The following is a 51,527-nucleotide window of genomic DNA, read 5'->3' on the forward strand; positions in this document are numbered from 1 at the left end:
GGGGGGGGGGGGGCAGTGGGAGGGGGGGGACCCTGAATAAAACTAGTTGCCACTTACAAATGTGGCAAACAATAGACAATCATCTTCCAGAAACGAGGTGACGTTGTCCGGAGGATCATGATACTCAATTAATTATTGATTTAATTATCATAATAATTATTAGTTGATCATATTAAAATCTATTCAATTAATTCTTTAATTTTGAAAAATAGTAATATATGTATAGTAATATGTATAATTATTAGCTTAATTAGAATAATAATTATAATTAATAGTGTACTAATCTAAAGTATGGATCATTATTTGCTTTATTACAATTAAATCTTTAATTCAATAATTAGAATAATAATAATTATAAATACAATTAATTTAATAATTGTATGAATTTTTTTAAATTTATTTGGCATTTAGGATTCAATTATTGTAAAATATATTCAATTAATTCTTTAATTATCAAAATAATTATTCCTTAATTATATTTAAGTCTATTCAATTAATTCCTTAAATTCGGAAAATGGTAATATATGTATATAGTAATATGTATACTTATTAGCTTAATTATTAGTGTAGTAATCTTAAGTTGACCATTATTAATAAACGAATTGTACAATTTTTTTTTGTTTTTTTTTTCTCAATCTCATTTTTCACGACCTTTTGATGGGAGGCATTTTTATTTGTAATTTAAATTCACAACTGAGAACATTATGTTGTGATTCATCAACACCGTTGAAATGGTTGTGTTTTCAATAACAATATTGTGTTCTTTTTCTTACTGTTGGAGAATAGTTATTAATTTGTGTGATCAGTACATGCTGAGAAGATGAAGATTGCTTTGAATTTTCAAGCCATCTACAAATGTAGAAGATTAAGATTGCACTGGAGAAGAGAAATATTGCTTAGAATGATTTGTGCGATCAGTGTTGAGATGATGAAGATTGCTTTGAAATTCAATACCATTTGCAAATGGAGAAGATGAAGATTGCACTAGAGAAGATAAATACTACTTAGAAGGATTTGTGCGATTAGTGCTGAGAAGATGAAGATTGCTTTGAAATTCAAGGCCATCTGCAAATGAAGAAGATGAAGATTGCACTGCAGAAGAAGAATATTGCTTAGAAAGTGACTCATGAGAAATTAGAAAGGAGGAATTAAGATCCTAAACATGGTTACATAGGTGTATTTATAGGTGTAAATACGTGTAAAATGATATTTTTGTCCAACTGTTTAATATTACAAAATAACCCAAAGTTTTGGGGGGAAAACTTGGCTAGACACTTCTAATATATATATATATATATATATATATATATATATATATATATATATATATATATATATATGGATTAATATTTGATGCACCGCCGGTGTATAGATGCTATACACCGGCGGTGAATGAAAAGGTACCACATCATCTTAAAATAATATCAATATTGAGTAGGTCCTTTTTTGCAAAATATATTTTAGTAGGAAACTTTTTATTTCTTATTAACAAAATATATTACTTTCCTAAACATATTAAGTACTTAACTATTATCTATCTAATTTCCTAAACATTTTTATTATGTATATATATATAAATATATATAAAGCACATGCATTCACGTAATTCTTCTTAAACACCACACTAGCTATATCTAGACTTTCTAATTTATTATTGGAAATTATATTGCATAGTGTGATGATGCAACACTATCAAAGAACATTGTACTGGTTTAAAAAAAAAATATTAATAACGTACTGGTTTCAAAAAAAAAAAAAAAAAGAACATTGTACTACATACATCTAATTAAGAATTCTTTAATTTTGATTAACAAAAGTAATATAATTTCCTATATCTATCTAAAGTCCTAAATCTAATGATATGTGACACGAATAGTTATCTAATAACAATAAAAAGGGATCGGATTTTAAATGCTCTCTACTATGAAACGGAACTTTGAAACGCTCTCTACTATGGATTCTCAACGGTACTCCGACGAGGATGATCTGCTTGAACGGAGTACAAACAAGCCGAAAATGGATGATGGTTTGCAAGATGCAATAGATTCTACCGCGGCTGATGGATCACCATCTGAGATGGTCCCAGATGCCCACACGAGTGCTGATGGTGAGGTTGTTGCCGAGACACAATTGGAGGAGACGCCGGGCGCTGATCGATTGGATTCTGACATGCAAATCGAGGCAGAATCCACGCCCCATCCCGTGCCCGTGGCTGAATCAGCACAGCCCTTGCCAGTGGATCCCAACCCGGTGGACAGCGGGGCTGATAGACCCCGTTCATATCTGGATTCGGTGGTTGGGAAGGGCACCGATGCAGCACATTTTTTGGTTGACAACATCGCTGATGCGGGAGGGGAGGACCTCAACGCGGAGGAGGATCCCGTTGATGAAGATGACGATCCCACGTGTCCTACAGTTCGTCTCTCAGCGAGGGAGAAGGAGCAGATCCGGGAGCCTTGGCGTCAAACGTTGATTATAAAGGTCATGGGCAGGCGTGTGGGTTATGCTTACCTCCTTCGGCGGTTGACGACGATGTGGAAACCCAAAGGAAGACTGGAATTGATAGCGCTTGAGAACGATTATTTCTTGGTCAGATTTGGAATGCGCGACGATTTGGAATTTGCAAAGTATGAGGGTCCTTGGATGATCCTAGATCATTACTTGATCGTCAAAGACTGGGTGCCGAATTTCGATCCGACCGTTGACACTACGGAAAATGTCCTTGTTTGGGTTTGTTTCCCAAATCTCCCCGTGGAATTTTATAATCTTCTTTGTCTGAGGAAGATCGGTAATAAGCTGGGGAGAACGGTGAGAGTAGACCACACAACCAGTTTGGTGTCAAGGGGTAAGTTTGTCAGGGTTTGCGTAGAAATCGACATCACTAAGCCGCTCATTTCAACGTTTACTTTGGAGGGGAAGGTTTGGAAGGTGGCATATGAAGGCATCCATCTAGTGTGTTTCGCGTGTGGTATGTATGGTCACAGGCTGGAAGCTTGCCCGACGGCGGGTGAGAGTGTTATGGACGGATCAGAGGGCAGCGGCGCCCCTCACCCACCGCAATCGGCGGGCCCTGCTCGTGCGAATGCACCACAGGGGACCGACAAAGGGAAGGCAACGACGTCTCGTATGAGACCCTATGGCTCGTGGATGATCGTGACACGAAAAGAGCGCCGACAATCTGAACGTCCTCAGGGTACTGGACAACCGAGATAGACAGTGGGTCAGAATGTGACTGCGGGCAATGCGAATGGGGCCTCAGGTGCAGGGGGGTCGAGGTTTGCGCCGTTGGAAACAGAATTTGTTCCGGTGATGAATTCTGAGACGAACACTAATTGTGCTATGGAATCTGGGGAGGGTGAACCAGCCAACCATGGTGACAACAGCGGTACTATCTAGAATGTGGCGTCGGCTCAACCGAGGGGGTCCTCGCGTTGAAGTAATGTTATAGCCAATGAAAAACAAATTGTTAATGAGCCTCATCAAGCTCAAGCTACCACGGGGGCAGAAAGGACAGTGACGGGAAAGAGTTCTTCGAGGAGGGGTTCACTTAGGGCAGCTGAAGAAGATGACCATGTGGTAAACCCGGGGGAGAATGGGGGTAGTATCATCAGTACAACGAGAGTCACGAATCAGGAGCCTGTGCAGGACCCTTTGCCTGCTGTTAATCAGGATCCTATGGATAATGCTCTAGATGCAGCCGGGGATCAGTCTCCGGAGCATCACACGGACCCCCCGGATTGCAGGGATGGGGAAAGCGATACTGTTATGGAGGATGACATGCCTCAGGATCTTAGTTTGGCGGAGGAGGCCAATGCTTCTGCAGTCTGATCTTGTGTTTTTTTGTTTGTTTTCTTTGGTGTTTCTTTTTCGTTGCTTTCTTTTCTTGGTGTTCTTGTTTCCCATGAATTGTCTTTTTTGGAATTGTCAAGGTGCGGGTGGTCGGGAGTTCCACCGTGTCCTAAACAATCTCATCCAGACCCATAAGCCCTCTATTCTAGGCCTCGTTGAGCCTAAGGTCTCCGGATCACATGCGAATTCTATTTGTATGAAATTAGGCTACTCGGACTGGATTCGGGTAGAGGCAGTTGGTTTTAGTGGGGGAATTTGGGTCTTATGGAATGATGCCCGTAAGATTTCAGTTGTTTCCACTCACCCCCAATTTATTCTTCTAGAGGTTCGGGTGGTAAATCAAGCTGACTGGCATGTAGCAGTGGTGTACGGCAGCCCTACGCACCACCTCCGTCGTCGTTTATGGACTGAGCTCTCTATGGCTAAACAAGGTGTTTCGGGACCCTGGGTTGTTGCTGGGGACTTCAATGCTGTCGTGAGTCGAGACGAAACCAGCAACTACAACTCTTTTTCATCTCAACGCTGCTCTGATTTTGTCGATTGGATAGCGAAAGAAGGACTCGTTGACATGGGTTTTAACAGTCCAAAACTCACTTGGTCGAGAGGCAACTCTACTGGGTCGGCAAAAGGGGCCAGGTTAGACAGGGTCCTATGTATCACCGATTGGTGGAATTGCTTCTCCGACGCCACTGTCACCCACCTACCTAGGCTCTCATTGGATCATACTCCGATCCTGCTCCAGGTGCTCAGACGTGAAGTTACTAGGCGCTTGCCTAAGTTTAGATTCCAGGCAGCATGGTTAACAAATAAGGGTTTGAGGGATGTTATTCAGTCGACTTGGGATTCTGATCATCATTTCATGGACAATATTCCACGGATGGCCGAGACTCTGGGATGGTGGAATAAATCCACCTTCGGTAATATCTTATATAGAAAAAAGAACATCCTTGCACGTCTCGGAGGTGTACAAACCCGTCTCTCGTCTGCCTACAATGGAGGCTTGGCCAAGCTAGAGAAAAAACTGACCAAAGAGTATCAAGAAATCCTCTACCAAGAAGAAATTCTCTAGTATCAACGTTCTCAGGTAGATTGGATTACCTCGGGCGATAGGAACACCGCATATTATCATGCAGCCACTACTATAAGGAAAGCCCGGAATACGGTTAAGAGCCTTAAGGATGATGCTGGGAATTGGATCACGCAGGCCGATCACCTCCAGAATCATGTTAGGGACTACTTTATTACACTGTTCTCGGGAAATGACGTGCCGCTTCGGCCAGTTGAGAGGAGAGGAGGTTTTCCGCAACTCCAAAATACACGATGGGATGAGTTCGACAAGGTTGTTTCTATTGCTGAGGTCCATAAGGCGCTGACGAACATAGATCCATTTAAGGCTCCTGGGCCGGATGGATTCCACGCCGCTTTTTATCAACGCATGTGGGATGTTGTTGGGGATAGTGTCTTCAAGCTTGTTAAAGAAGCGTTCGATTCAGGTTCCTTGCCTCCCAGTCTTAATGATACTCTGTTGGTTCTTATTCATAAGATTAAGTCCCCGGAGACTGTAAGACAATTTCGGCCTATTAGTCTGTGCAATGTAAGTTATAAAATCATCACTAAGACGATTACTAATCGCTTGAAAGGAATTCTTCCAGACTATGTGGGCCCATATCAAAGTTCCTTTGTCAAGGGCCGTCAAATTTCGGACAATATTCTTATCTACCAAGAAATCATGCACACAATGCGTTCTAAAAAGGGGTCTACGGGGTTCATGGCTATTAAACTGGATTTTGAGAAGGCTTATGATCGCCTTTCTTGGGATTTCATTCGCTCTACCCTAACGGAGATAGGTTTTAACGAGAACTGGATCAAACTCATCATGCACTGCATTCAAACCCCTAGAATGTCGCTTTTATGGAATGGTGATACCCTACCCCAATTCTCTCCGAGTCGGGGTATACGTCAAGGGGATACCATGTCCCCGGCCATCTTTGTTCTCTGTATGGAACAGCTAAGTCAGTTGATAGAAGGTAGAGTGCTGGAAGGTGTTTGGAAAGGAATTAGATTGTCCTCTTCTGGACCTCCCCTTTCCCATCTGTGCTTCGCGGATGATCTTATTCTCTTTTCGGAAGCATCTCCGGATCAGGTGGAAGTCATTCGTGATAGTCTTGATCGGTTTTGTGACGCTTCTGGTCAAAAAATTAGCTATAAAAAATCGCAGGTGTTTTTCTCAAAAAATGTTGATCCTGCTGTTGCTTCTCACATTGCCAACAGTTTGAATTTGGCCAAAACTGAGAATTTGGGTATATACTTGGGTGTGCAGTCCGCACATGGGCGTACCACAAAACATGATTTCTCTAGTCTTCTTGATCGGATCAAGGGGCGCATGGAGGGCTGGAAAACAAGAACGTTGTCACTAGCGGGCAGAATCACTCTCGCTAAGTCGGTGCTCAATTCTATTCCGACGTATGCCATGCAAACTGCTGTGCTTCCTGCAGGGGTGTGTGCTGAGATAGAGAAATGTACCAGACGTTTCATATGGGAAGGTAATATGTCGGAAGGCACCCAAAACAAATTGAGTCTGGTGAATTGGGATACTGTTACGAAACCCAAGGTCGCGGGAGGGCTTGGGATTTTTAAAGTTCATGAGATGAATATGGCCTTCATGGCCAAACTAGGTTGGCGTTTGCAAAAGGAGCGTGATACCCTCTGGGTCAGAACCCTCACGACTAAGTACTCGGAGTCTGGATGTCATAGCCGGGCCGGAGTTAGACGCGGTAGTTTCTCGAACGCATGGAAAGGAATCCTCGCAGCACAGTATATTGTACAAGCTGGCATGACCAAGGTGGTTCGTGGTGGGCGTCAAACGAATTTTTGGATGGACAAGTGGATTGACTATGAACCTTTGAACCGTTTCTTGCGGATGCCTTTAAGTCTCTCGGATTTATATGTCAAGGTCCGTGACTTGTGGGAGGAGGGGCGAGGCTGGAAATGGGAGCTCTTTACCGACTTGCTTCCGGAAAATATTATGTCCAAGCTTCATGGTTTCGTTCTCTCTAGGGATCCAGAGTGTGACGATGAAGTTGGTTGGGATCTCGACCCTAACGGAGACTTCTCTATTAACTCAGCCTATGCGTCGATCACCCCCACCACTGGGTCAGGCACCCAGGAAGACTGGTTACGAATTTGGAAGCTCAAAGTACCTAACAGGATCTGTGTGTTTATCTGGCTTGTTCAGCATGGGCGGATTTTAACAAATGTTGAACGAGCAAGACGCCATATCACTTCTAATACTTCGTGTTTATCCTATGCAGGGCATTCGGAGGACTGCGAACACTTATTCAGACATTGCGTGGAAGCAAGAGCGATTTGGAGTGCTGCATATGGACCGACCCTGGACGCTTATCTTCGACAGCTCGGATGGAGGGAGTGGCTAACAGCCAATTTGCTAGGCGATAAGCGCATGGATTTTGCGAAAGGATGGCCAGAGCGTTTTTCTATCCGCCTTTGGTGGATTTGGAAATGGCGAAATGATAAGGTGTTCAATGCTCGAAGTATGCCTATGGACCAAAAGATCAGATGGATTGCGGCACAAGAAAGTGAGATACAGACTGCTTTCTCCAAAGTTGGGCCACCAGGATCGAGTGCAATCCGGACTACTACCATTCAGGTTTCTTGGCAAAAACCAAGCGTGGGCTGCGTGAAAGTCAATGTTGATGGCAGCTGGTCGTCCGCCACTGGAAGGGCTAGCTGTGGGGGCGTTATCCGAGATCATGATGGCAATTGGAGGGGAGGCTTTGTTGCAAATACTGGAATCTGCTCCATCGACGCGGCTGAGACCTGGGCTGTGTGGTATGGGTTACGGTTGGCGCTAAAACGAGGCTATTGAAATATTATTGTGGAAAGTGACTCACGAACTGTGGTGGATCTTTTGGATAATCCTACCATCTCACGAGGTGGAAATACCAATCTCATCGACCGATGCCGTGCGGAGTCTAATAAGTTTCATTCGGTGGAATTCCGCCACGTGTTCCGGGAACAGAACAGAGTAGCTGATGCTCTTGCGAAGGAGGCCATGTTGAGCCCGAGTGACAATATTGAGCTGCGTGCTGCACCGGATGTGATTAAACCCATGTTGTATGAAGATAGCATTGGAGTGCAGTTTAACCGCCGAGTCCTTATGACCGGGGCATCCTTTAATTAGTTTTTCTTATGCTTTTGGGTATCCCCCTCTTCTGTTTAAACAAAAAAAAAAAAGTCCTAAATCTATTTAAACCCATAAACTCCTAAATTTAATTACAACCTTAGTCACTATTAGAGACAATTGCAACATCTTGTAAGAAGATATATTCATCAAATTTTTTCTGTTATAAGAACTCAATCTGTCAATCTTCTTTCTCTGTAAGAATCTTTATCAGTACTCCATTATTAAAGAGTTCTCTTCGGTAAGTTATTTTTTATATTTATTTTTTATTATTCAAATTCTGTTGTAAAGTTATAATTCTTTATTTTTTAAATTTGTATGTAAACTTTAAAATACTATACTTTTTAATATAAAGTGAAAAGGTTGAGTTTGTAACTTGATTTATAGGTTTTTGGGTCTTAAATTTTAAGAGTATAATATGTATAATTTTGTTTGTGGCTAAGAATGATGAACATTGTAATCACTATTTTATTTCATCTATTTTTTTTTTGTTCCTTTTACTATTTTGGTGCTTGGTGACAATAGTCTTATATATGTCCATATTCATGGCTTTACTTGTGTTCTAATCCATTTAATTATATATTTCTTTACAGATTAATAATGGCTACTTTCCACGATAAAGATCATAATATAGTTGAAATTGAAGAAGATCATGGTTTTGAAATTCCTACACAATTGAGTGAAAGCAATCATGATGAATTGGTGAATAATGGTGAATTTAATATAGGTGAGATGGAACAAGATGCCAGTGAGAATGTGAAGAGTGATGTGAATAATGAGACAACAGAGTTATGCATTGGAATGGAGTTTCAATCACTAGATGATGCTTTAATGTGCATTGGAATGGAGTTTCAATCACTAGATGATGCTTTAATGTGCTATACTATGGAGTTTCAATCACTAGATGATGCTTTAATGTGCTATACTAATTATGCAAAACAACTAGATGATGCTTTAATGTGCTATACTAATTATGCAAAACATGAAGGATTTGGAATTCGCAAAAGCCGCATACTAAAGTCACATGAAGGATTTGGAATTCGCAAAAGCCGCATACTAAAGTCTAGAAAAGGATTTGGAATTCGCAAAAGCCGCATACTAAAGTCTAGAAAGAATCAAATGGTTATTGGACAAGAGTTTGTTTGTTCAAAGGAAGGTTACCGTGCCAAAAAATATTTACAGCGGGACAATAGGAAAAAACCTCCACCTGATGAAACACGCATGGGATGCAAAGCTATGATTTCTGTATCTAGAAAAGACGAAGACAAATGGGTAATATCTAAATTTACTAGAGATCATAATCATGTGCTTGCTTCTCCTAATAGTGCTCAATTTCACCGTGTTCATAGAAAGAGGACAAAATCTCAAAGGAATTTGATTGACGTGCTTGATGAATCTGGAATTCGTCCTAGTAAAATAATGTCTGTTTTGGTTACTGAATCTGGGGGAATAGATAGGGTTGGTTGTATTGAGCGAGATAGTCAAAATTATTTAAGTAATAAAAGACAAAAGCAACTTGAGAAAGGAGATGCACAAGCAATGTTGAATTATTTCAAGGAGTGTCAATCAAATAATCCAGGATTTTTTTATGCAATACAAATGGACACAGAAGGTCAACTAGCCAATTGTTTTTGGGTTGATTCTAGGTCTAGAGTGGCTTATAAATTTTTTGGAGATGTGACTTTTGACCCAATTTATTTGACAAATAGGTATAAAATGCCATTTGTTCCTTTCACTGGAGTCAATCACCATCACCAGTCCATTTTATTTGGTTGTGCTCTGTTATGGGATGAGACAGTGGAAACATTTGTTTGGCTATTGAATACTTGGTTAGGAGCAATGGATGGATGCCATCCAAAAACAATAATTACAGATCAAGATGCAGCTATAACTACTGCAATTGCAAGGGTCTTGCCAAATATTGCACATCATTTTTGCATGTGGCATATTGAGAAAAAATTTCCAGAAAATCTTAGTCATGTTTATCAAAAGTTTGATGATTTTAAGTTTCAATTTTCACATTGTATCCATAGGATATATATGCCTAGTGACTTTGAAGTAGAATGGGAAAAAATTCTTGATGAGTATGGTTTACGAGGAAATAGTTGGCTTGAGAAGTTGTATTCCATTCGTGAAAAATGGATTCCTGCTTATGTGCGTACTAGTTTTTGTGCCGGAATGTCTACTACTCAAAGAAGTGAAAGTATGAATAAGTACTTTAAAGATTATATAAATGCTAATACACCAATAAGTAAGTTTGTTCTTCAATATGACAAGGCTCTTGATGCAAGGTACAATAAAGAAAGGGAAAAAACCTTCAAAACATTGAACTCAAAACCTATCTTAAAGACATTGTATCCAATGGGGGAAGAAGCTTCAAAGGTCTATACACGAAAGATGTTTAGAATGTTTCAAGACGAATTGATTCATTCTCAGCAATTTGTTGCAAAAAGTTTATTACTAATGAGCATGAGTCTGTATATAATGTGCATGAGTTTGATAAAGAAAAACCAGAGTACATAGTGACATTCATGAGTTCGTCAACAACTATAGAGTGCTCATGTCACTGTTTGAATTTTTGGGCATCCTTTGTAGACACCAATTGATGGTTCTTGTCAAGAAAAATGTATATTCTTTACCTAAGCACTACATTTTACAAAGGTGGACAAGAGATACTAAAAAGGGAGAAATTAGAAGCACATCAAATGAAGAAGAGATGTGTGGTTACAATATGTGTTCAACAACATTGTTTAATAATATCATGGTTCACTCATTAGAACTTTCGGAAAAGGCTTCACGTTCAAAAAAACATTATGACACCACGATAGAAGGCTTGCAATGTTTATTCAAAAAGTTAGATGCATTGAAGATTGATGATGACATGACTAGTAGCACTGGCCGTTTGACAAGCATGACAAGTCATCAAGATGATGATAATAATAATGTAGCAATGCGCGATCCTCCTCATGTGACTACAAAAGGTCGTCCTCGGTCTATCAGAATGAAAGGAGCTTTAGAGCTTAAAAGTAATGGAGTTACATGTTCAACTTGCAAAAAGAAAGGGCACACCAAATGTACTTGTACACTGAAAAACAAAAATATGGTATGTAATATGAACATATTTTATAGTTCCATATAAATTTTTTTATTTTTAAATATTAGTTAATGTTCATAATAATAATTCTCATTTATCTCTTATTGTAGAATTTAATTGCAGATGGACAACAATTGCCAATTGAGACAAATAAAAAGAACTGATTTTGATGAGAACAATGAAGACATAAAGATATATGGCTCGTTTTATGTTTCATCGTCCTAGTTTGCAAATTTGAATTTTTTACGTTATTGGATATTGTTGTGTGGAGTATTACATTCTAACTCTTAAATAAGTTTTAAAACATAATTTGAGTATTACACAATATTTGATTAATTGTTAATTTTTTACATTATTGTTGATTTCTTGAGAAAGTGTTGGTGTGTTGTTGTAGTACAATGTTCTTTTTTTTTTTTTTTTTTTAAACCAGTACGTTATTAATATTTTTTTTAAACCAGTACAATGTTCTTTGATAGTGTTGCATCATCACACTATGCAATATAATTTCCAATAATAAATTAGAACGTCTAGATATAGCTAGTGTAGTGTTTAAGAAGAATTACGTGAATGCATGTGCTTTATATATATATATATATATATATAATAAAAATGTTTAGGAAATTAGATAGATAATAGTTAAGTACTTAATATGTTTAGGAAAGTGATATATTTTGTTAATAAGAAATAAAAAGTTTCCTAATAAAATAGAATCTTAAGTATTTTGCAAAAAAGGACCTACTCAATATTGATATTATTTTAAGATGATGTGGCACCTTTACATTCACCGCCAGTGTATAGCATCTATACACCGGCGGTGCATCAAATATTAATCCTATATATATATATATATATATATATATATATATAGGGTCATAATCATGTGTGGCCGTCCCTTAACGTGCGGTCAGTGCAGCCGCACCACCGTGTATACAAATATACACTACTTAATGTTAGAAAATGCATCCACACCGCTATGGCGCATTATTTTGGGTGTGTGGTGTGTTTTTTGGTGTTCTTGTGTATTTTCATTGTGGTGCATTTTCTAACATTGAGTGGTACGAACCACACGAGAAGGCACGACCACATTTGAACAAATTTCTATATATATATATATATATATATATATAGAGAGAGAGAGCGAGAGAGAGTGAGAGAGAGAGAGAGTCATGATCAGGTGTGGCCTGGTCATTAGGTGTGGCTGTGCGGCCTATTTTCAGCCATTAGATCATATCAACTCATCAAATCAACGCGCAATATATATATATATGTCACAGAATATACCATTTTACGTACTGAAACGCACCAGAGGGCTGATAAAACATACCATTCCACACAATATACCAAATGCACCTATTCACTTAAAATTCATCAATATACTTAATAAAACACATCATTCTATGTATTAAAATGTACCACAACGTGCCTCATGTCAGATTATAAGCATACACTATTTACACTTATTAAAAAACATGTGCTAAAATATGCATCATTCTATGTATTAAAATGTACCACACTTATTAGAAACACGTGTTAAAATACACACCATTCAATGTATTAAAATGCACCAAACGATGTATTAAAACACACCATTCCACAACACAGTTAATGCACCAACATACGTAATAAAACGCACCACAGCATGTATTCAAATGCACCACACTATGTACTAAAATGCACCATTCCAATTCACATAATATAAATACTAAAATTACCATAATAACCCACTTAAACATAAGCGAATTTCAGTAGGATTAATGAAATTGGACAGTGCAGATTAGGCCGCATGACCGCACCGGAGCTCCCCGCCGCATTTGAACAAATATATATATATATATATATATATATATATATATATATATATATTATTAGGGTTGTGTTTGAACAGTTATGCCATGGACCCGTGTTAGACTCGGGTCAAAATACACAATTTATATACTGAATGTTCACAATTTAAATTTTGAGCATTCAGTATGTAAATTGTGAACATTCAATATGTAAATTGTAAACATTCAGTATGCAAATTGTGAGAACATTCAGTATATAAATTGTGTATTTTTTTACATGAGTCCACCTTGCAAGGTGGACCCAGGTCCACAGAATAATTTGCTGGTTGTGTTTATGGTTTTGAGAAATTATTGTGTGGACCACCGCTTATAATGACGTTGTTTTGGCATTAAAAAAATCTGTTAGTAAATAACGACGTTGTAGCTATTTATGTGTTAGAATAATGAACTTTTGGGGTAAGATAATATATTTTATGAGTTAGAATAATGTACTTTATGTGTTAGAAAAATGTACTTGATATGGTAGAATAATAAACCTTCTGGGTAAAATAATTTATTTTATTAGTTAGAATCATGTACTTTATGTGCTAGAATAATATACTTTTGTGTTAGAATAATGAACCTTTTGGGTAAGATAATGTATTTTATGAGTTAAAATAATGTACTTTTTGCTATAGAATAAGGGGTCATTTGGTTCAGGTAATCTGAGTCCGGTAATATATGTTATATTACCTTGTTTGGTTCAAGTTATGAGATTACCTGGTAATGTTATATTACCTCAAAGCTGATGTGGCGGTAATGTTTCAAGGTAATGTGATTACTACCGTTTTTTTAGGTAATCTTAGATTACCTTGAATTATTCCAACTTTGCCCTTGTTAGCTAATCCTTATATTATAACAACAACAACAACAACAACAACAACGCAATAACATATATAAAATAAATATATGTTTATATAATCAAATATACATGTGTGTATATTTATATATTTGTTTTTTAATATTAAACATCAATTCATTCCTACATATAAATAAATAAATACACACAATAAAGACACATATAAATAAATAAATAAATAAATAAATAAATATATATATATATATATATATATATATATATATATATAAAGGACATGGATCGCGTTCAAATGCGTACTGGCCGCCCAGGAGAGAAATGCGGACGAATCACAGCGCGCCACGTGTCAGAATGTAGTTGCACCTAACGTTATAACTAGGTGCACGTCATGTTATAACTAGGTGCACATAATGTGCAAGTAAAATGTATTACAAGTGCAAGTAAATTGTACAATGAGCATCGATACAAAGTGCACCTAATGTTATAACTAGGTGCACCTAATGCTATAACTAGGTGCACATAGGTTGCAACCAGGTGCATGAATGTTAACAAAAGTAAATTACGTGCATAAGTGCAAGTAAAATGTATTGCAGATGTAAGTAAAATGTATTACAGGTGCAAGTGAATTGTACAGTGAGCATCAATACTAAGTGCACCTAATGTTATAACTAGGTGCAACCTATGTTATAACTAGGTGCATGAATATTAACAAGGTAAATTACTTGCATTTGTAAGTGAAAGTGTTTGCGAAAATATGTGCATGAATATTAATAAGGTAAATTACTTGCACTTGTAAGTGAAAATAGGTGCAAAAATAGGTGCACTTGTAAATGAAACTAGGTGCACCAAAGTTCCAGTTATTTACGAAAATGCCACCGCGTCATTTTTTAAAATTGCATCTGATTCGTTGATCTGGACACGTGGACGGCTGTGAAGCGTTTTCATTTCTTACCTGGGCGGCTGTTCGCATGGGAGTGCATCCCTAAAGGACATTATAGTAAATTGGTTCATATAACCTAAAATATAACTCTTAACCAAACAAAGAAATATTATATTCCACAATCCAAACCAAACACATCAGGTAATCTTATATTCCCAAAATCTCATATTACCTTCCTGGAGGTAATTCTATTACCTGGGGTAATCTAAGATTTCATGAACCAAACGCCTCCTAAGAGTTAATATCATCTAAGGTTCTCCGAATATAGTGATTTTGTCATGTTTAGTCATAAACTTTCAAATTGACCATCTGTGACCCAAGTTAGCTATCCATGGTCCTTCAATTATCAAATGTTAACCATCGATGATTCAATTTTGAAAAGTGAAAGACCATAGATGTCTAACTTAGACCACGGATAACAATAATTTAAAAGTCGAAGGATTACAGGTGATCAATTTGAAAGTTCAGGACTAAATGTGACAAAATCACTATACTTGAAGAACCGCATATGTCATTAACTTTTAGAAAAATATATTTTATGAATTAGAACAATGTACTTTGCGTCGTTTTGAACCATGGTCCATGCAATAATACTCCATGGTTTTATGCATCTTTGTGCCATTGTCTCCTCTTTGGTCCTTTTTTTTTTTGTTTTGTTTTTTTTTTTCTCTCTTATTTTATTTACTCACGTATTATTTATTGGTAAAAGTAAAATTAATTCTTCGAATATAATTTCGTAAAAATCATTTGCTACAAAATGAGGACCCAATTTGAAAATTGGTCCGACTCTATGCTCATTTGCTACAGGAAAAAGCCCATAAGCTGCAATTGAATTGAGGTATTGCCGAGAGAGAGAGAGAGAGAGAGAGAGAGTAGGGCAATGAAGACGGAGATGGTGGTGGAGGACGTGAACCAGGAGCAGAAGAAGGGGATTGACGAGTCTCAGATAGAGGCTGCACTGCGCTCTCGCCTCGAACACTTCAAGGAGAATGCCAAGTACGTTCACTTTCTCTTTCTATGTACACAGCAGCACATAATACTTCCTACGAACAATGAAGATTACTGGTCGTCTAGGGTTCTACGCTGTATATTAGTGTTTCTGCAGTGTCTTTTCTTCTCGGTTGCTGATTGTTTTGGTTGCTAATTTTTCTCTCTAATCCTTTGCCGGTAACTTGTTTTTTAGTACTTAATGTAAACATCTCAGTAATTATGTTTTTACTGCTGATTTTCTGATTTTTGCTGTTGGATGCAGCTCCTTCACGTTGGAAAGAGTTCGTAGGTTAATCGAGAAAGACTTGGACATTGAGAAGTATGCTATAGATATACATAAAAGATTCATTAAGCAGTTCCTAGAGGAGGTAATCCTGTTGGGTTTGATATTTCATCCCTATTACATACGCAAACTCAAATCTTTGAACTGGACACATACTTAATTTTTTTAAATTTATGAATAGACAAATATTTTTGTCATATTTTAATTTCGCAGCTTGAAATATTACTTGTGGTAAGCTTTAGATAATGCCTGATTTGTAAAACCTATGTATGGTGTATATTCTTATGGTAATTTAGATCAAATTTCCTGTAATTGAGGGGGCTGGTAATGTTTTTCAATTTTGACCAATTAGCAGTTTCTACCAAAAATAAACCCAAGGAGCAAGCTCATGCTATCCGCATCCTTTCCTCTTCTTGTCAGATAACAGAAACTTATTTTATGTTGTGTTCTACATGCTAGCATATGGAGAGTGCCAATGAAGATAATACTACAAAAGATTCAAAAGAAAGTATGGAGAGTGCCAATGAAGATAATAACACTACAAAAGATTCCAAAGAAAGTGTGAAGATAGAAACTTGTTTAACTGACTGTGAAGTGGAAAAATCACCTGAAGAGCACAAGATAAAGAAAGATGTAAAAGATTCTGGAGGTGAAGATGAAAAGAAATTAGATGACTCTCCTATAATGGGTGTCTTGGAGTCCAAACCTCGATTGGTGGATGCTCAAGATGCAAAGGCTAGTGAAAGCTCAATAAAGAAGGCCGTTTGGGAAAGCGCTGCCTATATTAGGGCTAATGCCGAGTATGTACCTTAATATTTTCTAGTGTGATTTACTTTCCATAGTTACATCACTATAACCCCTGCCCCTCCTTGCCTCCATACCATCATAAGGAATTCTGTTGCCCTGATAGCTACTAAAATAAAGGTCAAATTTCAGTGAAGTTCTTTGGATCCTACACAAATTAGAGTCTGATATTCTGGAATTTTGGGTGCAACTGAAACCCTCTCAATTCATCTTTATGCACTGTTCTATTCCTTTATTTGTATTTCTTCTCTTGTTTACTTTTTTTACTCAAAATATGTTTAATCATTTATACATTACAGATAGTTTTCCAGTTCCATCAACATATATTTTCCAGTAATTGTGATTGGCTTTCTTGTTTTAAGGACAATGACTCTGGCCAGTGTTCGTCGATATTTGGAGGAGGAAATGGGCCTTGAAAAAGGTACTCTTGATCCTTTCAAGAAGTTCATAAAGGACGAAATAGATAAGGTGGGTAAATTTTAACCCCAGCACCCAGGAAAAAGAAAAGGAGAAATAAAAGAGAAGTTTATTGACTTCTGATGCTGCTATTAATATTTTTCATCTGCTCTTTTGCCCACCAGGCATTGACTTCTGAAGCACCAAAATCTAAAAGCAGTATTAAGAAGGCATCTGAGAAGCAAACTAAACCAGCAAAGAAGATTATTGCTAAAGGAACTTCTGACTCTTTAGACAGTGAAAGTGATAAGGAGGAATCCGGACCTGGATCAGTTAAGAAAGCTGTTCCAAAACGGAAGAATGAGAAATCTGAAGGCCCTAAGAAACGTAAAAGTTCTGAAATGAAAACTGATGTCCCTAGCAAGAAACAGAAGGTTGTGAAGAAGTCATCTGAAAGTAATGATGCAGAAAGTGATAGGAGTGAGTCTGAAGATTGTAAATCTCCGTCAACTGCTGCAAAACCTCTGAGGGTTAGGCTGCTTCTGATCAGGCTATTAACATCTGTATTTGCTCCGGTGCAAATATAAATCCTTACAACAATGTCTTTATGAAATGCAGAAGAAAGCCACGCCAGCAGCTGGATACGGAGAACATGTAGAAAATTTGAAATCAACAATCAAAGCTTGTGGAATGAGGTTTTTCTCTTGACTTTTTGTTTGTCAAGGATTTTCCCCCCAATATTCTTACCACTTTTACCTCTCCACAGCATTCCTCCTTCCATTTACAAGAAAGCTAAGCAGGTTCCAGAAGATGAACGTGAGGAATTCTTGAGTAAGGAGTTAGAAGACATACTCTCAAGAGAAGGGCTGTCAAGTAATCCTTCTGAGAAAGGTAATGCTCATGATACACATACACATTTACTATATGCTTTTTTCTTGGGATAAGGGTCACATTTGAACTTTTATGAAAACAACAATTAAACAATCGAACTTAGAAAGGCTCTAAATTAGTGTATGAACTTGAGAAATAAGTGCAATTTAGCCCATTTTACCTCCTATAGCAAGTTCCCACCGAGTCATAGTTAATTAGGATGCCACATCAGAATATACTTACCAATTTAGACAAAACTGATTTATTCATTAAAGCTTATTTTGCATGGTTAAATTTTGTAATATAATAATAATAATAATAATAATAATAATAATAATAATAATAATAATAATAATCATCACCATTGAAGAAGATAAGTCTGCTCAGTGGCCATGTCAACCTCGCATTCAAAGATTTGTCATCGATTGCGAAATCTTGGGGATCCAAACCAATCTCTCTTTGTTTTTGTTTGGGCAAAGAGTTTTGATTCTCTCTGCCAGACAGATCTGGACTACAGAGAGAATAAATACTATCTCCTCTCCGTTGTCCAAATCTGTCTAGACGGAAAATTTCTCTTTGCCCAGAGGGCCTACACAGACAGCTTTCCTTTGACCAGACCTCTGGATAAATATGTTACCGGTCACCTCTTTCATCTTCTCCGTCCATCTCGTTTGGCAGCCATCTTTTCAGTCCATCCGTCTAATCCTTCTTTGTTGTTGGTGGATGATGGGTGGTGAAATTTTAGACAACACCACAGTATCTGCCAACTGTCATCTTTAATAATAATAATAATAGTAGTAGTAGTAGTACTAGTAGTAAAATAAGTTGAAATCCAAATCAGTAATGAATAGATGAGTTGGTGTCCAATTCAATAAGGAAAATTTGACATGGCCTCCCAATAAGCTATGACCTGATGCCAACTTGCTATAGGAGATAAGATGAGCTCAATTGCACTTTTTTTTCGCCTCAAATCCAGACATTATTATTATTATTATTATTATTATTATTAATTTTTATTTTTTTTACTTTGATAGTTTAATTGCTATTTTCATAAAAGTTCAATGGCTTGTATGACTATTTTTTTCCCCCTTTCCTGTCTATTAATTTTCTTGTCTATGTGGTGCAATGTATCTGCAACAGAAATTAAAGAAGTAAAAAGGAGAAAAGAAAGAGCTAAAGAACTAGAAGGAATTGACCTCAGCAACATTGTTTCAAGTACACGAAGAAGGTCAACGACCAGCTTTGTGCCTCCTCCAAAACCCAAGTCACCTGTTAAAGATGACAAGAGTGATGCTGAAGATAGTGACAAAGAGGATTCAAGTGATGAGAGTGATACTGAGGAAGATGGTGATGGTTCTCAGATTGATGAGATAAATGAAGGTACACCTCTGCTATGCCTTATCTATTTGGTTCTCTTGTTTCTCATATGCTAGTTGAGATTCTTCTAGGCAGAGTATAATTTACTGTGTGCTGGATGGAGGTGACTTCTTATGCTTTGCTTTTTCTTGTCCATCATAGTCTGCTTCCAGAAATTTCATATAAAATTGTATGTATCATTTGCATGCAACAACATAAAAAACTGACATTATTGATTTGTGAGAGAAATGGGTGATTGTGTATGTATAATGTATATACTTTGTTTAGTGGCTTGATCATCGTTTTCCCTTTCCAAGACAGATCATGAAGAAGACAGTGACTGAATGTTACGTAGCCATCTCAGAAGAACTCTGACTCACAAAGACCATGCACACCTGATACCAATTCTCCCTGCCTGCATTTATATTAATTGTTGTTCAAATTGATTTGGGAGCTGGAATTTGTAATATATATGTCAAAGAGGGCTTTCCATCACAGTTTTGCGACTTAGCTGCTTTTGGAAGGTGTAGTCTACTAGTTTGGAAGGTGTAGTCTACTAGTACTTGGGACTAAAATCATTCTATTCTCTGCTGTAGGAGGCAGCGAAGTTGCTGCTTGTAGACTGTGATGGGAAGTAACTTACAAACAGTTTTTGGATATTTGTAACTTGTCTAGGATTGTTATAAATATATCTTTTGCAAAAAATAACAAATAAAAAAAAAAAGAAAAAAAAAAGAAAAGGAAAGAGCCACATTGTGATCTCTGTAGTTTTTTGTTATTTTGTTCGGCTTCTAAACCGACATGTAGAAAGTTTTTTTTTTTATTTTATTTTTGCGAAATACATGTAGAAAGTTGGAGAAGCGTTTTTACACAAATATGTCTTAGAATACATTGATCATTACTGTCAAATTGGCAAAATGTGAGATCATTTGACATGAGATTAGGGAGTTGGTTCCTACTAAGAGCAAGATTGGTTTGTATATTAGTTCTTGTTTGACATGATGGGCATGTTAATTGATTAAAAAAAGGTTGGTCGGGTAATTGACTTGGTTAATCACAATTTTTTAAGTTTAACTCTGTGGCAATTCTCTAAAATGGTCTTCTCCTAACTTAGGTTGGTTTACCTTGTGATCATCTCTGTTAGCGAATTTCACTCAAAGTATACATTTGGATAGCAGTTGCGGATTTTATCAGGATTTTCTCATAAGTCATAGTTTATAAGAGTTTAATACCATCTAAGGTCCTCCAAGTATAGTGGTTTAGTCACGTTTAGTCCTAAACTTTCAAATTGATCATCTGTGATCTTTCGACATTCAAATTGTTACCATCTGTGATCCAAGTTTACCACTCATGGTTCTTCAACTTTTAAAATTTAACCATTTGTGGTCCTCTTGGAAGGACCATGGGTGGTTAACTTAGACCAGAGATGGTCACAATTTGAAAGTCGGAGGATCACAGGTGGTCAATTTAAAAGTTTAAGAGTAAACGTGACTAAATCACTATATTCGAAGGATGCCATATGACATTAACTATAGTTTATAAATTTTTAACCTACAAATGAAATCATAATATGTAGGGAGTATTGTGTGTGTGTGTGTCTATATATATATATATATATATATATATATATAGAGGCACCCTCAAGTGAGAATGGTTGCCCAAGAGAGAAATCAGAACCACTCACAGCTGTCCACGTGTCTAGACTCAACAAATCAGATGTAATTTTTAAAAAATGACGCGGTGATATTTTCATAAATAATTTGAACTTTGGTGCAAATAAAATGTGTTACAAGTGCAAGTAATTTACCTTGTAACATTTGTGCACTTAATGATAAAGGCCCTGTTTGGTAAATGGTTATTAGCTCTTAGCTGATTGGGTTAGAAGGTATAACTAGTTGATAACATTAGCTGACTATAGAAAGGTATTTGGTAAATTAGTTGTTAGTTGTTACCTGATAGCTGTTTGGTATAATTTCTTTTCTCAAAAAGATAATTGAAAAAGTTGCTTTGAGTAACTTTTTGAATTTTAGCATTTTGGAGTTACAAAAAGTTGATTAACCAAACACTTATATTGATTTTTTAACCAAGTCAAATAGCTAATAGTGGCCAAATAAGCCAAAATTGGTTGATAGGCTAACTATTTAACAAAAAGGAACAAAGTCTTTCACATAGGTACACTAAAATGATAACGCCTGGTGCAACTAATTATAATTTTAGGTGCACTTCATATTGATGCCTAGTGTACATTTTACTTGCCCTTGTAATACATTTTACTTGCACTTAGGTGCACTATACGAAACTGTTATTTGAACTTTTAACACAATTTACTTGCACTTTGATGTTTAATTATTTACAAAAATGTCACCGATTTTTTTTTGAGAATAAAAACTTAATGCATTAAATCGGAATCCAAAATGTTAAAAAGAAACAACGGATGAGAGTACAACCACTCCCCGCAACTTGACTCAGAAACGGCTTCCCGGGCAATCGCATGGGCAGCACGATTCGCATATCGCCTAGCACAATAAAAAACTACATCATGAATCTGAGATGCAGTTTCTTTTACATCACCAATAATAAGACCAAAAGAAGAAGTAAAAGGTTCTGATAATAATGCATAATAAACGAGCTGGGAGTCGATTTCAACATCAACATCTCCAATCTCCAACTCCTTAACCCAGCTGAGAGCTTCCCGAATGCTTGTAGCCTCTGCTTCCTTAACAGTAAAATATCCTTAAAATGCCTTTGATTTCGCATACCACCTTAAAATCAGTGTTTTTGATATGTTAGATTTGGACATGTGGACATTTGTGAGTTGTTCTTAATTCTCCCCTGGACTACCCGTGTTACCTGAATGAGCTTATATATATATATATATATATATATATATATATATATATATATATATATATATATATATATATATATATATATATATATATATATATATATATATATGTATTTCTGTTCAAATGTGGTCGCGCCTTTCCGTGCGGTCAGTGCGGTATACATCATTATATATATAGATTTATGTTCAAATGTGGTCGCGTCTTCCCGTGCGGTCGGTGCGGTATACACCACTATGTATACAAATATACACCACTCAATGTTAGAAAATGCACCATAATGAAAATACACAAAAACACCAAAAAACACACCACACACCCAAAATAATGCACCATAACTCCCCTGCCCCTAATGGTGCATTTCCTAACACTGTGTGGTGTATATTTGCATACCTCGTGGTGTGCTTTTTGGTGATGCACACCTATTGGTACATATTTGTGTTGTGCATTTTCTAACATTGAGTGGTGTATATTTATATACATAGTGGTGCGACCGCACTGACAGCACGTTAAGGCACGACCACACCTGGTTATAACCATATATATATATATTATGTGTCAAGTAAAGTGTTGAAGGGTACTTTATTTAACAAGAGAAGTATGCAAAGAATCTGGTTAAGAAATTTGAGTTCGAATCGTGTAAGTCACCCAAAACACCTATTTCTACATCTACAAAACTATCTAAGGATGATGCAAGTCAACTAGTGGATCTAATAGTTTACAGAAGTCTAATAGGAAGTTTGTTATATCTTACTACTAGTTGACCAGAAATCATGTATAGTGTAGGGATGTGCGCAAGGTATCAATCTGTCCCTTACGAATCACATTTGATTATTGCAAAAAAGATTTTGAAATATGTTAAGCGGACGGAACAATATGGCATATGGTATTCAAAGGAGAGCGAGTTGTGTTTAGCTGAGTACTGCGATGTTGATTGGGCAAGTAACCTAGATGATCCAAAAAGTACTTATGGAGGATGTTGTTTTATTGGCAAGAATCTGGTATTTTGGCCAAGTAAGAAGCAAAATTCTATCTCATTAAGTACGACTGAGGTAGAGCACATAGTCGCTGATGGATGCTGTACNTATATATATATATATATATATATATATATATATATATATATATATATATATATATATATATATATATATATATATATATATATATATATATATATATGTATTTCTGTTCAAATGTGGTCGCGCCTTTCCGTGCGGTCAGTGCGGTATACATCATTATATATATAGATTTATGTTCAAATGTGGTCGCGTCTTCCCGTGCGGTCGGTGCGGTATACACCACTATGTATACAAATATACACCACTCAATGTTAGAAAATGCACCATAATGAAAATACACAAAAACACCAAAAAACACACCACACACCCAAAATAATGCACCATAACTCCCCTGCCCCTAATGGTGCATTTCCTAACACTGTGTGGTGTATATTTGCATACCTCGTGGTGTGCTTTTTGGTGATGCACACCTATTGGTACATATTTGTGTTGTGCATTTTCTAACATTGAGTGGTGTATATTTATATACATAGTGGTGCGACCGCACTGACAGCACGTTAAGGCACGACCACACCTGGTTATAACCATATATATATATATTATGTGTCAAGTAAAGTGTTGAAGGGTACTTTATTTAACAAGAGAAGTATGCAAAGAATCTGGTTAAGAAATTTGAGTTCGAATCGTGTAAGTCACCCAAAACACCTATTTCTACATCTACAAAACTATCTAAGGATGATGCAAGTCAACTAGTGGATCTAATAGTTTACAGAAGTCTAATAGGAAGTTTGTTATATCTTACTACTAGTTGACCAGAAATCATGTATAGTGTAGGGATGTGCGCAAGGTATCAATCTGTCCCTTACGAATCACATTTGATTATTGCAAAAAAGATTTTGAAATATGTTAAGCGGACGGAACAATATGGCATATGGTATTCAAAGGAGAGCGAGTTGTGTTTAGCTGAGTACTGCGATGTTGATTGGGCAAGTAACCTAGATGATCCAAAAAGTACTTATGGAGGATGTTGTTTTATTGGCAAGAATCTGGTATTTTGGCCAAGTAAGAAGCAAAATTCTATCTCATTAAGTACGACTGAGGTAGAGCACATAGTCGCTGATGGATGCTGTACACAACTACTTTGGATGAAGCAAATGCTACTAGGTTATGGAATTAAACAAGGAGCTATGACAATGTATTGTTACAACATCAGTGTCATTAATATCTCAAAGAATCCAATTCAACATTCAAGGATGAAACACATAGATATACGATATCACTTTATAAGAGAACTGGTAGAAGACAAGAAAATTGAGTTGGAATATGTTCAAACAGATAAGCAATTAACTGATATATTTACTAAACCCCTAGATGCGAATTGCTTTGAGACTCTCAAATCTGAGTTGGGAGTCTGTCACAGGGAGACTTAAGTCAAGAAGTGTGACAGAAGGGCAGGTATTCCGAGCATGAATTGATTTAAAGTTCCATTATATTTTTTGTACTAATCTAAAAATGTGTAGGAATCATTCGATTTTTGGACCTTCCGTCATTATCCTGCTTATTAGGAGTATTCTTTGAATTTCTAATACCAATTATTTCTCCTAAAATCTTGGATTTCCTTCCTTATACTTATCTTTAGATAGTATAATTAGCCTTAATTATATCCTTATCTCTTTTGGACATCATACTAAGTGTTAGTCACATCCAATGCATGCTCTATGCATGTCAATCTATAAAGTCGAAAACTCAAAGGCTTCTCCTTTCTTTAAATCATATGTCCTTTGAATCTTCCACCTCAAAGAGTTTCACCCAAAAAGCAAATATTGTGATCTTCCTCAAAGATGCACTTGTTGTTCCTAAACCTTAGCTCACTCTTGCAATAACAATCATTCTGTTTGAGCCTAAATATTGTGATCTTCCTTAAATCCTATGTTTTTAAGTGGAGCTATAGTCTTAAATTCTAAACATAGCTCTGTCTAGAAGACAAATTCATAGCACTAATTATAAGATAACAACATTAGGATAATTTATATGACTCCTGAATAAAATTGACTTGGTACTTATTCAAAAGTTAATTATTACTTGTCAAAATCCAAGTCTGTTTATGGGGCTAGCTTATGACCAAGTCAATTATTACTTGGCAAAAATTCTATGTCAATCTTGAAAGGATTGCTACGATAAAAATTATTATAATCATCCCTTAATCGAATTTGAGATTTCGAGATGTTTCTTTGAGTATGACCGGTACAATACATTATTGCTTCACAAGTGAAACTTTGTAAGTGGAACATTACAAAGAGAAAAATAATAAAAGACTCCATCAGCCTTCTAGGTTAGTCACTTTGTACTCCAACAGTACATGACAAATCATACTAAGTAGTGTGAGTCTTCTTCTAAACTAGCCATTTTGTACCTCCACTAGTAGTACTTGACAAAATTATACTCATAATGATGTCTTCAACTTCTATCTTTAGTGCTATGTGCTTGAAAGTCATAAGTGAATCATTTCATGTTATTTTGCCCAAAGTAAACAAATTGTGAATATTTGATGATGATGACCCCTCATAAGTTGAGAAAATGTATTTTGGATATCTTGAATGATCTCATCATCTATACTTCTATTTAGTGTATAATCTCCCTAAGATATGTTGCGATACTTTAAAATTTTAAAGACTCGTCCATTTAAATGATGACATGGGCAAATGGGTCTCTTTGTACAAAATATAATGAGTTAGATTTTTACTGGTCTTGTTGGACATCATATATATGTCAAACAGTAGCATCATTATCCACATGAGTATTTTATAAAGCATGTGTGAAGGAGAAAATTCTAAATTATCTGTTTTGTTATGTGGACATATAATTTGATATACTAGTGTTTTGAATTCAAATCTAACTCACTGCATATCATAACTATTCCCCCATACACCCAGAACGTGGTTTAAAATTGAACATTTCTTCGATCTGCGTTTTATTATTAGTGTGCAGTGCATTTTTACGTATTACCATCATAGCGTATCTCTAGGGGCTATGAACGAAAACTAGGTATATATGCTGGTTATAAACCTTCATCTGTTATCTAAATACCTAGATCCTATGATAGGGGATCAATATATAATTAGGTACATTGACTGCATACGTTATGAAAATCGTTTCTCAACATTAGGGGGAGATAAGAGCCCAAATTTAATGGAATGCCGATAAATTTCATGGAATAAAAGAATTTTCAATATTTAAATCCATGATGTCAAGTCCCAAACTGGTTATGCTATGATTTTACCCCCAATATCCTATATGAAGACAATAAGGCTGGTGTTGCACAGATGATAAATGGGTATGTTAAGGAATATTTGACAAAATATATAGCATCAATATCAATTCACGTGAGCTCTAGAAGAGTCGCGAGATTATTATACAAAATTTTCACTCTAGTGGCAATATAATCTAGAAGATTGCACCAAATTCTTTTTCTACACTTATTTTGTAAATATTTTTATTATATTAGAACGTATAGACTTTGAAGATTGTTATCTTCAACAGGAGTAACATTCACTTGAATCAATCCTAACGATGGGTTATTGAAGACAAAGAGTGGTACTCTTTTTCTTTTGATTGAGTTTTTGCCATTATTTTCACATATCATGTACTCTTTTTTCCTCACTAGGTTTTTTGAGTATGGTATAGTAGAAGAGGGAGTTGTAAATAATTATATATAGACATTACTAGAGGTATTATATTATGATAATACCTCTTCATTTTTTATAGATTTATAATTATACTTGATATCGTAAATACTGACCGTATATAACAAAAGGCTACTAATACAGTGAATACGACTGACCGTATATAAAGTGAGAGATGGGTAGGTAAATCCAGTTTGATGTTGATAGTGGGAAGTTCCCGAGGTTCTCTCTAACTCCCGATCTTTTCCCCGGTCCAAAAGTCCCTCTCTCTTGCATTTAATGCGATATTTATAGTGTGGGCTAGGGTCAAATTCCAGGCTCTCAGGATGATAGACACGTGGTAAGCATGCACCAGGCTATTGCTAAGCGGCTTGGGACCGTCCACGTGGAGCGTGACGATTCTTACCTTCGTAATGTGAAGAACGCCTTGAGAATAGTCCGAGCTGTCAAGGTCGGGAACACTATATTGTTGTGGATTTGTTGGGAATAAGTCAACAAGGTCGGGTAGTGTAAAATGGTCGGGTCGTGAGACCGTCAGGCCGGAGTCCGATCAGTTTGGGCCCCGAGTCGCTAGCTCTCTTTTCCCGACCAGTCATATGGGCTTCAATTTCGAGGGTTATTTCCTATCAATACTAGAAATATCTTGTATATATTGAATTGAAGGATGAATAATAAAAATAAATGTTTCTTTATGTTAGGGCTGTCAAAATGGGCCAAAGCCCGCGGGCTGGCCCGCACCCGCCCCGTGGTGGGACGGGTTAGGGTCATGAAAAAATAGGCCCGCGAAAATGCGAGCCTAATGGGCGGGCCGACCCGCGGGCTAAGTAAATATATATATATATATATATATATATATATAGAATCATATTCAAATGTGAACTTGATTTAAGATGGGAACTTAGGGACTAATCTGGACCCTTTATTTATATGGGTTTACGGTTGCGATTTTTGATTGGTTTTATTTTCTTAATTAGTTTAGGCTTATTAAGTTTATGCGTGGAAGGTTAGTTTAGTCTTTTTCTTCTATTTTGTAAACCGATAAGTTAGGGCTTTTGAATTCAAAATGTATTCGATTTCTATTCGTGCACTAGTTTTATTTATTGCTTTTGTATTCTAGATGTATTTGTATTTCCATTCGTGCACTGCCCACAGGTCAGTTTGCCGAATACACCTCTTTGCTGAGTGCATCTCCTCCGTGAATTGCGTTATTGACTGAGCTATGGCCTTTGCATCTTCTACCATTCGGTCGAAGAGGTCGGCGACTGGACCTCCTAGCGAACAACTGGCGCTCCTCCAAGGCGGTGGGCGAGGGGGAGTCCCGGACTCTGGTGTTCGACGGTCAAAGAGGCTCTTGTCTTGCCACGACTTCGATCAGCTGGTCGGTTATTCTGGTGGAGCGTCGATGGCTCTCCGTGCGTGTACGCTGTCGAATAGGGAGGCTTCAGGTCGGCCTACTTTAGAACCAGGTTTGTGTTTTTTCATTTTAGTTATTTATTTATTTATTTGTGTGCTGGTGTGTTGTAGTGGTTTGAAATTAGCTAATTTTTTGGGCGTGCATGCACTGCCCATTTTGGTTCGTTGGTTATAATATAGTTATGTTGTAATTAATATTATTCTGTTCTGTGCATCAGACCAGCCGGTGGGTAGCACTGATAGTACCTCATCGGATGATGACTTCCAAACGGCGCCTCGTGGGTTTGTGGAGGCAGATCGTAGGGGCACTGGGGTGGATGTAGGAATGGCCAAAGACGGAAGGGCACCAGTGGGGGTTTTCAAAGAGTTCCTCACGATTAAGACTCGGTGTAGGCCTAAACCACTTGTGTGTGCTATAAAAGACTTCAATTCACGTCAATGTGAAGTGGTTAGGGAGATTGGATTTGGGGGTGTGCTTGAACTTCAGGTTACAAATGCACCGTTAAGGTTGGGTTACTGGTTGGTCACCAACTTCCACCCAGAAGATATGTCTGTGCACTTGCCAAATGGTATGAAGTTACTACTCACTAAGGATGATGTAGCAGCAACATTGGGTCTACCATGTGGGCCGATCACTATTACAGAACGGGATAGCCAGGTTGTAGGGCCATATTTGCGACAATGGAGGGATAAGTTATGTCAACCTGAGGGGGATGTGACGGTGAAGGCACTATGCAATGCGATGTTGAGGTGCAAAGATGGAGATGTGTGGTTCAAGCGACATTTCAGTGTCGTGGTAGTCAGCACTCTCTTTGCAAGTGAGCATAATGGGTATGTCAACCAGAAGATAGTCCATATGTTGCATGATGTTGATCGGATAGCTGATTTAGATTGGTGTGGGTTTTTGTTGAAAAAATTGGTCAACTGTCATGAGGATTGGTCTCAACGTAAGCGTCTCAGGTTACCCCTCCACCATTGCAAGGGGGTATGTTACCCCTCCACCACAGGTTAATCACAAAACTTAAACAATGTATTTGTTGGGGTTCAAAACACAGATTAGTGACAATGATCTTATTGCAGGCTACCATTCGTTTGGGGGGCTCACATAGTGCATTGTCGGGGGAATTAAAGTTGGTACCTTGTGACCGTAAGGGAAAATCACCGTTGAACACCAGCCCCCAAATGCTCACGGGTTATTTGAGCTCTACGCTAGTTGAAGTGTGTACCGTCCTATGGGATTGGGTTTTTGACAACTCCCAGGCTGATTTGTAAGTGTATTTTGGAATGCATTGCACTTGTATTTCTATTTGTGGGACCACTAACCATGGGAGGGTGTTTACTTTCCCAGTGGTGAGGTATTGTTCTCGTACCATGGACAGAATGCACTATGGCGGGACTTTCGGACTTTGCAACAGGGCACACATGTTCTTGTAAGTCACGCTTGAAGTTACAGAACTCCATGCTTGTTGCCCCCACGTTATCATACCCACCAGCCACCTCTTTGCAAAGTCTAAATGTTCGCGTGGGTCCTATATTTGCCTTTGCACAGTTGGCAATAAGTGTTTGTTGCCAGATATCAAGTTTTCGATTTGCACGCAAAAATACTTTGGATGCATCTGTTGTCAAATAATGGTTGTGCTTGTTTTCAAATATAGAAACCAAAAACTCTCCGGTGTTGATCTTTCTGAAACCTATCTTGGCACCACAACCAACCCTATTGGAGGGTCGTCGCCTACGTTGTATAAGACCTCCACCATCTTCTCCTTCCCCATTTTTGTGCTTCTTTACACCCCCACCTTTATATCCCTCACGGCTGCAGACTAAATATTTTGTTGTTATTTCTCCTTCCCTATTTCTCTTCGCGGTGCTTTGCCTGGCGTCGAATCCACTTAGGGCGGCATAACTCCTATACAGTTGGACACCCTCTTCTAATGACTTAAATTTAAGACCAACATGTGGCACAGATGCACCCTCACAATTGGGCACCCAATACTTGGTTCTTCCTGGAGATATCTCTATTATGCAAGGTTCAACGGCAATTTGAGTTGTTTCTCCTGCATTCCCGTCTGCCAAAAAGTTCGATTATTAAAACAAAATACAAATAATAAAATTAAAGCCTACACTGTTGAAGCAGTGCACTGCTGTAGTAGCAGGAGAAAAAAACCAGCGCCAAAAGGAAGGGAAAAACAAATCACACAGTATTTATAAACTGATTAATTGTTCCAGTAGTGCATGGTGAAGTTGCACTACATTCTCACACAATACCACCATTCTACTATTAAATAAAACAAGATCATGGTTACATATCAACAATCAACGTACTATTACTAACCTGAATGCATGTTGGCGAGGATGGTGATGGCGTTCTCTTACTGGTGGCAGGAAAACGATGTACGTGATGTTGCAGTCGTTAGGATGGTGGCGAAGTACTCTTACCAGTGCCAAGAAAACGATAAAAGGCCTCTTGTAGTCGTTTCCCAATCAAAATTCACTACCGCAAAGATAGGAGTTCAACTACCAGAAGGATCGTTCACTACCGCAAAGATAGGAGTTCAACTACCAGAAGGATCGTATAGAATAGTATTAAAATTAAAAAAACTACCAGAAGGATCGTATAGAATAGTATTAAAATTAAAAAGGAACAGGGCATTGCCGGACATACCCCTATGTATTCAGTTTAATAGTAAACGGTGTGATTATCCTAATTAATTGTAAGCCATTAGATCACCACAAATCGATTATCCTAATTAATTGTAAGCCATTAGATCACCACAAATCTATGGTTAGTACAAGTTCTCAAGTTTGCATGGTAAGGGAATCTATGGTTAGTACAAGTTCTCAAGTTTGCATGGTAAGGGAGGTTTGCATCTGAAAACCACCCTATATATATATATATATATATATATATATATATTTATTTATTTATTTATTTATTTATTTATTTATTTATTAAATATTCCTAATCCTAAACTTAATCCACCCAACCTATTTAATAATGTTTTGAAATGAAATATTGTTTTGTGACCGACAAACCCACCATATTTTTTAAATATATATATTATTTTATATATATATATATATATTCACACTACACTGTGAATATATATATTGGACAGTCACACACTGTCCAATATATATATTCACAGAATGTGAATATATGTATATTCAAACTGTGAATGTATATATTAAAAAAAAAAAAAAAAAAAAAAAAAGGGAGAAGAAAGATGAAAAGCCCGCGAATCCGCGCGGGGCGAGTTAGGGTTATACAAATTTTGGCCTGCGGGCCTAACGAGTCGGTCTACAAAAGCCCGCCAGAAATTTGGCCCGCGGTAGGGCAGGCCAGCCTATTTTGACAGTACTACTTTATGTACCTATTGTCTTCTTTCTCTATTCTGCCCTATATTGTTACATCTATTTGCCCAAGCAAGGATACATCCAATTTTACAACATTCTCTTTATTATCCAATTTTTTTTTGGTAAATTTACAGGACGGTCCAGGGTCCATCCACGTCCGCTCCAGGAGGCACGGGAGCTGGCCCAAGGGGAATCGTCACTTGTGGGAATTGAACCCGGGTTCTCCCGAAATTCCTCCCCACAAAGAGAGCTCACTTACCACTTGAGCTACCCCATTGGGTTCTTTATTATCCAATTTACGGATGAGTCTAGTCGTCCATTAAAAACCATGGTAAACAATTTGACAAAAATAATCACATCAAACATTTATCATCCACGGAAAGGAACAGAAAAACCAAATGCAGAAGAAATACGATTACAGGAGCATCTCTTCAAATCTTCAATCGTCAAGGACTAAGCCTCTAAACTAGAACATTTTACACATGCACGCACTTCGTGCAAAAAACACACATGCAATACTTGCAACAGCTTTATGAACCTGTCTGTTTGCCAACACGAAAATGGGCAAAACCACAAAAAATTTGTCCGAGTTTCAGTGACGCGGTTAATAACCATACAATCTGAAAGACGCCTGGAACAAGATGCTAAGGTAACACAACAAGGCAGACCATTGCAACCCTCTATTTGGATTTTCACAGAGAGCTTAGTCAGAGCTGCCAACTTCCTTGTATCCTGAGCATATTAATTAACAGAATTCTTCTATTGCTTTTGTTGATATCTTAAACCAGTTAGGAGCTTTGCGTTCCTCAAGAGACACTCTCTACACTCTCTCATTTGAAGTGACGGGATTTGGGTGTGCCAAGAAGCACAAAATTAAACCTAGAAATTAGCAGAGAAAATCACCATTAAAAAAAAATACTAAAAAGGTCATCCTACTCTAGCTTCAGCAATATTTGCCGTGAGAAATGAGGTAAATTAATACAAACCTCAGAAAAGATAAACTGGCTTATGTCCTTTAGCTTGCATCAGCATTCATGGCTGGCTTCTTTTTTCGCTTGTGCTTAGGCTTTATAGCATCCTTTAAAGTTTTCACTCTGTTAGTTGGTATTTCATTTCCAGTTGTCACAGCTATTAAAGGTGCTGGACTAACATCTGCAAAACGTTGTCCAGATTCTGTATCACAAGGCTTCTTATGCACTGTTTCAGTTTCATATGGCTTCTCAAGGAGAGCTGAAGAGCCTGCACATTTTAAAAGCAATTTAACTAGTCAATTTCTATAAATCTACAATTCCTTCCAAATTATAATGTACAGCACACTAAATTAAACCTAGAAATTAGCAGAGAAAATATGAAAAGATTTCACACACTATTTAGATTGCAACTAAAAAACAATGGATTAGTACAGAAATCTCATACTTGACAATCCCCAAATTGACCAAGCCAAAGAAAATAATACTCCAAACTTCTGATCACCATAGTACAAAGTGTACAACAGTGTTTTTTGTTTTTTTTTGGGAGGGGTTGGGAGGTAGGATTGTAGATAAAATGTTTATGTTGAAACTGAGGGATTGAAAGCCTGGCAGATGGAGAATAACAACCATCCACCAGTTAGCGGAAGCAAAATATGTGAGAAACCAAAGAAAAAGAGAATATAAAGAATATATTATAATGAAAGATTACAATAGATTGTCTCTCTGTGTACTCTATACTTCTATCTATTTAAGGATCCTATTGATTCCTATATTTATAGGAACATGGGGACTAAATCAAGCCTAATAGGAATAGGAAACTAAGCCCACTCCTAATAGGAGTTTCCTAATATTCAACAAAGGTTTCCTAATACTCAACAGTTTAAGTAGCAACAATCACAATCACTCACACCAATATCACTGTATTATAAGATAAAATCTTTCCTTGCAAGCCTGTTGGGTAGGAATAGCCCCTTTTATGCTTAACATCACTATCATTCAGTTGACTCACTCTATCAGAAGATCCATATCTAGTAATGATTTTTGGGGTAGTGGGGCAATACTATTCAGTTCCATTTATTAAGAAGCACAAAAATTGTTGTGTTTACTTCATTTCTCTAGTTCTCCGTTCTCCGTTCTCCGTTCTCCATTCTCTATATTCCAAACTGGAGAAATGTGCAAGTAAACGTATTGTCTATTTTGCTTTCTCCAATTTTCCGTATCTCCAGAAAAATGGATAAATTCTCCAATTAGTACATGCATTATAAATGTACCTACTAACCTGGCTGAGGCTCAACTACACAACTTGCTATAATTGTTTCATTTTGATGCAGTCATGCAGATGGCCAAATCTATAAGTTATCTCACCATTTTTTCCATATGAAGTAAAAAATCTAGAATATTATCACATATCTAGTCTTACAAGCCATGAAACACATCATTTTCTAAAGAAACATCATTCTGTACCAAACAAATGTAGGGCAGATATAAATGCTCACCATGTAAAGCAAGAGTAGACTTCAATTCTTCTATGTTAACACCAGTTGAATATGGATCCCTGACATGTAGTAATGCAAAAAAAAAGTAAGAATTGGCAAAAGAGAAGGTGCATTTAATAATTAATAAGCATACTCCATTTTTCTTTGTCGCAAAGTGTGATAATAAATGCTTTTCAAAAGCAAAAACTAGTCTTTCTCACTCAAAAAGGTGCTTTTTCTAACTTGTTAGTTCAGTTTATTATCCTTCTAAGAACTTAATTCATAACAAGAAGACTTAGTCCAGCAAGAGATGTATACAATATTGAAACACGTAATTAACACAAACACGTGCATATATTGTTAAATAATAAAGCATATAATGAGATTTATTATAAAAAAAAAAAAAAAAAAAAAAAAAAAAACAAACAAACAAACAAACAAACAAACCAAAACAAAAAAAAACAAAAAAACAAACAAACAAAACAAAAAACAAAACCTACCAACTTGATGGTCTGCCTGAAAATTTCTGATATTTCCCAACTCCCCTGTTATTTCCATCTGGCTTAGAAGATTGTGTTTCAACATCCATGTCATCACTATGACTGACACAGCAATCCTCTGATTTTACCCTTTGTATATCCATTGTCTGCATGGAAAAATCATTGACTTTCCCATGACCAGGGTCAGGAATATCAATTGTGGCAGTAGCAGGGGTGTGTCTTTTGATTTTTCTAAGAGCTCTTTCCGTGCTGTATGATTCAACCTGTGCATTAACAGCTTGAGTTTTAATACAAAAAAGCTTAATCCATTTGACAAGAGGATCTTCACTTTCACCAACAGAAAGACATCTACTGGTTTCATAGCCATGAACGAAATGTAATGTGTTAATCCATAGAGCAACCATTAACAATAAGGTATTTTTTAGAGGTCCAAGAGCCATCCAAATCCACTATGTTTTAAAGATCTAAGGACCATCCAATCCCATTAAACACATTATTATAATAGCAATTTTATATTTAGAGTTTTCCATGATCCTTAAAAATTGATTCAAGGGTGATTCTGAATCACAAATACTCCGTAATAAAGCAGTTAAAAGGCATAATGCAAGGAAAACATGTCTTTTCACAAGATTAGCACTCACGGCATTCTTTATCTTGCTTGTTATATCACCAGCCTTCACTGAAGCAATGCGAAGGCACTGCATTATAACACTCTGCATCACACCATCTCCTCCTGCCTTTTGAATGGCACAGACATCACTATTTGCATTAACAGTAGCTGTCATTCTTCCTCCCATTACAGCCTCTTCAAAATGAGTTGGATCTACCACCTACACATGAAACACATTTAAACATAAGTACACATTGAGTAAATAGGCCTGTATAAATGGCACTCCATTCGATAAAAATATGGTCTTTTAACTAAGCTTACCACTATATTCCCCTTTCCAATAAATGCAAAGGTCACTGCTATAGGCATATGATGTATGACCAAGGGAAGTGGTTCCCTAACCTGTCCACAAATGCAAAAGCCACACAATTCAACAGTTGAATCTCATAAAGCATATCAACCAAACTAAAATAGTACTGATGGAAGCATGATATAAATCAGATCTTTCAGAGATAATAGTAGTGGAACCAAAAAATGTACATCAGCATAAGAGCTTTCAAAGTGAAACAAAGGGAGAAACAGGAGCAATTACAAAATAAATAAATAAATAAATAAATCTGTTACTTCTAGAATAATACATAATTAACAGTGTTATATAGATCATTTGCTTCCACAGTAATTAAAATGAAGTCAACACTTCCACCAAGAGAAATATATAAAATGTATTTGAGAGAATCATAACAAACCCGCAGACCTCAGGTGGATGCAAAATAATTTCCTTTCCATCCTCGCCTCCAAGTGTACAATCAGGCCTCCGAAATGTTGAGAGAGCAGCTAAGGCTGCAATGTTGGCAGCATCAACAAGATTCCTAGTCTCACAAAAATGGGAAAGAAACCTTCAGTTTACTGATGTTAAGTTGGACTATTAAATTAGTTATTGATGGAGACATGAAAACATAATAACTCACCCTCCATTGTCTAAAATTTGGAGATCAATACGGATAGACCAAACCCACTTCCCAGCTACAACACAGAGAGATTCAGTGTCCACAGCTCTGCTTTCCCTGCAATTACACTTTTCCACTGTCAGCTAAGTAGTCAATTCTTAACACCCTCTCAAAGCATTTTCAATGCATATGCCTCTTAAATTTCAATAGCAGTTTTGAAAACCTTAAATCAAAACTCTCAAATTTCAATTGCCTCTTAAAGTTTTTTTCTTGTGCAAATAAAATCTTCTTTTCTCTTAGAAACCTTTATCCTTCTATAGTTCACACATTCAGAATTTTATAAAATTTGTAAATTGTCAATAAAGAAATACTCTTGAAAATTAAAACTAATTTGCATAACAAACAATATTCTTACTACCAGACTGTTTGGAAAACAATATGTCAATATTATTTCTATCAAAGATCAATCTTGCTTCTTAAACAGAAGATTTAAATAAACACCTTAGACCACGATCAATTACGCGTCCCAACTCAATAGCAGACTCTCCAGGACGACCTGCCTCAAATGAAGGATCAGCCATAGGAGAAAACTCAGTGTAGATTGCAAGGCTCCCCTCGTTTGGCCTGTCTCGATAAGGTTGCACTAGTTGTGAAGTCACAAAACCCATAACATGAGTTTGCCCCAGCTGCACCTCTGATGAGCCATCTTCTCTGCACATTCATCACATTCTGAAGGCTATAAACTTTAATCATGAAGCAGAAGGAATATAAAATTCCATATATTTTGAAGACAGAATGGAACACATAATAAGAAACACTCTTCAGAAAACTACGCTATCAAATCAATTTCAGTAGATTTACTAGTATTCTTGTATTCAAGATCAAGTAAATTAGTCACATGGAGCACTAATTATATTCTTAGTTGTAAATTTTAAGATTTTAAGAAAAAGAAAGGAGAGGAAATCAAAATGTATATTACATCAGTCAATTAAACTAATTCAATCAAAGTTTTATCCCAAAATCATTGTCCTTCTGAATTCCTTAAATCCCTCCATTCTCGTAACTTTTTGAGAAATTCATATTCAACAACAAATATAGCTTTTTGAAAATATCCGAACTGGTAATTTCATCTTGAAAAAAATGCTCCCTCTAGATTAGTCTAGACAACCCACTGTAGACTGCTACTGGTTATTGGAGGGAAAAAAAATCTGAACTAGACTAGGTAATGCATGCAGTGGCTCAATGTTTCACTGCCTACACATATTCTTGAATTCAAATGTTTAACTCTCTTCTACGCAAACTCAACTTCCACGTATTCCACTTCACTGAGAAACATACACTAGAAATGACAACATTTTACTCTTTAAAGTAAAATGACAAACCCTCACCAATTTGAAATTTGGTAATAGAAACTCCAAACAGTCCCATGAGAAAAATACACACTAGATTAATGTCCTCATCGAGTACTTAAAAATTGTTTTTTTCTCTTTTTCATTTTTTAAAACTCGGGTTCAGGTGATTACTAACTAGACACATAAATAATTACCAAGGAACAGAGATAAATATGGCCCTGCTTTCTATTTCCTAATCCATACAAAGATATTCAAGTTAAAGAGAGTATGATTCACCCCACTTCAGAACTAGGAACCTTTATGGCTTTATCTGAAAGCAGGCCTGTAACTTCCTGTCATACATTACATTTTTCGAATTCTACATGTGCGGTAAACTACAGCTCTGTATAAGTTTGGCAAATCAGGTTTATGCGAAACAATAGCAAGTTCATAGTACATATGTGAAGATAACAAACCAACGATTGAGAGGCCATTAAATCATAGTAGCATAGAAGAATAAGCTACAAGCTAACGAACAGTTACATTACATACACACAGAATAACCAAAAAGCAAATGGAATTGAAAAGTAAATAAATAAATAAATAAATCGTACCTACCAAACTTGATATTGAGCTTCCGGTAATCGAAAGGGCGCCGTCCGTCGACTCTGAGGTCGGAAAGCAATGCAGTTTCGATAAACTTCTTCTCATTCACAGTCATCCGCAATGTATTAGCCAATCTTTGCTCCATATTTGTCTCCAAAATACCTTCAAAAATATTTTATATTCCAAAAAAAAAAATTTATAACAAAAAAATAGAAGATAAAAACAGGCAATAAAAGAAAAACATTTTTTTAGCAAGAGAGAGATTACCTGAAGGTGATCGCTGGTGGAAGAAGCGAAGGAGGGAAATGGTGTATGGGCTTAGGGTAATGGTTTCTGTCCAAGACTGGAAATTGTTACCAAGCCCCTCTTTTTTGCTTCAAATAATAAAATGCTCCCCAAAATGTCTCATAATAGTCCACATTCCACACTATTCCATATTGAGGGATCTTGATTCTTGAGAACAAAAATGAAAATCTATGCTCTATACTATTAATAAAAACAATATCTTCAACTTTAACTTCCCGCCCAAAAAATTCCTATACTATTAAGGTTTGTTTAATATTGTAAAATATGGTAATGCAATTCCTATTCGTAATACAATTGTAAATTAAAATATAGTAATACAATTCCTAATAAAATATATTTTTACCTACATTCCTATTCGTAATACAATTCTAGATTAAAATTACTAATCGTAATAATACAGTATATATATTTCTCTGCAATGCAATATATACTATCTATACTATTAATAAAAACAATATCGTCAACTTTAACTTCCCTCCAAACAAATTCCTATACTATTAAGGTTTGTTTAATATTGTAAAATAAGTTAATGCAATTCATATTCGTAATACAATTGTAAATTAAAATATAGTAATACAATTCTTTATAAAATATATTTTTACCTACGTTCCTATTCGTAATACAATTCTAGATTAAAATTATTAATCGTAATAATACAGTTTATATATTTTCCTGCAATGCAATCTATACTATTAATAAAAACAATATCCTCAACTTTAACTTACCGCCCAAAGAATTCCTATACTCTTTAAGTTTGTTTAATATTGTAAAATATGGTAATAAAAACACATGTCCAATGGTGGACGTTACAAAAATTTGGCATAACTCAACCCGTACGGCCAGCCAATTTTCTTAGCGACATTCGTGCCTGCAGGTGTCGACGCACACGAGTCAAGCCTTTTGAAGTTCATTTTGGGATTTAATAAAAAAAATAACTTCAACTTTCCGCCAAAAAACACTCATATACTATTAAGATTTGCATAATATTGAAAAATATGGTAATAAAAACACATGCCCAATGGTTGATGTTACGAAAATTTGGCATAACTCAATCCACAAGGCTAGCCAATTTTCTTAGCCACCTACGCACACGAGTCAAGCCTTTTCAAGTTCATTTTGGAATTTGGTTTGCACCCTCATGCGCGCGAGAGAGAGCCTCTATACTATACAATTCAATAAGCCTTAGAAAGACTCTTGTATAAGTAGTTGTGCAAACCCACTTCCCAAACCAATGTGGGACAAAAGCTACTTAAAGCTTTTTCTTTCCATTTTTCTAACTCAAATGGACCAATTTCTCATTCACCCATTATCCTTTTTGAGCGTACAATATATCAAACTCTTCGTCTAACTATTAAGAACTCGAATCCACTTTGACCCGACCCAAATCAAAAGTGGACCCAACATATATATGTACAACAATATAGCCACTAAAATACCATTTTATGCTATTTTTTCATACAGCTATTTGTCCAGAGAATATCAACACTCTACGGTCAACCAACAATCACTCAACTAATTATCCCATTACTCCAGGTGAATTTTTCTCTAATACTATTATACTTACTGAATATCAAAATATAAGTGTATTTTAAGATCTTGCAATAACTAACCGACAAGTAATTAAATTAATGATATATAATGCAAAGCAAATTATCTACATATTGCATTTATTCTCTTATTTTAGAACACTGAATTTTTGGTAAAATTAATATGTTTTACATTGGAAAAAATCACAGAATATATACATGTAGATTATAAAATTAAAATTTCAGTGTCAATATTGTTATGACTCAATGCTTTGATTACATTAATGGCACGTGTTATGACTCAATGCTTTGATTACATTAATGGCACGTTTGGTTCGTGGAATAAGTCTGGAATGACAAAGCATTTCCAGTAATAGGCCTATTCCAGAACAATGTTCCTAGGAATGACTCATTCCCCTTACAGAGGGAATATCTATTACTAGGGGTCCCCTGTATTAACCTATTCCTCTTTTGAAGCTTTAGACCATGTAAGGCACCAACACCAAATCTGAGACCACCTGGCACCATTACTGGATCACCGAAAGTCCCTAGACCACCTGCATAGAAAGATCTCATCCACCACCAGCAACATTCATCGACGATGGAGACTCCACTACAGCAACAACCACCCTGCCTCCGACCAGAACTAAGGTTTCGTTAAGGAGATATCGAACTGGTTCGCGAAGGTCAAAAGGAGTAGCCTCAACAGTGCTAGAGCCACTACCACCATCTGTTCCATTGTTCGTGGCCTGAGGTCGTCGTAAAATCGCCGCTACGTAGGAAGTTGGGATGTAGTCGCTGGTAACCGATCAGAGTTCAGACCAGTCCTAGAGGTTCGCGAAGCGATGACGATTCCATCCCCACCTTCTGATCGTTGATCGCCGAACTCCAGGCACGAGATCGCTTTGGTGAGAAGATAACGATCGCATCTGGTACGTGAGAAGACATCGATCGCATCTGGTACGTGAGAAAGCAGAGTTTGCTTCTAGGACGAATTGAAGGCTTAATTGCGAGGGTTTAAAATATTGTAATTGATATATATTGAATAATATAATATTATTTATAAATCTTACTCCTTATGTAATAATAATAATAATAATAATAATAATAATAATTATTATTATTATTATTATTATTATTATTATATATTTTGTATAAGGGTAGTTATGTCTTTTACGCATATATTCCATTTCTATTACTTAAACAAACCAAACACTAGAATAGCATTCCTAAAGTCTATTCCTTCAACGAACCAAACAACAGAATACAATTCCTATTCTATTCCTTACCTATTCCATTCCCTAAGGAATAGTATTCCTATTCCTTCAAAATTCATTCTGCGAACCAAACGTGCTGTAAAAGTGATTTTTTAAAATTTCAAACTCAAGATATGGCACGCTTGATGAGTCGCAGTTGGAAGGTCAGTGATCCGCTGGCCGACTTTAGATGTTGTTGATCAAATAAATTAGTACATGTGCGATATGAATATTGCAAAATGATGAACATATTTAAGTTCTAACTCTTTGTGTAAGGTAGAACCAGACAATGAAAATCTATTAGAAGTACACACTCCTAAATTCTTAAATAGTTTGAGATTGTATATGATTTTTTAATTAATCATTCATTGACATTAATTAAAGGCAAGTGCACCCGTTATGTTATTGTGGAAGAAAGACCATTCTCTTGGTCTTTATAAAAGCACGCGACTCATCATCACAAGATTGCCAGATCACATTGTTGAAGCAAGAATAATTAATGGGACACATGAAGGAACCAAAGTTCTTATCCCTCGAATGTCTCTCACTCTTTCTGATACGAGATTGCCCTTCAAGTTCCAGCATAAATAATTCTCATTGATGCTTGCATATGCCATGACTTTCAACAAAAGCCAGGGCCGAACACTAACTTACGTTGGGTTATTGCTAAAAAAACCAAGCCAGTTTTTAATCACCCATCCTGATAGCCTGAAAGTGTTAATTAGTTCTAGACGAGGATGGACAAGATTGTGTTGCTACTACCAATGTTGTTTATAAAGAGGTTTTCAATAATGTGTAAATACAACCGATGATATTATATTTTTTTTCAAGATGGAAAAATTGCAATATATCTAGACAAAAATATATCTTCCATACACATGGATTAGAATAACAATTGGATACTATAACTGAGTTACTAGAGAACGAGCATATTTGCCTAATTTATAAAAATCATAAACAATGATATATAAAATCTCTAAAGTTCAAGCGCCGCATGCGTACATCTACACATTAGCTATTAATTAAGCAATTATTTGCTAGAATTCAAACAAGGATAGCATCAGAAAACATAATCGATTCAAAACATATCTTCAATTGCACTATATAATATTTGATGTTATAATTTATATAATTATATATCGATCCAAATATTATTAATATATTATAACAAATTCATTCCGTGCATCGCACGGGTGAAAATGCTAGTAATAATAATAATAATAATAATAATAAGGCATTAAAATTTATGGAATAACTAGTTTTTTCACGCGCATTGTGCGAATATGATAATGTTCAATATTTATTTTTAAATAAGTACTTCAAAGTATATTAATATACAAGATTATATATGAGATGTTAATGCGTATGATCTTTAACGTGAACAACTGTGATGTAGTCCAAAAAATATTACAGGGTAGTTTCACGCTTCAATTTATTAGGTTATTTGAATGTCTTATATATCAACATATCCTCCCCAAGTAGTTAATATGATTTGAAGATAATGAATCTTTGCATTGTAGAAAATAAAGACAATATAACCAATGAAATTATATCTCTTTTTTAATTTTTTGATAGTGAATAATTTTTATTGTAGAAGATAAAGACATATAACTAATGAAATTATATCTCTTTTTAATTTTCTTGATAATGAATAATTTTTATTGTAGAAAATAGTGACAATATAACTAATGAAATTATATCTCTTTTTTAATCTTTTGATAATGAATATTTTTTTTTGAATAAAAGCATTGTAAACATCGAATTCTAAATTAAAGACATGCATATGTATTATTTTTTTGTTGTAATTACTAATTTATTTAATTTAATAAGAGTAATAGGGTGGGTACTCACTTTTCAATAATATACTCTAACATATTTGTAGTATATGTTTAACAATTATGTCAACTCTGATTGGGATGGGGTTCGAACCTAAAACTTTTCTTATAGGAATTAATTAGTAAGTTAAAATTTAACGGAATATTCCGTTACTAAAGTTTACTAGTTATCAAACGCGCCTTGCGCGATTAAATCAATGCCCAATGCGTAGTTTTAAATTAGTGTTCCTTAATTGGTTAAAGTAGTCATATAATAATGAGAGAGAAAAAATGCTGAAATAATAAAAATCAAAGAAATGGTCTCAATGCTTATATATTTTAATAAAACATAACGAAATTGTAAATAGCTAAATTACAACTGAAGTAAATAGAAACAAATAAACCACTAACTATAGATGACTATCTATCACGATCAACCAATGGAAGTAAACAATTGGATAAAGAGTACTAATTTGAGTAGAGTAAATTAATTTTTCTTAGTGCGCATTTGCTGAGGTTCGAATTGTCTTCATTTTCTCAATCTTTAGTGAAGTTGAGTTTCCTTTTCGTTGGTTGTATCTTTATTGCATCTTGTTTACTAGAGGTAGTGAATGAAAATGATTCGTGCAATGATGTTATAGTATATGATGCCATGTTTTTGCCTTGTTGTGTATAAGATTGAGACCTCAATTGTATTATATATTCTTCATCTTGTAAGCGGTTATTGATATGTGGAATTCTTAGTTGTTGACCCTACAACTAATAATGACAAAAATAAAATAATAATAATAATAATAAATAATAATAATAATAATAAAGGGAGAATTTTTTTACTATTTACTTACAGTTTCATCCTCAAGAACGATGAGCATATGCTCTTTCCCAGGTGTTCCAATAGCGTTTTTTGGTTCGTTTTTCTTAATGACACGAACTTTAAGACTCTAGTCCACAGTTTGTGTGTCAATATCAATTAACTTTACTGCATTTGTCATGACTAATATCTTTGTGCCATTGGAAATATGTTCATAAAGGATGTTATGAAATAATACAATGGAACCACAACATAAATTCAAAAATCATAGATTAGGGAGTAATGAGTAACTAAAATGTGTAGATTATAGAAGAATATAATGAGAACCACAACATTACATACAAGGATACAAGTATATATGAACATATTATACAATAGATATATTTACATAATGATATTGAAGTTATACTAATTAATGAGTATACCATCATTGATTTAAAAAAAAAAATTGTAATCATTATGAGTACAAATACAAATAATATAACCAACATGATAAGATTTTGACAATCATACCTATAGAATGTCACGTAGATGGTGTATTGCAGAATATGTTAGGTTTAGTTTTGGGTGAATACCAATGAGACGGTGAAGGGTTTATATACTGTTGTTTTGGGTAGAATAATGGTTTAAGTTAGGAATCTATACAAAATTGCATTATCGAATCCTATTAAAACTTCAATATTCTAATTTTAAGTTAAAAATCTATATAGAATTGTATTATAGAATTTTACTAAGAAACAAATTGCCAATTTGTTTGAAAACCGCAATAAAGAAACAAATTGTCTTAAGAATTTGAGGCTAAACTTCCGTTATATTTGACAGAAAGAATTTGGTAAAATTATAAAAGATTAGGATATATTAGGAATATAATTGGAGGTTGCACAATAAGAAAAACACAAAGTACAATATGTTATAGCAGACTATTACACCAACATTTTTTAGTTCCAGTTAAGAGTAACATTATTGGCTTTTATAATAATTGTAGATATTAACCAAATGTGGGGTTATTTAAGAAAAGAAAATAATATAATAGAAGATAAAGAAGGAAAATAATTAAAAATTACTAAAACCAAAATAATATGAACCATTCATTTAAGTAAATAATTACCACCAACATATTTTTCTTTGCGTTAGAACCCTAATTTTATTGGCTCTTATTAAAATTGTAGAAATAGTAAATGATAAATATGAGATTTTAGAATTTTTGAAAATAAAATAGTAAATGACACATTTTCTTTGTAATATGCTACTAGTATTTTCGCTTGTGCGTTGCACGGAATGAATTTGTTATAATATTGTAAGAATATTTGGATCGATATATAATCTATACTATTAATAAAAACAATATCCTCAACTTTAACTTCCCGCCCAAAACACTCCTATACTGTTAAGGTTTGCGTAATATTGTAAAATATGATAATACAATTCCTATTCGTAATACAATTGTAAATTAAAATATAGTAATTTAATTTCCTAACAAAATATATTTTTACCTACGTTCCTATTCGTAATACAATTCTAGATTAAAATTACTAATCGTAATAGTACAGTACATATATTTCCGTGCAATGCAATCTATATCTATACTATTAATAAAAACAATATCCTCAACTTTAACTTCCCGCCCAAAACACTCCTATACTGTTAAGGTTTGCGTAATATAGTAAAATATGGTAATACAATTCCTATTCGTAATACAATTGTAAATTAAATTATAGTAATACAATTCCTAACAAAATATATTCTCACCTACGTTTCTATTCGTAATACAATTCTAGATTAAAATTACTAATTGTAATAATACAGTACATATATTTCCCTGCAATGCAATCTATACTATTAATAAAAACTATATCCTCAGCTTTAACTTCCCGCCCAAAACACTATACTATTAATAAAAACTATATCCTCAGCTTTAACTTCCCGCCCAAAACACTCATATACTGTTAAGTTTGCTTTAACTTCCCGCCCAAAACACTCATATACTGTTAAGTTTGCGTAATATTGTAAAATATGATAATACAATTCCTATTCGTAATACAATTGTAAATTAAAATGTAGTAATACTTCCTATTCGTAATACAATTGTAAATTAAAATGTAGTAATACAATTCCTAACAAAATATATTTTTAACTACGTTCCTATTCGTAATACAATTGTAGAGTAAAATTACTAATTGTAATAGTACAGTACATATATTTCCCTGCAATGCAATCTATATCTATACTATTAATAAAAACAATATCCTCAACTTTAACTTCCCGCCCAAAACACTGCTATACTGTTAAGGTTTGCGTAATATAGTAAAATATGGTAATGCAATTCCTATTCGTAATACAATTGTAAATTAAATTATAGTAATACAATTCCTAACAAAATATATTCTCACCTACGTTTCTATTCGTAATACAATTCTAGATTAAAATTACTAATTGTAATAATACAGTACATATATTTCCCTGCAATGCAATCTATACTATTAATAAAAACTATATCCTCATCTTTAACTTCCCGCCCAAAACACTCATATACTGTTAAGTTTGCGTAATATTGTAAAATATGATAATACAATTCCTATTCGTAATACAATTGTAAATTAAAATGTAGTAATACAATTCCTAACAAAATATATTTTTAACTACGTTCCTATTCGTAATACAATTGTAGATTAAAATTACTAATCGTAATAATATAGTACATATATTTCCCTGCAATGCAATCTATACTATTAATAAAAACAATATCTTCAACTTTAACTTCCCGCCCAAAAAATTCCTATACTATTAAGGTTTGTTTAATATTGTAAAATATGGTAATGCAATTCCTATTCGTAATACAATTGTAAATTAAAATATAGTAATACAATTCCTAATAAAATATATTTTTACCTACATTCCTATTCGTAATACAATTCTAGATTAAAATTACTAATCGTACTAATACAGTATATATATTTCTCTGCAATGCAATATATACTATCTATACTATTAATAAAAACAATATCGTCAACTTTAACTTCCCTCCAAACAAATTCCTATACTATTAAGGTTTGTTTAATATTGTAAAATAAGTTAATGCAATTCCTATTCGTAATACAATTGTAAATTAAAATATAGTAATACAATTCTTTATAAAATATATTTTTACCTACGTTCCTATTCGTAATACAATTGTAGATTAAAATTACTAATCGTAATAATACAGTACATATATTTCCCTGCAATGCAATCTATACTATTAATAAAAATAATATCCTCAACTTTAACTTACCGCCCAAAACACTCATATATTGTTAAGGTTTGCGTAATATTGTAAAATATGATAATACCAATGTTGTTTACAAAGAGGTTTTCAATAATGTGTAAATATAATCGGTGATATTATGTTTTTTTCTAAGATGGCAAAATTGCAATATATCTACACAAAAATATATCTTTCACACACATGAGTTAGAATAGCAATTGAATACTATAACTGAGTTACTAGAGAACGGGCATATTTGCCTAATTTATAAAAATCATAAACAAGGATATATAAAATCTCTAAAGTTCCAACACCGCATACGTACATCTACAAATTAGCTATTAATTAAGCAATTATTTGTTAGAATTCAAACTATGATAGCATCAGAAAACATAATCGATCCAAAACATATCTTCAATTGCACTATATAATATTTGATGTTATAATTTATATAATTACTAGTTTTATACGCGCATTGCGCGAATGGGTTAATGCCCAATGTTTATATTTAAATAAATATTTGAAAGTATATCAATGCAAGATTATATAGGAGAAGTTTATACATGAGTAATTGAATGTCGAATTTTTTTTTATTTAAATATCTAACTCAAAGTATATGAATCCAAGATAATATAGAAAATTCATTATAATTATTACTAAAATAAATGTTTGCAACCTTGTAAAATCGATAGTCTAAATATTTGGTCTAAAAATGATAGTCTAAAAAAATACTACTTTTAGTTTGAATTTTTCTAAGTGTTCTTAATTCTCTTTTGAGAAACATTGCCATTGTCTTCATCTTTACTATTTGTTCTCTTCCTTTCCTTTTTGTTGGTAGTGTGTTATTTGCAATTCGGTTATTGTTGGTAGCATAGATGACAACGTCATGCAATGAGATTATGATATAGGAGCTATGACTTTCCTTTAAGTGTTCTGCTTGGGTTCATTTGGTTTAACCATTATTGTTGAATGAGTTATTGTGGATAAAGAAAATCCCTAGTTTAAGAAAAAGATTAAATAAATTAATAAAAATTTAAAAATTTAAAATATTATGTATTCCAAAGATATTAAAAGGTAGTTTATCGCTTCAATTTGCTGGTAATGGGTTATTTGAGTACTTTCATTGTCAACAAATCCCCCAAGTAGTTAATATGATTGGTTTCAAACTATTCTTTTTTATTTTTTCATGGTATTAAAGAAATACATACGTATCATTTTTTGGTGTAACTACTACTAATTTATTTAATTCAATAAGAGTAAAATAGAGTGATTCCGCTTCAATTTGTTGGTTATTATTTGAGTACTCTCTTTGTCAACCAATCCCCAAGTAGTTAATATAATTAGCTTCAAATTATTTCAATTTTTTTCATAGTATTAATAAAATACTTGGTAAATAAATATATAAATTATTTTGTACTATAACTTTGATATTTAATTACAAGATATTGTAAAAATAAGATAATGGATAATGTAATGAATATCAATTGATAAATTTGAATGTAAAGAATCTTTGCATGAGAGAAAATAAAGACAATATAACTAATGAAATTATTTCTCTTATTAATTTAATTTTTTGATAATGAATAATTTTTCAAATAAAGGTATTGTAGATACATAATTCTAAATTAAAGAAATACATATGTATCATTTTTTGTTGTAGTTTAACACTCTATCTTTAGGCGTTATAGCAAAGAATTATAAGTTTTAGTTTTGACACGTATTTTAGGATGTAGAGTGCTTCGAGGGCGAAGCATTCTTTAAGGAGGGTAGATTGTGATACCCGGTATTTTCCTTTCTTCTGTCCGACTTAAGAATTCTTTTCCATCTGTACTCTTTTAAATCCTTTGGGTCCTAAATTCATTTGATTCCTTATAACCTCACTATTATTATTTTGACCTTGTATTATTATTATTATTATTATTATTATTATTATTATATTATTATTATTATATTATTATTATTATTATTATCCAACGTACATAATATATAAATATTGTGGTACATATATATAGATATGTTATATGGATAGCTATTGAAATTTCAAGTAATATTTAGAGTAAATTAGGTATGTATATAATTTGTACGTAGGTTATAAGGATATATTTATTTAATATATATTAATAGTTGGGCATATATATATGTACAGGTAGACTATGATATATAAATATATAAACTCTATATATTCCTTCCATAGATAAATCATATATATAAAGTACTGTATGGAAATAGGGATATATATAGTCTAACGTGTGGATGTATATATGTATTATATTCATATATAACTTTATATATGAAAGTAGTATATATATTTTATGAGAGTAGCATGTCTATATAATATATATGTAATATCTTTTCCTTTATTATTTCTGAATCAAAATTATTATGATTGGCAGTTACCTAAGTTTTAATTCTAAATAAGTTATTCTTTATTTTATATAAGTCATGTATTTATGAGGATGAAATAATTTTGCCTTTTCCTTCTTCTTCCCTTAGCCGAGACCATCATCTTTAAAAAAAAAAAATCTTCTTTCTTCTTTGATACACATTGCCGTTCAGTAAAAAATATATATATAAAACTTCCCATCCTCCTTATTCAAACATTCCTCAAAAGGTTGAAGTAATCCCAAGTCTAGTAAGTTATCTTTTAATTGTTTTCATTTTGGGTAGTTTAGTTGTAGGATTTTGGTTGAGAATGTATGTTTATGTGTATGTTGTTTCTCTTGTATTTTTATTTGGTTGGATGATGGTGATATAGAAGGGGAGCGCGTGAGCAACTGAAGGTTTAGAGGAATTTCGAAGAAATAAGCATTTACGGTAAGTTTTTATGTCCACTAAAGATGATTTTTACCTCGTATTTGAAATTGTGAAAAAAATATGATTTAGATGGATTCTCTTTGAAAGTTGTGATAGAAATGTATTTTATTGGTGAATGATGTGATGTATATGATTCATTGTGTATATTATTTATATATCTATACGTATAGTTAAATTTTATGTATTGGTTATATATCTAGTATAAATTATATGTATTGATTTTCAAAACTATCTTTATGTATACTAGTAGTATGCTGTATGCATGACCAAAATGATTTTATCTTAAAAAAATAATATTAAATGTAGATATTATCTATTTAGTATGTGTATATATATATATGTAGTATTTATAATATATATAGACTACGTAATATATATACATACCTATTTAAATGAATGTGAACCTATCTTTGTCTTTATATATATATATAATATATATATATATATATATATATATATATATATATATATATATATATAGCAAATTGCCGTAGGAATATATATAGTTATTTTTTTAGATTTCTATTGTTCATAGATGATACTGTGATTATAGACTTATATATATACTAGATTCGTGACTTTATTTATAAGTGAGTGTATATATGCGCATTTTTTTTAGTATATTTAATTATGTACTATCAAATGTCAAAGGTGTATTTCACAATGGTTGATTGGTAAATTTAATTGAGATATGAATTATCAATATTTTTCTAATTTGCGAATTTGGAAATAAGTGTATTTAAATATTTGATTTTGGACAATTGAGTTTTGAGCCGAATGGTTAAAATGTTTTGGTGGTTAAATATATATACATTAAAAAATTTTATGAAGAAAGTCTTATGGAAGATATGAATTGTTCCCTTCGTGGGATATGGATTGTTCCCTTCGCCCTTCGTGGATATGGATTGTTCCTTCGTGGGATATGGATTGTTCCCTTCGCGGGATATGGATTATTCCCTTTACGGGATATTGATTGTTCCCTTTATGGGATATTGTTCTTCCATAAGCGTATTTAATTAATTAATTAATTTATTAATTTATAAGTGGATTATATTTATTATAAGAATATATATGTGGTTTTCGAAATGGTCGAAAGATTAAATGTTAGTGGTTAATGTTTTAAAAAAATTAATTGAGTAAATCTTTATTCTTGGGTGTTTTGCTTTACGGGGTGGAGTAGTTTCTTACTTAGCAATTTGCTAATTTTGTGTTTTGTGTTGTTTTGAATTCTGTGATAACAGGAAGTAATAGAAGCTTGAAGAGCGCGCCAATAGACCGTATTAGGTGGATATTATGTAATAAGGTTTTGGAGTTAGACCATTTTGGGAGTTCATCATTTTATTTGAGTTGTGGTGGTTTAGCCTTACATCTTGCTATAGTTAGTTTAGGTGTGGCGGTAACACCCTTTGGTTCATGAGTACATTAAACAGTTTATTTTCATATGTTGGAATGTGACTAGTTTCTAAATAAAGGTGTTGCCTATTTCGGCTTTCTAATTTTGGAAGGTTTCCATATTTAAAAGTGCTATAAATAGTAACTTTTGAGAACATAAAAATTGGGTGTTACATGTAGCTA

General features: G+C 34.5%; 5 protein-coding genes and 1 pseudogene across 7 annotated transcripts; 5 read left to right on the forward strand and 1 right to left on the reverse strand.

Moving 5' to 3' along the window:
• Positions 1-1,953: 1,953 nt before the first annotated feature.
• Positions 1,954-3,828, forward strand: LOC116004003. The gene is made up of 3 exons (XM_031243945.1): positions 1,954-3,193; positions 3,260-3,385; positions 3,485-3,828. The coding sequence occupies exons 1-3, from the start codon at positions 1,954-1,956 to the stop codon at positions 3,826-3,828; spliced, it is 1,710 nt and encodes a 569-aa protein (XP_031099805.1).
• Positions 3,829-3,901: 73 nt separating this feature from the next.
• On the forward strand, positions 3,902-8,050 carry LOC116004005. Its single transcript, XM_031243946.1, has 3 exons — positions 3,902-4,813; positions 4,934-7,698; positions 7,753-8,050. The coding sequence occupies exons 1-3, from the start codon at positions 3,902-3,904 to the stop codon at positions 8,048-8,050; spliced, it is 3,975 nt and encodes a 1,324-aa protein (XP_031099806.1).
• A 600-nt stretch (positions 8,051-8,650) lies between these two features.
• Positions 8,651-11,369, forward strand: LOC116004006 (annotated as a pseudogene).
• Positions 11,370-15,530: 4,161 nt separating this feature from the next.
• LOC116005330 (glutamic acid-rich protein) lies at positions 15,531-20,163 on the forward strand. The gene is made up of 9 exons (XM_031245609.1): positions 15,531-15,720; positions 15,977-16,082; positions 16,457-16,797; positions 17,164-17,269; positions 17,383-17,727; positions 17,816-17,892; positions 17,964-18,088; positions 19,208-19,447; positions 19,745-20,163. Exons 1-9 carry the CDS (start codon positions 15,605-15,607, stop codon positions 19,765-19,767), a joined length of 1,479 nt encoding a protein of 492 aa, XP_031101469.1. The 5' UTR covers positions 15,531-15,604; the 3' UTR covers positions 19,768-20,163.
• Positions 20,164-28,193: 8,030 nt separating this feature from the next.
• LOC116004007 lies at positions 28,194-29,399 on the forward strand. Its single transcript, XM_031243947.1, has 2 exons — positions 28,194-28,440; positions 28,606-29,399. The coding sequence occupies exons 1-2, from the start codon at positions 28,194-28,196 to the stop codon at positions 29,397-29,399; spliced, it is 1,041 nt and encodes a 346-aa protein (XP_031099807.1).
• A 2,681-nt stretch (positions 29,400-32,080) lies between these two features.
• On the reverse strand, positions 32,081-38,512 carry LOC116003696 (exosome complex component RRP45A-like). Of its 3 annotated transcripts, none has more exons than XM_031243599.1 (11): positions 38,449-38,512; positions 38,190-38,343; positions 36,746-36,955; positions 36,266-36,361; positions 36,052-36,166; positions 35,619-35,699; positions 35,329-35,517; positions 34,688-34,950; positions 34,209-34,267; positions 32,736-32,980; positions 32,081-32,627 (listed from the first exon to the last, which is right to left on the reverse strand). In XM_031243599.1, exons 2-10 carry the CDS (start codon positions 38,324-38,326, stop codon positions 32,757-32,759), a joined length of 1,374 nt encoding a protein of 457 aa, XP_031099459.1. In that variant the 5' UTR covers positions 38,327-38,343; positions 38,449-38,512; the 3' UTR covers positions 32,081-32,627; positions 32,736-32,756. The 3 variants fall into 3 exon arrangements, with proteins under 3 accessions (XP_031099459.1, XP_031099458.1, XP_031099460.1); XM_031243598.1 differs by having other exon boundaries at positions 32,081-32,620; positions 32,728-32,980; XM_031243600.1 differs by lacking the exon at positions 38,449-38,512 and having other exon boundaries at positions 32,081-32,620; positions 32,728-32,980; positions 38,194-38,320.
• Between the last annotated feature and the right edge of the window lie 13,015 nt (positions 38,513-51,527).

The sequence above is a fragment of the Ipomoea triloba genome, chromosome 14 (assembly GCF_003576645.1).
Source record: "Ipomoea triloba cultivar NCNSP0323 chromosome 14, ASM357664v1".
NCBI lineage: Eukaryota > Viridiplantae > Streptophyta > Magnoliopsida > Solanales > Convolvulaceae > Ipomoea > Ipomoea triloba.

What these genes read in the sequence shown, in the direction of transcription:
- LOC116004003 (XM_031243945.1), top strand. Translation starts at nt 1,954, where the DNA reads ATGGATTCTCAACGGTACTCCGACGAGGATGATCTGCTTGAACGGAGT. An exon ending in ACAATCTGAACGTCCTCAGG is followed by an intron (nt 3,194 to 3,259) that starts GTACTGGACAAC and finishes ATGGGGCCTCAG; the next exon opens with GTGCAGGGGGGTCGAGGTTT. An exon ending in CAACCATGGTGACAACAGCG is followed by an intron (nt 3,386 to 3,484) that starts GTACTATCTAGA and finishes AGCCTCATCAAG; the next exon opens with CTCAAGCTACCACGGGGGCA.
- LOC116004005 (XM_031243946.1), top strand. Translation starts at nt 3,902, where the DNA reads ATGAATTGTCTTTTTTGGAATTGTCAAGGTGCGGGTGGTCGGGAGTTC. An exon ending in TCCTTGCACGTCTCGGAGGT is followed by an intron (nt 4,814 to 4,933) that starts GTACAAACCCGT and finishes CAACGTTCTCAG; the next exon opens with GTAGATTGGATTACCTCGGG. An exon ending in GCTGAGACCTGGGCTGTGTG is followed by an intron (nt 7,699 to 7,752) that starts GTATGGGTTACG and finishes TATTGTGGAAAG; the next exon opens with TGACTCACGAACTGTGGTGG.
- LOC116005330 (XM_031245609.1), top strand. Translation starts at nt 15,605, where the DNA reads ATGAAGACGGAGATGGTGGTGGAGGACGTGAACCAGGAGCAGAAGAAG. An exon ending in CACTTCAAGGAGAATGCCAA is followed by an intron (nt 15,721 to 15,976) that starts GTACGTTCACTT and finishes TGTTGGATGCAG; the next exon opens with CTCCTTCACGTTGGAAAGAG. An exon ending in GATTGATGAGATAAATGAAG is followed by an intron (nt 19,448 to 19,744) that starts GTACACCTCTGC and finishes TTTCCAAGACAG; the next exon opens with ATCATGAAGAAGACAGTGAC.
- LOC116004007 (XM_031243947.1), top strand. Translation starts at nt 28,194, where the DNA reads ATGGCCTTTGCATCTTCTACCATTCGGTCGAAGAGGTCGGCGACTGGA. An exon ending in TCGGCCTACTTTAGAACCAG is followed by an intron (nt 28,441 to 28,605) that starts GTTTGTGTTTTT and finishes TCTGTGCATCAG; the next exon opens with ACCAGCCGGTGGGTAGCACT.
- LOC116003696 (XM_031243599.1), bottom strand. Translation starts at nt 38,326, where the DNA reads ATGGAGCAAAGATTGGCTAATACATTGCGGATGACTGTGAATGAGAAG. An exon ending in CTCAATATCAAGTTTGGTAG is followed by an intron (nt 36,956 to 38,189) that starts GTACGATTTATT and finishes ATGAATGTGCAG; the next exon opens with AGAAGATGGCTCATCAGAGG. An exon ending in TTATTTTGCATCCACCTGAG is followed by an intron (nt 35,700 to 36,051) that starts GTCTGCGGGTTT and finishes ATTTGTGGACAG; the next exon opens with GTTAGGGAACCACTTCCCTT.